The sequence below is a fragment of the Osmerus eperlanus genome, chromosome 4 (assembly GCF_963692335.1).
Source record: "Osmerus eperlanus chromosome 4, fOsmEpe2.1, whole genome shotgun sequence".
Lineage (NCBI taxonomy): Eukaryota > Metazoa > Chordata > Actinopteri > Osmeriformes > Osmeridae > Osmerus > Osmerus eperlanus.
The window spans coordinates 7712614-7784702 of record NC_085021.1 but is presented as its reverse complement, the minus strand read 5'-3'; the positions used below and the strand labels follow the sequence as shown (position 1 = coordinate 7784702).

At 43.1% G+C, this 72089-nt stretch overlaps 4 protein-coding genes across 10 annotated transcripts in view; 2 read left to right on the top strand and 2 right to left on the bottom strand.

The window, feature by feature from the left end:
- The window catches only part of LOC134018214 (neurotrophin-7-like), a 19715-nt gene extending 6036 nt beyond the window's left edge, over positions 1–13679 (top strand). The window contains exons 2-3 of the mRNA XM_062458094.1: positions 12085–12192; positions 12299–13679. Of these exons, the coding sequence (XP_062314078.1) occupies positions 12310–13179 (870 nt within the window). The 5' untranslated portion in view covers positions 12085–12192; positions 12299–12309 and the 3' untranslated portion in view covers positions 13180–13679. The remainder of the gene's footprint in view (positions 1–12084; positions 12193–12298) is intronic.
- Positions 13680–19314: 5635 nt separating this feature from the next.
- Positions 19315–28123, bottom strand: LOC134018516 (deoxynucleoside triphosphate triphosphohydrolase SAMHD1-like). 6 transcript variants are annotated; one of them, XM_062458495.1, is made up of 14 exons: positions 28004–28123; positions 24799–24959; positions 24588–24703; positions 24203–24282; positions 23567–23731; positions 22383–22483; positions 22171–22279; positions 21990–22081; positions 21641–21756; positions 21417–21532; positions 21225–21326; positions 20880–20984; positions 20619–20744; positions 19315–20197 (listed from the first exon to the last, which is right to left on the bottom strand). In XM_062458495.1, the coding sequence occupies exons 1-14, from the start codon at positions 28073–28075 to the stop codon at positions 20177–20179; spliced, it is 1482 nt and encodes a 493-aa protein (XP_062314479.1). In that variant the 5' UTR covers positions 28076–28123; the 3' UTR covers positions 19315–20176. The 6 variants fall into 6 exon arrangements, with proteins under 6 accessions (XP_062314479.1, XP_062314481.1, XP_062314477.1 ...); XM_062458497.1 differs by lacking the exon at positions 28004–28123 and adding an exon at positions 25849–25887; XM_062458493.1 differs by lacking the exon at positions 28004–28123 and adding an exon at positions 25372–25527.
- Positions 28124–48326: 20203 nt separating this feature from the next.
- On the top strand, positions 48327–69032 carry tspan2b (tetraspanin 2b). Its single transcript, XM_062458492.1, has 8 exons — positions 48327–48531; positions 54641–54743; positions 65160–65257; positions 65482–65556; positions 65685–65777; positions 66022–66078; positions 66512–66595; positions 66764–69032. The coding sequence occupies exons 1-8, from the start codon at positions 48463–48465 to the stop codon at positions 66827–66829; spliced, it is 645 nt and encodes a 214-aa protein (XP_062314476.1). The 5' UTR covers positions 48327–48462; the 3' UTR covers positions 66830–69032.
- Positions 69033–71751: 2719 nt separating this feature from the next.
- Positions 71752–72089, bottom strand: part of LOC134018512 (mitochondrial glutamate carrier 1-like) — a 16548-nt gene continuing 16210 nt past the window's right edge. For both annotated transcript variants that reach the window (XM_062458490.1, XM_062458489.1), the window contains exon 9: positions 71752–72089. This exon is cut by the window's right edge and continues 152 nt beyond it. In XM_062458490.1, coding sequence (XP_062314474.1) covers positions 72082–72089 — 8 coding nt within the window. In that variant the 3' untranslated portion in view covers positions 71752–72081.

The window sequence follows — 72089 nt, the reverse complement described above, 5'->3', positions numbered from 1 at the left end:
ATTGGTCGTGTTTATTACAGTCCTGTGACACCCACAGATATCGGATTGATTTAATTTTGATTTAAGACCTTTAGAATTATTGGTTGCTATCAGGATGTGAAGTTGCAAATATGACAAAAAGTGCTTCTCAACAACATTACCTACCCTGGCTTTCACTAGAATAACTATCAACCAGAGCCTGAAATATATACCATGGGCACTACACTAGTTTTATTTAATGTAATAAAGACAGCATATTTAGAAAACTTGGATCAAGGCGGGGCTCAACAAAACAAACACATTAAATTTGTTCTATCAGGCTCAAGTTGCCCTGCACACAGCGCCAAGGTAATTACTTTATGGAACACAATACAGTAGATGCAGATTTCAATTGATGTTTGAGTTTGTTGAAACCTTGGAAAAGCGAAAGCAGCACTTTAGAATGTTAATTTGGCGTTTGGCGTTTGCTTCACTTTCTTTAATGTGTTATGAATTCCAACAATAAATAGACTAACAACATGTTTTTCAGGCACAATTTTCACCAAAAGTAATAAATTGAACAGCATTGGGAACACAGGCCAGGGCACAAACGATCAAATTATGCAGAATTAAGTAATAATAGCCAATGGAATCAGTATTCCTTGTTTATGGTCTGACTGTGAACTGTGACTCCGAATAACCAGTGCGGGTAAGCTAGGCTTACACAATATCTACTCTGAGAGTACCCCTGGCGGATGTTTTGACAAAGTTCACCCTGTAAAATGAATCTTGGGCAAAAAGAAGCTTTCATGCAATTCCTCATGCCTTTTTGAGCCAAGCTGCTCCAATACAGCAATGCACTTGAGTAACAACTGTACTGTATGGCTTTCCTCTAAGCTTCAAAGGATCTCCCTAGTCATTTGACTTCTCAGTGTGACACATGGTGCTCCTGTACTGTGCTATATTAAACTGTACCATGGACACTATAGGGCCACGCTTTCAAATATGCAATGCCAAAATGTTATCTAGACCCAAATCAAAATAATAGATAACACAATGTTAACCACAAGGTAACTCTCTATACGAGAGAGATCAGGCTTATCTGTGAAGTAGCGGAGACTGCTTGTGAGGTCAGGATGGTTAACTAGGTTTGAAAGCCAGACCATAGACCTCCCCAAGAAAAAATAAGAAAAAAACCCCCGGTGAGAATGGATGGTGTGTCATCGGAGGTTTGGGAGAAAACCTGCAAGAAGCCATTTCTCTCAGTTACGCTAACAGCTGCGCTCTGTGTAAAGACTGTGCATCTAAACGATGGTAAATACTCATACATCTAGTCTGTTATGGTTTCATACAACCATGTTTTATGGTTTGGCTCTGGCACACACTGCAGGCTGCACACGAACATGCAGACACACACACAGACACACACACAGACACAGACACACACAGACACACACAGACACACAGACACACAGGCACACAGACACACACAGACACACAGACACACACACACAGTCTTAACTACGTTAATGGCCAGCAAGCACACTGAGGGTCTGGGAGGTCTTCGTGCACAGTAGACAGGTGTTTGACATCCATGAAATGGAGCGAGGGAGGGCAGGCAGAGGGATGACAGAAAACGGGGGGAGAAAGAGGAAGGGTGAGGGGGACAGGGGCGGGTCAGCAGAAAAGATCTAGAAAATGAGACAGAAAGGGGGACAAAAAGAAAGAAAGAAATAAAAACAAAATATTCCAGAGAGAACGAATGAGAGAGGGCAAGAGAGGAGGACAGACAGGGAGAAAGACCAGGGATGAGTTGAATCATTATGCCAAAAATACTGGCCAAAGTTACAAGCTCCTCTCCAAATCCCCACAACTGTTGTCGTGTTGAGAGACCACACAGAAGCCGACAATGTGTTGACAAGTTTGCATTCCATGTCCCAGGGTAACATTGTACTGGACTGGTTGAGGGGTTATAAGTTTAATATATGGTTATGGGTTATCTAAGGCTTTAGACATTACAGTGTAATACTTTTGCCATTCTTTCTCACTTAAATTCCTTTAATAATGTCTAAAGAATATTAATTTCAATATGATGAGTCATGGTGCATCTTTCATCCTAGAAAAACAATCTTAGTTCCTAGTGGTTATTTATCCAAGGCTGCATGCATCTGATGTGTGACACATAACTGTATGATGCATCATGACCAAAATCATGCGACTCAGAGATAGTAATCATCTAATCATTCACATATCACTTCCTGTTCCAGTGATCTCAAGCTTGTAGGCATCTCTCCATTTTTGGAACAATACTTTGAGCCAATATTGTGTCAAGGCCCGAATCCCCAAAGTTAGAAAATGACTGGTAGATTTAGCTTAAACTATTGAATGAAGCACTTGGGTTTGTCGTTTTTATCAAAAGTTGTCGTAGAACCTTTTTGTATTTGCTGTCTTATATCCTCATAGAATTACCTCCATGTTGTTTATAACTATACTATACAGTTATTTTTTACTGTAAATAAATAACCTATTACATTTCAGCCCATTTGACAATGGTACTAAAGATATTAATCAAGCATAACATCGAGCATGTGCGCTTCCCGGTTTGCATAAAGCTGAATGCGCTGCTTGCGTATGTACAGAATGTCACTCTGACAAGTACTTCTGGCTTTGAGATGGGCCAGTTCAAAAAGCCTGGAGGATTAGTGGGATATCATTAGAGGTGAGAGTACACAGTGTGCCAAGAGGATTTCCCCCTTGCAACATGAGCTAGTGCAGCTGTGGGCCTACTTGTTGTGGCGGCGAGCTGCACAGCACAGCACAGGGACGAGACACTGGTAAACACATCGAGAGGCTTCACACCGGGATGGAAACTGGCTACGGTAGCTCTCTGGTTATACCCCTTGGCTTCCCTTTCATCACTGCCTCCATCGCCAGACGGGCGAGCAGTCGAGTCAGCAGCTCGGTCTTTTCTTTCACTGTTCCCCTCTGCTTGTCTTTTCTCTCCCTCCCGTTTCAGCCATCACTCACTTCGTCCTTTCCTCAACATTTCTACATTCTGCATCCATTCCTCCTAGGAGTCCTTCTGCCTCCCTTCATCCCTTACTCATCCTCCAGACATTCCATCCGGCAGCCCTGTCCTATCCGCTGTTATCTGTCCCACAGTGGGACGGTAGATTCTCACCAGACGAAGGGAGTTATTGCCAAAGCCATGCCAGAAACCGTAAGCGCTTGTCATGAGAAGATTGTTGAATGTCAAGGCCATAAAGATTCTGGGACTCTGGAAAACATGTTAGATGTGTTCATCCTGAATTCAAGGCCCTGGACTCCCACGGGAGTTTGTCCTGCAGACTAGAGGAGGGCAAGGGTGGGGTAGCTCTTATGTGGTAAGGCTGAGGTAGGGCTGAGACTGGGGCTTTGGTAGGGCTGAGGCTGGGGTAGGACTGAGGCTGGGGTAGGGGTAAGACTGAGGCTGGGGTAGGGCTGAGGCTCGGGTAGGACTGAGGCTGGGGTAGGGCTGAGGCTGGGGTAGGGCTGAGGCTGGGGTAGGGGTAAGACTGAGGCTGGGGTAGGGCTGAGGCTGGGGTAGGACTGAGGCTGGGTTAGGACTGAGGCTGGGGTAGGGCTGAGGCTGAGGCTGGGGTAGGTCAGAGGACGCAGGCTGGAGTCAGAGCTGGAAAACGTCAAACCAGGCAAGTCAGAGGCAGGAGGAATGGTCCCCTGAATCTGGGCTTTCCTCAGGACAGCAGGGCACCTGGGACCTGGAGTCATGGGTTCACAGAGAGCAGAGTCTAGGAAACCTATCAGACTGAAGTCAACAGAGCCCGGCAGCAGAGGAAAGGAGAGTTAAGTGGACACAGTCCAACTGCAAAGGAACAATACAGGAAAGGAAACAAATGGGTTTACATAAACCTGTCTTAAAAAATTAAATAATAATGTTACAATTATGGATATCACTTTTCACCGTATTTTGGCCTGGATAATCCACACATAAAACATTTTTAGGTTTTGTTTACAAGTTACCAAGTTTAAGGGCCCTATGAAGTGCATGTACATATTATTTTGAGCCATTTTCATATTAATCTCCTTTAACATTCTGGGATTGGGAGCTACCTTTTTTTTTACCATCAAATTGATAAACAGAAATACAACACTTGATTGAGATGAATAAACATTTCTTTGTAGGCTTTTGAACATTTGGATGACAGTTGTTTCAACATGCTCTGCTTCAATGAAAAACAAGCTTGTCAATTACACACAAACCAAATGTGGTCAATCCAGTAAATGTATATTTGTATTTATTTTACTTGACTGTTGTTCACACTATCTTCTGTGTTTCTGTATCTCCAGATCTCTGTCTTTGTCTCTTTTCTGACCCTCTGCTATTCCATCAGGATTTTCTGTTCCACAGAAATCTTAATGCCCACATTTAGGCCAAAAATTTGAATGAATGTTGAAAACATTTAAGTGGTAGAAACAGTATAAAACCACAAGAAGAAAACACAAAGAAGTTTCTGTTTCTGGTTGTATTCCCAGTTTCCCAGACATCCTTACTTTGAACCGTGATTAGCTTTGGAACTTGTTCCCAGCTAAGATATTGTTTGCTTTGGATCCTGTTCATCAGCATAAGGATTAGATCTAATATGGTGAATGCTTGTTCATCCTCATTGCAACACAATGGATTTCCTCAAACATTGCTTTGTAGTCAGTAAAATAAGCATTTTTGTCAAGATGCAGCAGAACATTTTAGAAAGTCTCTGGAACACTGAGGATTTTCTGTGGTTGTCATGTTTTCTTTGAAGATAACATGGAAAATGCCCATAGATCAAGATTCAAAGTCCCCATCTTGTCAACATATTCAGGATAGTTTTCATTTATTAAATGTAATACAATGCCTAAACTATTGTTGAGTGGTTCCAAGATGCTTTCATATCCTTTAACCCTTGTGCTGTCTTCGGGTCACACGACCCAAAGGTTCACAACGAACCATCGTTGTGTTTACCCAATTTTACCCAATACAAAAACAAATAAATATAATTTTCTTCTGAGACAGCCCCACGGTTAAAAGAAAATGCTTCACTTTGTTTTTGTATACGGTAAAGTTGTCGCAATACGACAGTGGGTCACAATGACTGATGGGTCAGAATGACCCGAAGATAAGGGTTAAGCATAATTCATGTGGTAGGAAGTGGGTGTGTGTATTTAATTAAGACTCACTACGTTGCTGCACTCAGCCCCCATCTCCTCCCAGGTCATTACTTAAATACAGAACTATTTAGCTGAAAAGTTGATCAGGGAGAATGTTTTATTTTTGGAGTTAGAAGCTGTGAAGCCACCGTGGAGGATAGTTTGCAGACCATTGCATGGATATTGGCAAAAAGAACAATCCCCAACTTGTACACCTGGTCTCCTGCTGTCTCTTCGTCATACACACACACACAGACACACACACAGACACACACATGAAGACACAGGCACACACGCACACATTGACGACTGCCAAGTCATTGCAAATCAGAATCTGGTCTGTGAAGATGGGGGTCTCGTGTGTTGACACATCCGATCAAGAAATGATTGTGTAATTGTCCAAAACCTGAACGGACTCTGACAGGGAGGGATCACCCCCTGGGGATCCACATCTATGCACCTGGCCTGGACGCTCAAACACACACAGACTTGGCCCGGAATCCGCAATCCATGTTAGACACACACACACACCCCCTCTCAGTGGACTGTTTGTATCCAGGATGGTACCTTTATCCAGCAGGAGACCAATGAATCAGCTTCGGTGGTCAAAGGGAAGTCTGGGGCTTCTCAGAGAAAGGGGAGAGGTAGAGCCAGAGAGACAAAGAGGGGGAGAGAGAGGGTTAGACATTCTGGAGCAGTGTTGATTACAGACAAACTGACACTCACTATAAGGAACAGAAAGTGACCGAAAGAGAGACTGATGGAAAAAAGGAGAGTAAGATTGAAAAAGTGGATGAGATAAACAACCCAAGCGAAGAATATCAGTAGGTTTTCTCCAGGGCCCAGTCCCTCCACTTCACCCCACCTCGACCTCCCCGTTCCAATAATATTCCCATGGAAACTGGCGATGGGAGGTGTTAACAAGTGAGCTGGTATTAGTCAAAAAAGAGCGATCTGTCACCTATTGTATACATTCATAGAACTAGTTGTGTGAGACACACTGCCAATGGCAACCAGAGTCGAATACCTCAGGTTTGAGCAGAAGTGAGTGTACGTGTGTCTGCGTGTGCGTACCTGTACATCCAATTGTGTGCACATCCTTTCCCTGCTCTGTTCCTGTTCAAATACAAGAAATGGCTCTGACATTGTTTGCTCAAAAGAATGGCTGCCAAATATAGCACGGTTTTGTGATTTAAAATCTAATTATTCATCGAATTAACATCCTAGATAAACATGCTAAAATGTGGTCCTGAACATCAACTGAACGAGCAACATTGACATGCTTCAACTAGACTCGGTTCGTTAGTAACGAGGTTCTTTTGTTCCACAGTGGCGTCGTTTATCATCGTCAGTAAAAGTCAAGTGCTTTTACATGCGCTCGGTCTGACTCCTCGCGTCTGTGTTTCTCTTTCTCTGGTGTCCCTGACGTACAACAGGTGCATGTTCTCTTTCCCAGTGAATGATTTTCAAATGGGAGTAGGGTGGCAAAAGCACAGGCCAACATGAACTTGTTTCATCTCTGCTTCTTACGTTACAGTTTACGGGTAAAGAACGGAAAACCTCCAGCTACTTGCTGTACACTTCGGTCTGCTAGGCTCGTATATTCCAAGTGGTGCGCTTCTTTTCTTCCTCAGGCAGGGTCACATGACATCATTTACATGAGAACATTTGGTTGAGGTAATATAAAAAGAACAGATTGTGTTATCTAGTAGTAGCAAATGTTTTATTGGCACTGTTGCACTTTTTTTCTCCAGAGTTGTTTTCACTGAAAATTGTGTTAGTTCTTGGTCTCCACAATTCTTTATTCTACTGTTAATATTACAGACATCAGCCCCACATCAGACATCAGGATGTTTTCTTGAATGCTTTTTTAAGTGTGTTTGGGGTTATTGTCCTGCTGGAAGACCCAGTACAATACAAGATACAGTAAGATACCATTTAATGATGGATGGATGATACCAGTTACAGCTATGCCTCATGTCTGAAGGTCAGCTGAATAAAGATGCTTTCTCCTCCATTAAAACCACCCTCTGCTGCTACCTTCTGTCACGTTTCCGCTGTTGACAGTGATGAAGAAAGTGTTTTGTCCGTCTCTTCATAAACGGAGTGACTAAGTTCAGTTGAGTTCTGGATTTAAATAAGTATTATCAATCTGCAGATTGGGAGAGAAAACCAGACCCCTGACATTAAAATGACAACACGACACCAGGCTTAGGTCTCAATCATGTCTCTCTCCGCTCTGAAAGCTGCAGGACCATCTTTTATAGGGCACAAGAATGTAAACATAGATTTTGACAGTCAGGCAGTAATGACGTTTCAACAGTCTCAGAGAAAGAGATTCACTGCTCCCAACACATGACAACTCTCAGACTAGAGAGTTCATAGTTGGAGCTCTCCTTGTAGTCATAACAAGGAACGTTTAGCCAGTACTTTCTCCTGACTCTGAACATCTATTAACCCTGACACATAGACACAATATACTCTTATTAATAGCAAGCTTACATGAGAACGTACTAACGAGTATCCAATGACTAGTTCTATTGATTAGTGAATAATGTAAGCACACAGGAAATCCCAATTTCTTCCACAACAGGGTTCAGGCAGGCTGGCTATGGTGGAAACAAAACCAAAAAATATTAACAGGTTACATGAAGAAGTGGGGCTTCATTTGAAAAGGATAATGCAAAGGGGACCATACAAATAACCACAGCTGTACCATTTGGAAGACTTCTGCAGTGAATCGCTAAATCGTTTTACTTTCCAAAAGTATTTCGTTTGAGCAAGATCTTCAGCCTCTGGAGCTGATTGGAATGGGACTACATGACTAGCTGAGTGCCAAACATATAAGGCAGTCCGCATGGGAGAGGGCTTGTCCGTGTGTATCTGAGAAGGAGAAAGCGAGTGAGCGAGAGCCAGCCAGCCAGAGAGAGTAAGAGAGCGAGACCGCAAACACGAGAACCAGTTTTGTGTTATGCGCATCCCTGGAATATCATTATTTCCACCAGATCAAAGAAGAGGGATCACTAACTTGCTGAGCTGACGAGAGACACGGATAATCTGTTTACCTGGCTTCATCCCCACATCCCTCGCTGTGCTGATAAGGACACCATCACTCTTTGGCACCCCTTCATAATCTCCTCCCACACTGTCAGCACCTTGAGAGGGTGTGTGTGCTTGGCTGAGAGACCTGCTGGCGGGCTCAGACAGATCTTTTAACAAGGCCTCGTTATTCATGACCAATGTATATCCCACTTCAGAGAGACAGGCAGACAGACACACAGACAGGATTATTTGGAATTGACCAACTGCCAGTGTTAGACTAAACTACATTTTACATGGTTACTAGTACATACATGTTTACTATAAAGAAGGACTTGATACTGTATTTTTTAACATAGGCTGCATGCTAGACATTTGGTGCTTGATACTGTATTTAAATACAAACTTGACAAAAATTGATTTGATTGAAAATCTGTCATACCCAATTCACTCAATGTTGAAAGTTAGCGTTTGGGGATAGTGAGAGGCTACTCGACATCAAAGACAAGTCACTGACAGGCATTTCTTGACAGACTTTTTTTACTAAACATGCAGACATCCCAAGTCTCCCGGAAGTTCCGGGAGCACCTCCTGGAACTGAGTCTCTGCAGGTTGGGATGTCTGAACATGGATCCATGGTAGAATAACTTAAAGAGCAGATATTTATCCAAAACATTTAGGGGTACTTTGAAAGACCTTTGGGAGGAAAGCTTCAAACAATAAACACGTCTGTGAATGACAGTTTTTGTACATTGTGCAAAAGACCAAAAATACATTTGCTGTACTGAATGTGTGCATGTATTTGTGTATGTGTGTGTGTTTGTTTGTGAGTGAGTGTCTGTAGGTTGGTGAGTGAGTGTGTGTGTGAATGAGTTAGTTGTTGTGTGAGTTGGTGAGTGAGTGCATGCATGCATGAGTGAGTGAGTGTATGAGTTAGTGAGTGTGTGAGAGAAGTGGAGCAGTGTGTGTGCGAGGGACATGCATGTGTGTGTGGACTGTATATAAAGGGGGAGTGTGTGAGACAAACTAGGTAGTCTGTACCATAAAATGCCATTGTGTCAAACGCAGGATGTTGTAGTATTGCAACATCACTTGAGACTCTGTTCCATCCACGTAGAGATTGTGTCCCTGTGTGATATCCTTGATCATTTAATGTTGCCCTTCCTGTTTAAGACTTATCAGCAGCCAGTAAATGTATGAAATATTCAGATTTCCAGGACAGCTTGTGTACAATGGAAGCCAGTGCTGATAAAGCAGGATGAATAGGAAGAATCAGTCGAAAACACACAGAGCAGGGACCATGGCCAAACCTCACAAAACAACTTCACTCGTGTGTGTTTGTGTGTGTGTGCGGATGTTAAAATTATTGGTGTGTTGTTATGCGTGCACAAGTGTTTTTAGCAATCCAAAGAGTCAGTCTAATCCTGGGAGTCGGTGATTCTCTCCAAAGCTAGCTGACCCTGGAGCTCCCATGGTGCCATATTATCGCTGGCTCCCTTGGGCATTTACAACAAGACCCACATTTTCAGCATTGTAATGCTCAGAGCTCACCATGGGCCATGCTAGTACGCCCCCCTCCCTTCTATATTGAACATCAATCTACTAACTGTGTGTTTGGATCAGTTTCTCATGTTTGTGTTCTGGAGTGTCTGTGGGTTCCATGTGCATACTATTGGGACACTGACCCTGAGGATGTTTGGATCCGGAAGACACTGCAGCCAGGGTTGAGATGTGCTTAGATAGACACTTCAACAACAACAACAATGTAATGATTCTTAATCACACAGATGACCAATGCTAACCAAGGGCTTTTCAAAATGATCCCCCAAAAAATTGTGCACCTGGTATAATTCCCATGTTGGTCTCTACTTTATTTTGACTCCCATTCCCATAATTTGTTGAAACGCCCATAATTAATTTGGTTTTAATTATATGTCTTGATTGAAACATTCGGAACAAAGTCATGAAAAAAAACTCAACATGAAAAGACAAACTATACAAATTAAAACTACAAAGACATTGAGGTTTTGATCTTGACATGCAGATGGTGTGGTAGGTGCATGATTAAAGGGTTGAAACAGGTCCATAATCTAACCAAGTCTGCATGCTCCTGTGGCAAAAAGCTGCCTGACGAGTTTTCTTAGCCAGCTGTTTTGTGTCTCGACACCTGGAAATATCACTAAAGCCAAGGTGCTCTCTTCTTGTAGCCAGGCATCGCCAAACCAATTCCCAAATGGGTCTGGAACTTCTCAGTGTAAACTGAGTTGAACTGGTTCAACTTACCCCTCAGTAGAATGACCACCCACGCGTGCCATCAAAGTTAGCACATTTGCGAGTCAGAGGACCCTACTTTGAGTAGCAGTAAAGGGAAAGATCAGGAGGAAGCGACATTGACGAGCAGCATGACTGCCCCCGTTAAATGCCTCTGGATTCAAGTGAAATCGAATTGCACATATACAACCAATCACAGCAACAAAACGTTACCTTGGTTGTTTATGATAATGCTTCAATGGTACAGCCATCATATTACTGTAAACCATCCCCATGTCAGATAAACGGTTGTGATTGGCCCAGCACTTTTTATGTTGGAAGGAAATCTGTTTGCATCGGAAGTTGGCCAGACTTACCTGCCAGAGCAAATAAACCATGAGATCGCAGACTGGTCTGGTTCCCAGGCTACTCTTCTTGTCTTTGTCGTAACTGTTGTCTGTTGGACATCAGATGCAGGCGAGACTGCCCTCTACTGGTCAGGGTGTAAATCGTAATGTACTGTATATACCTGAGGAGAATGGAACCTGAGGAGAATGGGACGTGCATCCCAGTTGAACCAGCACAGACAGGCACTCTCACTTTGTTATTAACACACACAGACGTCCCCCTGTTTTACACAGCAACCTGTCGGCATGTACAGCACAAGGCACGTTACGTTTTGACATTGCAAACAACAAGAAAGGGTAAAAACATATTTTTACCTCTATATAACCTCTATAACAGCTGACACACGCCTTTTAAACTTAGCTGTATGTGCTGCTTATGTACTAAGGTGTGTGTTCAGAATACGTCTGAGGTATGATGAGGTGTGAAATACCGCACATTTTGACGGGTGGCAGAGAGTTAAACACAGTGAGTGTGTGTGTGTGTGTGTGTGTGTGGGTGTGTGTGTGTGTGTGGGGGTGGGTGTGTGCGTGTGTGTGGGGAGGTTGCGGTGATGGTAAACTGTTTGTCCATCAGGCAGGGTCTGGAGCAGTATGGGTGACAGGTAGGGCAAGAATGTCTAAACCATCCAATCTAATCTTGAAATGATGTGACAGCACCAAGAGTCTAGGAGACAGATTTTAGAAAGGCTAGAAGGTGAAGTGCAATTCAAAAACATCTTAAACCAAAAACAAAAAACAAAAAAGATCTATATCTTGAAAGTATCAATGTTCCATGGTAATAAAAGTAGCTACCGTACATTTTTTTTTATTATGGGATGCAAGCACTTGCATTTGACTGTGGAAAAAACAGACCACCTATTTGGTTTACCCTGCTCTGTTCTACTCCATACAAAAAGATTGTTCTAGAGGGTTTATATTTTCCTGGATCGGGCAGCAGACAGGGGAGCTATTCCCGGCTGCATTCCTGTCCAGGTTTGTCCACTCACATTCACCCAGACATTCCTCTCCACAGCCTTCACAAAGCATGTTCTGGAAAGCTTCCACAGTACAGGCCTGCGCCATCTTCACTTTACAGGCACAGACTAAGTGGCCTTAACTGTGGCTTAGGAGACGCTTAAGTGCCAAGTGTGTGTGTGTTTGCAGGTCAGTACAGTAAACGTAGGGTGTGTGAGTGGTGAGTGTGTGTGTGTGAATGAGAGAAAGAGAAGTACTTAACATTGCTTGTGTGTGTGTGTGTGTTTTTCAGAGCTGTGGTTTAGGGTGTCCAGATGGCAGACACGAGAGGTTCGGCCTGCAGTGGAATCTGTCTCTAGAGGTCAGCGAGCCTCACACTTCAACTGGACACATTCCACAGGTAAACACACAGCTCCATCGGGATTGGGTAGATTTTGTTCAGTGGTGTATCGTGTGCTGTGGACACTAAATTGACTAACTTTTATGTGTGTGTGTGTGCGTGGCAGGACGTGTGCCCATGAGGTCGTCGCCACTGGTCCTGCTCCTCCTGATTGGCGTCCAGGCTGTACTGAACATGGAAGGAGGAGGGGCCCTAGGTCCCGGGGCGGCCAATCACAGATCAGGACAGCAGCAGACAGCAGCTGGGGACCGCCTCTCAGAGCGCCACGCCCTACAGGACAAGAAAAGCAGCCACCAGAGGGGCAGGAAGACCCACAGGACCTCTGCCTCGCCGGCCCAGGACAGGAGCTCATCACTGGGACACCCTGACCTTGACACCCCATTAGACTCCTCCATCCCTGAGGTGGACCCTAAACTCTTCAGCAAGCGGCGCTACCGCTCCTCACCGCGCGTGGTCTTCAGCGACACGGCCCCCTCGCACGGCGTCTGGGAGGGGGAGGAGGCGGGAGGCGGCACGGGGGGGCCAAGGGGGGCCCGGGTGAGGCGGCAGGCGGGGAAACAGAAAAAGTACAATGAAAGCCGGGGAGAGTTCTCAGTCTGCGACAGCATCAACGTGTGGTTGGGCAACTTGACGCGTGCCACAGACATCCAAGACCAAGAGGTGATAGTCCTGCCCAGCATCAAGATCGGCAACGAGGTCATGAAACAGTTCTTCTTTGAGACCACCTGCCGGACCGCGTCCACGCTTGGCGGGCCCCCCGCCGCCGCTGGGGGGAGGGGCCAGGGCGGGGGACGGGGAGCCAAGGCGGGGGGAGGCTCCAAGTCGGGTTGCCGTGGCATCGACAGCCGCCATTGGAACTCCTACTGCACCAACACGCACACGTACGTCCGCGCGCTCACCATCTTCCGCAACCGGACGGCGTGGCGTCTGATCCGCATCAACGCTGCGTGCGTCTGCGTGCTCAGCCGCAAGTACTGGAGGCACTGACTGAAGCCAGGTAGTGCCCCCCCTCCGCCCCGACTACCACACCCACCCTAACCCGTGTGGTCTCACCCCCCCCCTAACCAACACACATTCCCTTCAACGAGCCACTGCAGCTTGATTGCCAATACGATACCATCTCCTCCTTCCCCAAACACACACACTCAAGCCACTCTCAAACACACACACACACACACAGTGACCACAGCCTTCACTTGTGTGCTTCAATCCACCCCCTCACCCCCCCACCCCTCCAATCTCATTCACACCCAATTCTTGACCCTACCCACCCTACCTACCCTACCTCAGTCTGAAAGATCCTGGTTGTTTTAAGTTATGAGGACTGCATGTCATATTTATATAGTCAAATATAAAATATATATATATAAATGTGTATATACATTATGATTTCAAGCTTATGTTGTTGTTGTTGTGTTGTTATTGTTATTGTTGTTATTGTTCTTGTTGTTGATGCTGTTATTTATTAAACACCTCACTACATGCAAGAGCTGTTGTCCTGCTCTGACCATGTTGTTGCTCGGGAAAAACATCGTCACTCTTTGAAAACAACACTTGATACAGCCGACAGACAACTGATAGTCAAGTTTAATCTTGAAACTCACAAAAACATGTGACCTCAGTTTACTGTATCCTGACTAACTAACCAGCTTGAATGCAGTGCATTTATTCGGCGCTTTCTATTCTAACAACACATAAATGTATTTCCTCATGAACGCCATAGGCTGTGTGCTGTAAAAACTAAAAAGTCAAGTCTGTTTGAGTCCCGCTGACTTGAAGGCGTCCTTTAGGGCAGTCTGTAGTGGGACCTCTCTCCTCCAGCCATGAACAAACAAACAAACGCACCAGAGGCAGCTCGACACTTTCCTCCATTTACATGAAGACCAGCAACTCTTCAACTCTGAACAACTGAATGAGGCTGGCCATGATAACAACAAGAACATTCTGAAGGAAAAAATGAGTTGAATGAATTGTTGCTTAAACCATCACGATATTCTATAGATTTCAACAGTCTTAATGAGCCATCATGATGAGCTGGAATGTTAGACAAATCATAGTAAACCTTACTGTCATCTTGTGCTTTTAAAAGTTTCACTTGATACTAATCTTGCAACTGCCTGTCACGATGGCTGGCTGGCAGGTAGACCCAAATGAAAAACTCAGACCACGGGAGTAAATTAACGGTTTATTGTAAGTCGGAGAAAGGGCAGGGCTGATGGTATCGGTAGCAGAGAGTCCGGGGGAATGCTGGACTGACGAGACAGGACTGGAGCTGGGAGAGGTATGAACCGAGTCTAAAGAAAACAGACAGAGAAACCAAGCTACTGACAGAATTCGACTGGGGACGTTGAACTGGCGAAGAGTGGATGTGGAACCGGTGACGATAAACTGTCGGTTGATTGAAGATGAGCCACAGGTGTGAGTGGTTAAAGGGGGGAACGAGCTTGCGACTGAGAACCTAAGGGATCAACTGACACAAAACAGACAAACAAAAAACGAACAAGGGTTGGCCAGCCCCGGGACATGACACTGCCTAGATGAGGTCCAAGTCCATAGGCGGAAATCCCGGGGGGGACAGGGGGGACACGACCCCCCCATCCTGAGAAAAATATGATTTGTCCCCCTCACAAATCACTGTAAACATAACTATGTAATTTCAATAATATTATTAATATGCAATGAAAGCACTTTGCTGATTATGGACACAGTGGCGCTTTTTTAATGTGCTATGTGTTACAGCAGTCATTTTGGTGTCCCCCTCAGAAATTGCTCTTGAGAAAATGTCATATAATTGTCCCCCCCAAAGTTGATAGCAGATTTTCGCCACTGTCCAAGTCACAGAAGGAAGGTCACGCAAACAAAAGTCATAAAATAACTGATGTGTTTAAATGTCTGAGGCGCTTTTGCCCCCCCACCCCCCTATTATTTACGTTTTTATCTTCACCGTAATTTTTTGTTTGAATATTGAAAACAAATAAGACTTGACGCTTCGATGCATTGTATGAGCCGTGCAGCATCTCCTCCTCCCATGCCAGCCGTCCTCCATCAGCCAGTGTTTACGCAGGTTTGGCGAGCCACGGGACCAGGTCACCTCAACACAGAACCAGGCAGAGACGTCGGCCAGCGCTGGGAAAGATAAGGCGCCAAGGGGTGATCCATCACCGAGAAGTCACACATATGCTGACAGAGCGGTGATTAAGTGCTGTCCCTTCACCGTGGACGCAAGCCCTAGATAGGTCACTGTAGATCAGTCGGCTTCTCAGCCCAAGGGGGTTTGGTTCAGCCATCTCAGAAATATAGAAACACTGCCCTCATGTGGTGAAGGAAGCAAATATACATGTGTTTCTGATGACTTGGAGTCACACTGTTAAATACATCGAATACATGGAAGGTCTAATTGGCCCCAAAACAAGTTGTAAATTACTATGATCGGACATCAATTCACATACCTGGTCGCGTTTGTGTCAACATTTGGGCCAGATCTGGGGGGGATGGGAAGGGTAGGGACAAGGAGGGAGTTCGGACAAGGAGGGAGAGTCTGGACAAGGAGGGAGAGTCTGGACAAGGAGGGAGAGTCTGGACAGTAAATAACCAGGTCTGCCTGCATGCAGGTCTGTCTGTAAACACACTGATGTGTCTCACAGCCTCTTCTCAGTCTCCCTGACCCCTGACTAACCCCCCAACTCTTATCAGCCTATTGAGTCATCTCAGTTCAGCTCCCTTCCACCAGAGGGCAGCTATTTCGATCCTACACAAAGAATAACAACAAACCACAAAAAATGTTTAATAAGATGTTAATATGCAGGTTTTGGGGGGTTTGTCTAACCTTACATTCTAACGATTCTATTGGCTGTGCAATTTTTTGAATTTGAATTAATAATGTTCGGAAGAAGGGGTAGGGTTAGGGTTCTCTTTTCTTAGGTGTGTTGATTTGCACATTGGGAGGACAGTAGAATAGAACATAACTATTAGTTTATTTGGACTAAAATATAGACCTACTAATACTGTAGGTGAGGTTACTTAGAGTTCTTAAAACAAAGATGATTTATTATCTCACACTTTTTATATATCTTTCAGTTTCAAATCACTTAACATCTGATTAAGGAGCACAAAACTGGCATGGCAACACATTCAAATGGGCAGAGCACACCACCACCAAGTGCCAACCTCATGTCTCACCCTCCCTCTCACCTTCCTGTCTGAGAAACCTGTTGCTAGGCTACCCAAGCTCCGTTGCCCGGTAACCTAATCTCTGTGGTTTCCTGATGGGTGGTGCTGGGGTTAAAGGAAGAGGGGGACCTGTTATTGACCCTCATTTGGACATGAACAGGGGCTAGAGCTGTGTTCTCCTCTATAAGTGTTTCCTGTCCAAATAACCGCAGGATTGATAGCAGTCGCAGACCGAACACAAAAACAAACGACAAAAAGCGAATCTACCGGGAAGAGAGCCAAGTCTCTTCTTATCAGTGTCTCATCAGGGACGTATTAGACCAGCATTCAGCCATACATTGAGAGCAGAGCAGGCACATGGGGCCAGAGGGTTGCACCTTAAAAAATACATGTTTTTTTGAGGCTTGCAGTGTGCACAAACATAAAACTTTTATTGGAAGACTTGATTTTGGTTCAAACTATTCATTTCACCAGGAGATGGTGCTGTATTCCTAACTAACCCATTGGAATTGACTCATTTAATACATGTGCAACTGTCTGTACATGCATAAAGGTGTGCCTTTTATGATTTAGGGGAAAACAATCCTTACATAGCGGTTGGATAGAAAGGTTTGCCAATAATGCATTAATAATCCTGTGTTCTTAATCGAGTGTTCTCATGCAAAATGTAGACCCATATGAAATGTAGTGTTAGCAGAGCATAATACAGGAATGATACAGGAAGCACTTGGTTTACTAAACCCACTGAGACCAAAGAAGTCCAGAGCAAAGCTCTGAGTAAAAAAACGACTTGGTTGCAAATACTTTTTCAGGCATCACCACATCCTTATTTATCTTGTTATCTTAATCTAGTGTTCTTATGCAAAATGTAGACCCATATGAAATGTAATGTTTATTTAAAATGAAAGCTTGTTAGCAGAGCATATGGACAGTACATCTATTAATTTTCTCATTAATGTTAGCTGTGCTCAAAACCATTTTAACCCTTCTCCGCTCAGTGAGCTGTGTAGACATTCTAGCACACTGGGTCTGTTGACCAGACGCATCACACAACACCTGTCCTCTATGAATACAATGACTAGTTACACAACGACATATCCAACACATGTAGCTGCCAAGGGGGAGATGCATCTTTGCTGTTTGCTTGCACACACCTTGTGTATATAAATTTGACTCTGGCACACTTTCTGTTTCAGTGAGTGTTGTTGGGTAGGAGTGGACCACTCCTGGAACAGCCTGGACCTGGATGTGAACCTGTTCCAATGTCGAAGACTAGTTCAATATTGAATACATTCATCCATTTACATGTATCAGTGTGTGTTGTGGTTGTTAGTTTCCAGACAGGTCAGTCAAACACATCAGGGTCAAGATGATCAGTGATACAGGAAGCCAGGGGCGTCGTTAGACCCTTTTTACTGTGGCATTTGCCCCAGTAAAAAACCCAAAACACAAAAGTGTCCTTGATAATTCACCAATAAGATGGGTTCACGACTTCAGTAACACACCAGCGATTGAATATATGATATGTTTTTATTGAAACAGGGCTGGTAGCAGAGCCAAGCCCGAATCAGTGGAGGAGGCTGGGAGCAGAGCCAAGCTCGAATCAGTGGAGGAGGCTGGTAGCAGAGCTGAGCCTGGTGCGGATGGTCGAGGCTGGTAGCAGAGCCAGTCCTGGGGTCTTGAGGAGACGAGAGTGTGATTACTGGGATGCACGGGAATGAATGATGAAGTGAGGGGTGCCCACAGGGCTGTATTTGTATTGTACATTTGTGTCAAAGTTGTATTTGTCCCCGATCTTGTCTCTTCGCTTTCCAAATGCAATCAGCTGCTCACAGACTGACAGAAGCTATAGATCAAGGCCAATACAAACATTTATGAAAAAATGTGCATGTATTATCAAGAAAAAACTAATCCTGCTCAACTAGGTGTACTTGTTGACGGTGAATGATATTTTGGCTCAATTATGAATTATGCATAATTAGGAAAGATGAAACACATCTTTCAAAAAGTTGAGATGGGCCTGTCTAATGTTGTGTATGTTCTAATTTGGGTGGAGAAGAATACAAGGTTAAATGCCAGACCAAGTTCTTTGTAGTTTAATAAGAACTGATGCAAATCAAACAATGAATACAATACACCGACGTGAAGAAGTCTTTGGGCAGTTAGGTGGGCAGTCCAAGGGTCTGGTGATGTCCCAGGGGGCAGACATAAAGGTCAGATGATGTCCCAGTGGCAAAAGGATACATCCTCCTCCGAGCAAAGGGATTCATCCTCCACCGCCTAAACCGGTTCTGTCTCCCCCTCTAGACCCACAGAGTAGTGAGACCTCATGTATCTTTTATCACCTGGTGTGGACTCTCCAGAGTTGTGAGGCCCATTGGACCCTCTCCTTGTCCCATGGTGCGGTCATGGTGAGGTTGTGGTGCGGTCATGGTCCGGTCATGGTCCTCTCGCCACCCCCTGCTGACTTATTGCATTCTTCTTCTCACGAAAGGATACGTTCTCTTGAGAATAACCCTTTTCTCACTCTCTCAGACCCTGTCACATTTTGGTGCATACGTTTGGAATATATGTTCATCATTATAATTACTTATTTTATCTGAAAGCATTGATTATATCTGGAATATATGTTCAGCATTGTCATTACACATTTTGTATATCTGAAGCATTCATGCTGACTGCTATATAATTAAATGTAATTAAGTGTTAGCAGTATTGAAGTGAAAGAAGGCACATGATGTGGGAGTGGTAAGTGGATGTTGTAAAGGGGCAGTTGAAGGTTGAGTTACGAGATCAACATTATCATCCACTTACCCCTGGTTATCACCAGGTGTGCCATTTTCAACTGTTTCCTGTTGGTAGGTGACCAAAGGGTTTCCTGCTCTCGTACATAATGTTTGTACGTGCCATGTCATTGCTGGGGCTCAAGAAGTGGAATGTCCACAATTGTTGTAGTTGAAAACCAAAAAATGTATTTTTAATATTTTATTCCGTTTTCATGTTCCAGATTAAAAGACAGGTACAAAAAACATTAACAAATGTGGAAAGAAATCAGGATCCTAATAACTAATTTGCAAGAACAGCTTTTTGCACTCAGTAAGCCACACCTGGGCCTATTGGCCATTATCTCATCCTGTAGAGGGAGACAAACTTAAACTAAACACTAAAATGACACTCAGGGTGGACAGTCATTGGAATAACATGTTGAAAGGCTCAGCCCACTACCACATCCATTAAAATATTTGAATAGCCAATGTTAAATATGTAGGCTACGATTATGATGCTAACTTGGTTTGAAATCCCAGACAGAATCAACATGTCTTCTACCCCCCAAAAAACACAAAAATAAAGACATTTTGATGCTTGCATTCCAATTCATTTTCATCTAACAATATATAAATATACGTTTTTAGTTTTTTTAATCATCTGAACTACATGAAAGAGATGACATCTCAGAGTGATTGGAGAAAAGGCAGAAATTGAATAAAGTGTTTGAACAAGGCTGACTCAGTGACTCATTTCTTTTTTGCATCTTAATCATTTTGTCATCATCTCCATTAAAACAAATCAAATCCGTTTTGTCACTTAACCATGTACACAAGTGCACCAGTGGGTGAAAGTCTTGGGTGCAGTTCCAAGACGCATAGCAGTTTAACAATAACACAAGTTACACATCTGTTACACAACACAATGCTCATTAGACACCTACTAAATATCACTGTGCTAAATCATTTGAGAAGAAGGTTCTCTGGGAAGAACACTCAGACTTTCTGTTTCTTTATTCTTTGGTTCTCCTGATCTTCTGTTCTGGCCCTCACTCATTCTGGGGTTCCTCCTGGGGTCATGTGGGGTCATGTGGGTCATGTTAATGAATATGAAACCATAATACCAAGCATTCTAGCTAGCTACACTACCTACCTAACAATCTCATTGTTTGTGTTACTGACTTCATACATTTGGCTAATATCTGCCAACATTTCTACAGTGGTCTGAGGTCAAAGTACCACTGCTATCAAAGCTTGAGAACCATCGGCCTACAGGGAAGTCTTCTGTTGTTTGGGTCATAGCAGCATGCACAAACAATCTGCTTCTGGTTTCATAAACTATTCTGAAACTTCATAGACAGCTTTGTGTTGTTGTGTTATTATGAGGGACTTTATGTATTGAAATATGTGCAGTATGAAATATGTACAGTATGAAATATGTGCAGTATGAAATAAAGTACTTTCGTTTGACTCATTTACAGATTCACTTACCTGTGATTCTGGGAAGTTGCTGCTCCAGTCGTCCTTAATGGCCTTTATAGTCTTTTCCTCAGTCTCCTTCTTATAGTAGATCCTGATCTGATGCTGTGAAAAGCTCTCGGGCCTGAGGTATAACACCTAGTAGAGGTTACAGTTGGTTTGAACATGTCTTTCAGTAGTTCTGCACTCAAGTGTTCCAGTACATTCAATACTGTACATTTAACCATAGAAGTGAGTGGTAGGATGTTCTATTGACATCAGCATGGTTCTGACCTGATCCTTAGAGATTTTGAAAGCTTTGTTTGGTTCTTCCTTTTTGTAGAAGCGCATTTGGTCAATTGGGTCATTCTTATTCATCCCATAGTCCATTGTGATGACCTGAGGCAGTTTTACACAGGTAAAATCATAGGCTGAGTGATAAAAGATCCATGTCCTCAGACCTAGAATACTTGAACATATATTCTTCACATCTCAAGGTAATAAATGATATCCAACGTTATGTTAAGGAAATATATAACTTTGCAAAGAGCATACATTACACCAATAAAGACATGTAGAGCAGTGGGTTAGTATACGTCTTGAAATGTTTTTAAAAAGGGCCAATATCTGGAAACTTACACGGAGTTCAAAGTCATTTGCATCCAAATTATTTTTACTCGCCACGTCACTTTTCCATCTCTTGACCTTGTCCATGACCTCGTCCTCCAAATTGTCCTTGTCCTGGAAATGAGACATTGCTACTCCTCTGGCTGATGATGACTCCTCTGGCTAAACCAAACTTCTACCCATTACCTTTATACCCCCACACACCTGTAAGATCTGGCCCACACACTTGTAGAGACGTCGGTGGGTGATTCTCTCTAGAATCTTTCTTGCCTCAGTCAGCTCAGGAGAGGAGGAGTAGAGGATCTGCTCAAACACATGGTCTACATGAGGAGAGAGGAAAAAGAGGGAGAGAGACAGGTTTTGGTGTACCTCTTTTGTTATCCCCGACACGTTTGAGAAAATGCAATGAGCATGAGGCTAATCTGAACCTGTGAGTTTAGTGTAGGCCTCCATGTCAAATATGGTGTCTGACATTCTGAACATTTCCCCCCCAGAGCCTTCAATCTTGATGTGTTCATTTGCTTCGTCAAGGGCATCTCTGATCCTGGAGAGCCAAAGCAAATTGATGGTGACAAGAAAACATTTGTGTCACAATATAGCAATTACATTAAAGAGTGAACGTTTATTTTACCTCTTGTACAGCACTTTGTTCAACCATGGTTGTATTTAAACATGCTCTATAAATATTGATTGATTGAACGGTGGTCTCCACCCTCTATTTATACATTTGACTTCCCACATGAAGCTGTATGTGAGCCCCTTCTGTACAATACTCACATGAGCTGAATGGCTTCGACCACTCTGTGCTGGTAGGCTCGTCTGTGGAGGCTGAATCTGGTGTGGAACATGTCATACAGGTTGTCCACTTCCTATTGAGAGAGAGAAACATCAGTACAGTGAACCTTTAGAAGTCATACCCTATTTGAAGATACAGGGTTTGCCTGGCTACAAGTGGCACCTTGTCTCTGGTACAGATCTGATACTCCCCATCCACATCACAGACTCGGGCAAATTTGATAAAGCGGTCATGGTCAAAGTTACTCTTAAGACCTAGGTAGTAGGAGTCCCTGTGTGTTTGACAGAAGACAATTGATAAGAATATATTTAGGAATGCCATTTCAAAGACCTATGAACAACTTTGACAAACAAGTGGTTGAAAGCATGACATACCTGGCAAAGTAGTCCCATTTATCAACATCAACACCGTTTCTCTTGTTGGCTATGATTTCATACAGGAAGGACTTCTCCACTGGTCTGCCTTTGTAAGGCCACTGGAAACAGCAGAAAGCAATGCTCACTGACCTCTGTGGGCTGTCTTGAGACTGATTATGGGCAAATTAGGCTGACAGTGTTTCTAGCAAAATGGCCAGCTGATAGTCGACACTTGTTTAATTTCCTGTTTGCCTCTTCAGGTGTTGTGTTTCACTCTACTTTTAATAAAGTGAGCAATAGATTTGTTCATAGTTCTATAAGTCACTCATTTATGAACGTTATGTATACATCATAGAACATAGCTACTAGGCATTAGGTTGATTTAATTGACACAGTGATATGGCAAACAAAATCTAAAATTCTGAAAGTTGACCAGTCATACTGTCATAGAGAGCTACAATCAAACAGAGCTACAGAATGTAAAAGTAAGAGACCATTCATTTTCTATACATGTGCTATTTTCTTTTGCGTGTGGAAGAGAATTTGTGAGTGCTAAGTGGTTGGGTGATAAATGACATTATAATAATAGTCCTAAATGTGTTGCGTCTCCTTGTCTTGTGGTTGCCTTGGTTTCCCCCATCACTATTGGAGGACTGAGTAAGAATACCCAATTACACTTCAGAATACAGAGAATCATCCAAAACAACCAAAACAAATGTTTGTAAAATGTTGATAGTTCCTGTTTTATACAGCTAAAACAGCCTGGAGTCAAAATGACCATGTGTCCTTGCCCAATGTGTCAAGGACACTGAAAACATATCATCATGTTAATATTGTGTTCACCCAGTTACCCATTGAATCAAGAAAGGCCATTAAAATAAGATGTCAAAAGAAATTATATCAATCATGTACAAAGAGGTTAATTTGATCAAACTGATCCCATTCAATTAAGGGCCATTCAACCCTGTTTTGGCTCATGTTAACTTGTATAATTAACAAGCCTATGTATTCCTGGATAGGAACCTTGTGGTCGAGAGGGGAAGAAGGGAGTAGTAGGAGAAGAGAGAGACGCACTCAGGTTTCTAAACGTTTTTCACTCAAAATCACTAAATATTTACCAGTTTGGACAGGATGTGTATTATTATCTTAATAATCATTCAAGTGTTCCTATTTTTGACTAAATGTATTGTAACGAAACTGACTGCTGTCACTGTTACCTTCCCAGGGGTTTTGTCAATCGGTCCAGCAATTTGTTCCTTGATGAAGTCCAGGTCTTCAGACGGGACCAGACCATGGTCCTTCATCATATCCTTCAATGTATTTTCCTTGACAAGGTGGTCAAACATGGCCACGGACGCATCCTCGTGCTGAAGAAAAGAAGATTCTGGTGAATTAATTGGAACCATATGCACATACACACACGTCTTACCGACATACATTTGTAAAGACAAATGTATTTTTTTGTTCAGTCCTTCACCATGACAACCAAAATACAGAGGAACCAAAGCAGAATGGTTTCCTGCAACTAAACTGTTTAGCATGATGGGACTGGATCCCTGTCCTAACTTGAAATGGGTCACATTTTGTTGTTGTGAATGCAAATATATCAACCTAAAATAATAGTGCAGAGGCTATTTAACCAATTTTCAAAGAAGACTGGATGTTTGCAATTGCTTTAGTCATTATGAAACATCTCGGAATCACTGGCTTTAAAAAAAACTATTCAGACAACACATACAAATAAAGCCAGTGCATTCCCATAAATGTTTGCCTGTGTATTATAATAAATATTGATTTGGGGGGTTTTGATGGAGAAAGGGAGACAGAACTGTTTTTACCTTCCATTTTTTCTTCTCACTTTCAGGACGGACTTTGGGGATAAACATCCCATCAAACAAATGGGAGAAAGGGCCATGTCCTGGTAAAATCAATATGTTGGAGGTAGAGAAAGAGAGATTGTTAACTCAAGATGGAAAACATGAGTGTATTTGTATTTGTGTGTGAGAGAAAGGGGAATAGATATATATCTTGAGAAACAACATGAGCTTCCTCACAGGTGAGGAAGACGTATTCAAGTCAGAAAGAGTCTTGTATGACCCAGTGGGAAAGAGAGTGAGTGAAAACAACATTTCATTCTCAGCACTTTCTGCCACACCTTGAAATGGAACTCTGCAGTTCAGTTCATAGTGAGTGTACAAGGTTGAGTGTGTGTGTTTCCCTCACCCAGGTCGTGGCAGAGGCCAGCGATCTGCACACAGAGGAAGTCTCTGCAAGTGATTTGAAGTTCTGGCTGCCGCTCTTTCAGCTCCTTGACCAGTCTCCCTGCCAGGTGACTCACTCTAGACCGACACACACACACACAACTAGTTAGCAGTAAGCACAAAACAAGACCTACATCGTCCAGTATCATCGCCAAAACATTTGAATGTCCTACCCTATGGAGTGCTCAAAGCGGTTGTGGGTCGCCCCAGGATAGACATAGCAGGCCCCTCCAAGCTGCTTGATGAAGCGAAGTCTCTGGAACTGGGGTGTGTCAATGATGCGGACCAGCAAAGGGTGCATTGGCACAAGCCCATGTATTGGATCGTTGAACACCTGAAAGAGTTGAAACAAAAGAAGGAATAATTATCATCCGACACTTTTATTCATCCAATGTCAATTGTGGTGATGGAATAATAACCGACCTTTGAACAACTCTAAACAACAATGTGTGCTGGGAAACACCATGACCCCCAACTCGCAAGCCAGCGTTTCGAACTTTTCACCTGTAATTAGGAATTTACAGCGCTGAACCTGTCTGATTAGTCCAGTACTGGCATAAGCGTGAGTGCATCAACCGATCTGTCAACGGCAATATTTTTTATTCTGCAGCAGCAAACACACGTGAAAACACATAAAAAACATGCAGAACAGATCGCTTTCCTGCCCATATCCCTGGCCAGGCATGGGGTGAAGATGGGTTCTTTCTTCTTTTAAAAATGGACAACAGAATAACATACGGATGGACCGACGACAAAGTCCAGGGATCATTACCAACATGGTGGATGTTGATGCCGTCATCATCTGGATGGGGAACTTCCCAGATTGGAAGTTTCCTGAACATGGCTGACGTCGCCGAATCTACCTGAGACAGCTGGGCATCCGTCATGCCACATATGAAGAGGAGAGCGGATACTGCCATGCCCCAAGTCGCCATCCGAGCAGACCGTCATGGGAGCTCGGAAAACTCCATCTGCTTCGACCGAAAATCTATTCGATTGAAAATCTGTTGGAAAAAGGTGTAGCTTTTTCTCCGAAACAAAGACAGGAAGGTAGCAAATGTTTTGCTCCTGTCGCGCCATGCCCTGATGTTACGGACACATTTGTATATCTGTACTATCTGTGTCCGGTGTCCTTTTTGTTGTGTGTTGTGGTTTTGTCTCCCTCTTGTTTCTCCCCCTCTCATTCATTTTTCAAATGTCCCTCTGTGATTGGCTTGTCAAACCTCAATCGTTGTCACAGCGCGCATGTCCTCGTCCAATCAGATGTCTGTCCGTCTCTCTTTCAGGCTTCACCTGTCTTCAGTTCGTTAGTCGACTTGTAAACCGTGTTTGATCTGTTCTACCGTCGGCTGTCCTGCGTGAACGGAAACTTTCGTTTTTGTTTTCGTGTTTTCCCAGTGCTTCTGTTCTTATATTTACATGTATTCTTTGTTGTTGTTTTACTCGGCTTTACTCGGTATAGTGATTTTTGTTTCGTTTGGTTCATCACCAAGTGACGAGGGGATAGGTAAGCTGCCCATGAGTGCCATTGCGTTAACATCTATGTTACACTTCAGGTTAGGAACGAGTGCTACGTGTATTTTAGTTTAGGGCTGTTTTTGGTTACGTGGTTAGGGCTTCTTTTGATAAATTAGTCCTACTTTTCTTTGGCACCGTTCGTATTTCCATTGTTCTCTGGAGTGTTTTTGTAAAATAAACATGTAGTCTATTCTTTTAAATTCGGTGTTTGCGGTTTACGTTATGGCTCCCTACACCTAGACGTAAACGAGCTTTACACCTGATCATAGCATGAGCCAAATCGTGTGCTGGCTGTATAGGGTGTGGTGTTCAATGTAAACACCATTCATTTTACATTGTGTACAAATAAAAATCTAAATTTGAATTACATTTATTCAACATTATTTTAAACGTTATTTTGACAGGGGGTCATACTGAGACCAATGTCTCTATCTGGGCTAGGATACTTTATATTGAAAGACAATGTCTATGGGTTTATTTTATATTGGGGTCAAAACGACTCTGGTTGGTTTCACCATAAATATACATTTAGTCATTTTACATTTAGTCATACTTACACAAATAATGTTTACTTGAAATTACTGAAAACTAAATTATACCAGAATCAAATAATGATGATTAAGCTTTTAAGTATCGATGTGGAATGTACTTGGTATAAAAGCTGTAATTTGTATTAAAGAAAAGTAGGCTATAGATTTTCATTTAAAACCACAGTGACTTTCCTAAAGTAATATAATAATCAGTCATTCTTTTTCAGATTACTTTAATTACATATCTAGGTAATGTTTTAAGAAGAAAAAATTCTGCTTTTATGGTTTATTACAGTGGTAAGTATTATTGTCTGTATTCAATTTAACATACAAGGTAGGCCTTGAATGTTAAATAAGCTGGTAGGATGAGGGTTAAGCATTTATGCTGAGGACAAAATCCAGTGGCATTTGGAATCGGCGACCCGCAATGACTTGTATTCTAAAATCTTTTAATAGAGCTGAACATTTTTCCCACCAAAACCTGGGAGTGATATACTCAATGTTGATGAGAAAGGGTCCGTGGTCGGGTTGTACAGATGATGGTCTCGATATAAAACATGGTCAAGTTGGTTGCACAGATGATGGTCTCGGTATAAAAGTGGACCAGTGTTCTCTAGCTACTACTTCTCTTTGCTCTCTTCTTCATTCTGTATCTTTCTCCCTCCACTTTACAATTATCTAGGCAAATTAATATTTAAAACCTTTATTTTTAACATGTTTGCCTTAAATACAAATCATTTGCAATGTTATTAAATGTAAATTTCCTTGACCATTCTTGCTCTGATTTATCCAATGGATTCAAATACCTGCAAATTCAGCATATTTGGTTATACTTACATTTAGTCATTTAGCAGACGCTCTTATCCAGAGCGACTTACAGTAAGTACAGGGACATTTCCCCAAGGCAAGTAGGGTGAAGTGCCTTGCCCAAAGACACACCGTAATCAAACCGGCAACCTTCTGATTACTAGCCAGACTCCCTAACCGCTCAGCCACCTCTGCCTACCTGCAGATTCTGACTTTAAAGATGAAGATTGTGGTATTTCTCTACTCAATCTTATTCCTTTGTCTCTTTTATTTCCATCACCACATTCTCATTTCAACACCACACCCAGACAGCCTCTAATTCATCTTTCTGTTGCTATTGAAACTTAACGTATAGGCCTATTGGGTTTTCCCACATACCCTTTTGCACAGCATCTTTACATATTCATAAAAAAAAAATACTAAAACATAATCATTGCATAAGACGCCTCTCAACACATTATTGGATTGTATTCTTTACGCTAAAACTGTCAAGTTCCTTCTTAAGAAAGAAGGCTATATTTACCTTTCCCTCCAAATAGAACTGGCAGTCAATCCCGTTCGGCCTCTCCGGAGTTGTGCACTTGTAGCAACTCATTTTGGGGAATGAAATAAACGGCAGTAGTGATGTGGTGAGGTAACTGAATTTTCAAGACTAACGCCAGGTAGAGATTTAAGTGTGCTATTAATGCAGTATTGAACAGGACACTCCCATCTGCGGAAAATAATTAGCCAACACCTCCGAATGTCTCTGAATACCATTTTATCTACCAAGTAATCCATGAATATTAAATCGTTTACTGTTCTTTGATACATGCTACAAACATAACATAATTCCTATATTTCAAGAATGGTTACAATGTAATGCAATGTCATTATAGTAGGCCATGGATTAAAGAAACTTCATTTTCCATGGGCCTAAACAAAAGATTGCCAAGCTGTAAAATAGGATAGTAGATTGTATCCCAAGCAAATGTATTTGCAGCTCCATTACATTTAGCAGTTTATGACAATGACACTTGTTTAGACTATGAATAACGATGATGTTGTAGACCCTACATGTCTGGTTTTAAGATGAGATCAAACTTTATTAATCCTGTTGAAATCTCTTGTGCCAGAGATTGCTCAAGAATATTTAAAAAACGGGAATAAACTGGGGAAAAATAACAACCCATTAATTTGAATCAGAGGCCTGTTCCATAAAGGCCGCTCAAAAAAGCTAGACTTAGTCTCAAACCTCACTTGAATTAACCTAACAAGTCGGTCGGGGTTAAAGTGGTTCCATAACCGTTGCTAGGAATTCTGGGCCCCCTGAAAGAATATTGGTGTGGGCCCCCGCCCCCCGACTTTTCATCGCCAAAGATCAAATTTACACCAGTTTTTGTCTTAGACTTTTTTCTTTTTTTTCTGTTTCTCTATGTTCTTGACAGATCCTGACGCAATGCACCCAATTTGTTTATTTTTTTCAATTAACCACTCAACAAAGAGTCACTGGGTATTATTATGTAAATATCAAGCACCTGGTGCAACACACCCAAACTCACATTACCAATGCCATAGCTCTAGAGAAGCATCTTCACTTTATTATTGTATGAGGACGGCAAGCTCTAAGATTAGCCTCTGCTTAACAAGACTTAGAGTTTAGTTTTAGGAAATACTCATGTAAGAATGGAAAATTGTGTCCTACTGCTACTGGAATGGTTTGACAGCGTATTATAACGTTTGGCGAATTATAACCTTACTGATCTTTTCTGTGGATAATATTTAGTGAATAATTTTGTAATGTCAGCCTTGTCAGCCGATTATTTTACACTGCTGACCACACGTAACTTTAAGACTGAGTTTGCAGAAGATTCGCTCCCACCAGCTGCAACCTGTCTCACTCCCCCCCTTCCTTTCTGACAGGGCCTATCCAATTGATTGAGTTGACCATACGCTGTTGGACAACAACAGCCTATTTTTCTAAGGACACAACTTCCTTTCTCATACTTAGTTTTGCCAAACCACTTCCCTCACCGTACTTTCTCACATTCTGGGGAAAACCAGTTTGGAGTGGAGTTTACCAACTGCGCAGGGTTTCTTAACCCTTGTGTTCTCTTCGGGTCATTCTGACCCATCAGTCATTGTTACCCACCGTCGTATTGTGACAACTTTACCGCATACAAAAACAAAGTGAAGCATTTTCTTTTAACCGTCGGGCTGTCTCAGACCCTCCACATTGCGAAGGTTAAAAGAAAATGATTTTTATTTGTTTTTGTATTGGGTAAAATTGGGTAAACACAACGATGGTTCGTTATGAACCTTTGGGTCATGTGACCCGAAGGCAGCACAAGGGTTAACTACACAGTTAGAAGTCAGACAATCAACACTGTTGTTGTTGGAAACAACAGTGAACACTGTTAACATTCCAAAGAAACCAGTCAAACTTTAATCCCGAGCCATAGCTGCGTTACCCTAGACAGAAGCTGTCCTGACCCCCACGGAATGTGTGTTAGTAGCACTTGTCTACAGCTTACGTGATTGCATGGACAAATTATTCTAAGGACGCCTCCCTAATTCGACCGCCAAAGAGGGACTTAATCTCTGGGGAGGGAGGGAGAGAGGGATGGATGGTGAGAGAGGGAGAGAGACAGAGAGGGTGAGGGAGGCAGGGAGAGAGGGAGGGAGGGAAAACAGTAGGGGGCAGTGGTACAGTGGATGCTATTTCCAAGAATCCTCAATCCATCCACGGCCAATCCAACTATGGTCCTAATTTTTTGCAAAACAAAGAAAGAAATACACCTTATTTCCTTTTCAACCTCATACAACAGGGTATTCTTTAGTCCTTGGAACCAAGGGCAGTTTTAGCATACTACTTTGCGTACAGTATGCAAACAGACCTTGCCTAGGGCACCAAATGTGCTAGGACCGGCACTGCAGGGGACCAACATAAACAGTCAACAAGTAAAATGAACCACTTCTGTGGTTCATCAAAAAAAAAAAAACGCAAGTTTCGTGGCTTCTCCTGTACTGCAAATGGATCAACACAATTTGACAGTCAAATATGTGCAAATACGATATATATAATATCTATTTATTTTCATATACAAAATAAGAATGATAGGATATGATCAAAAAGCACAAAACATAATGAATAATGACAGTAAAGCAATGTGAATACATGTGATATGGTACATGACCCATGTTACCAGGGATTATGATAGTCTTGATGGGGTGCACCTCCACTTCCTGAAGGAGGTGCTGGAGTTGACTGTTGGCCCATGAAGTGCCTTGTATCTCACACCCCCTGGGTGCATCAAAAACACAATTATTGAAGTTTGATATGGCTGGGTGCTAAAAGTGTTCCAATATATGTAGAAACAACACATGCAAAATATTTTTCCAGTACATGATGATTTAGGGGTGCCAACGCACATCTGGTTTTGTTGGATAAAGTGGTTAACAGTGCTCAATGGTCGCCATGGAGATCTGAGGTAAACAATACTTCGTGTCACTGGCTACAAGGTTGAAGATGTCACCAATGCAACAGGCTGCCTTCACCCGTGGCCTTGTTGCAGTCAGGCGGTGACTGTACACATCTCTCTGCATCTTACGCAACAGCTGACTGAGCAAGACGCCAAGTGCTGGAGACAATCAGTGAGCAACAGCACAAGCAGTGGACACCACCTCAATTGTGCACCCTACACTGGGACAGCAAGTTAACACCGATGCTCAGCAATGTGCGCCAGCTGGAGGAGCGTCTTACAGTGGTGGTTGGAGATGCAGAGCGGCTGAAACTGCTTGGTGTCCCGGCATATAAGAAGCAGACCAATGAGGCATGTGGAGTGATCATTGCCTGGTTGACATGCAAGTTGCTGCAGGACTGGTGCTGCGCTGACCAGGTTGTCAACATGGCATTTGACACCACTGCGTCAAACACTGGCCATCTCACAGCAGCCTGCATTGCCATACAGCTCTCACTGCGCCGACCACTGCTTTGGTCTGGGTGCCGGCACCATATTGGTGAGGTCCTCCTGAACCAGGTTTTCACAGACCTGAAGGTGGAGTCATCACGCTCGCCAGAGGTTACCTTGTTCACACGTCTGAGAGAGAAATGCAGCCAATGGTCCCGCTACATTCCTGGCAACACCGAGCAACCACTCCTGGGCAATTTACGTGCTGAACTTGTCATGTGCGCAAAAGAAGTCACTGACCACAAGCGCGGTGACTACCATGAGTTTGTGCAGCTGTCTCTTGTGTTTCTGGATACAGATGGTGAAGAGCAGACTGCAGTGACCTTCCAACGACCGGGAGCGCTCCACAAGGCACGATGGATGGCCAAGCTGCTCTATACTCTCAAGCTGGCTTTGATGGAGCAGCACATCGCGTTGCTTCCCCAGGGCACAATCACCACACGGCAGCAGGTGCCGAAGATTCGGGCATTTGCCATTTTCATTACACACATCTATGCAAAGTGGTGATTGACCTGCGAGAAAGCTGTAGATGCTGCCTGGAGTGACCTGACATTCTACCACCACCTGCAGGCATACAAGGCTGTAGATGAGGGCATTGCAGCATCAGCGATCAAGGCGCTGGAGAAGCATCGCTGGTACCTGACAGGTGAGATGCTACCCCTGGCTCTCTTCAGCAGCAAGGTGCCCAATGATGACAAGCGTGCACTTGCCGGAGCGATCTTGGAGCACGAGCCCGCTGATCTCCCCATGCACATCCCTGAGCAGCGCTTTGGCACTGGCTTTGGCAAGCCAAAGTTCCCCACCCTCTTTCCAACCACCAGCTTGGCTGACCTCGCCAATAAGGATTGCTGGTTTGGGATGCACCATGCTGCGTTCCAAAAAAGTGAGGTCAATGTACGTGCAATGAACGTGGTCAATGACTGTGCCGAGCGTGGCGTCAAGCTCACATCCGACTTCGTCGCAGTGGCAAGGAAGGAGCAGCACCTGCAGAATGTGCTGCAGGCAGTTGAACATGACCTCAACCAACAGTCAATGGAGCAGACTCTGGCACAGACTGAGCAATTAAGTTTGAAGTTTAGTTAGTGTCAGCTCTTACCATTAGGCCCTGTTAGTTGCCAGTGAGTTAGCCACTAGAGAGGGTTTGTTCTTTTAAGTGTGTCAGTATTGCCCCTTGTGTTTAACAATACAGTCAATTAAACTTTATATGTGTGTCTGACATCCATCACTGCTGCACAAAATGCAAGGTAAGGCCACGTGAACATGTCCCATTGACCTTTGTCTATAGGACAAATGAATGGAGAATCTTGAAAGTTGAATTCTGAGAAAAGCCCAAATTGCCCAAAGGGCAAACAAACAACTTTTACTTTGATAACCCTAGAGAATATGTTACTGTATAAAAGTTCACTGAACTCAACATTTCCAGGTCAACCTTTTGGCAATTAGACTAAAAATTGCAAATCTTTCGAAATTTCACCAAAGTTCATGTATTAGGTGGCACCCCTAAATGTCAATGGAATTCCTCAAAACTTGCAAAAGTGATTTTTATGTTAATTGGAACAAAATTCAATGCCAGCCAAATTGATATTTTGAAATTAAAATTTCCCATTCAAATTTGATGCACCCAAGGATCCAACTGCAATCCAGCAGCACAGCCTGACATCCATCACTGCTGCACAAAATGCAGGGTAAGGCCACGTGAACATGTCCCATTGACCTCCATTCATTTTGTCTATAGGACAAATGAATGTGGACACAGTACCCAAATATTTATAATTCTCAACCAAATCAATCTCAATCCCCTCAATAGTTGTGAATCGGGGAATGGGCACCGACCTCCTGAAGTCAATAATCATATCCTGGATTTTTGACAAATTCAGTACAAGGTGAAACTTACACCTTGACACAAAGTCATTGACAACCAGCCCATGATCCATATCCCCTCCCTTCATTAAGCTGACTATGACCGTGTCATCTGCAAACTTTAGGATGTGTCTATTCTCAAACTTACTCTGGCAACTACTTGTGTAGAGAATATAAAGAAGAGGAGAGAGTACACAACCTTGTGGTGAGCCAGTGGATGAATGGAGCTTGTGTGAGAGGACACCATTAACTCCTCTCCACCATCCAGAGGCCTGTTCCATAAAGCGAGTTTACCGAATAAGCCAGACTTATGTCAGTTAGTCTGACTCATTTCTAGTTCATTCGGTTCCATAAAGCTAGCTCAACGTAGTTCGAACTCAGTTACTATGGTAACTTATGCTTCGAAACTAGCCTGGTCTGGGTCAGGCTAATTGTCAGGCTTAGACCGTGTTCTTGCTTAACCAGCAGGAGCGGTTCTACACGGGGGCCTACAGGAGCCAGTGCCCCTGTAAAAATGTCCCTGCCCCCCCATGTGGCCTCCCTGAGCTGACTGAATAAAAATTATTTTCTTCTTCTAGTAGTCATCATGAAACGAGGAAGGGACATTGCAGCCTTTTTTGCCCCAGTAAATAAAAAAAGTTAGAGAAACATATCAAGGTATTGAGAGAGCTGAGGAGCTGGAAGAGGGAGAGACAGAGATTTTTGTATGATTTTAATGTGTTTAATGTAAAGCTGTAAACCTCGACCTACGTAGCCTATCGTCCATGTCAATCATGGCGTATCATTTTAGTTTGATGAAGCGGTGGATGAGGGAGCTGTCATAGTACAAGGCTTAAAGGGAACGTTCTTTCTGGAAGAAGTCACGTGGCCGTGTAAATTGCTTTTGCTGTGGTGGATTGTATGATCCATGTTTTACCTTTCGGGCTGCTTAAGAATAGGGTGCACGCGCAATTAGCTTGACTACTTAAATCTGACTTTAATTAGTAGGATTGCGTGAGCTGAAATTGGCCTTTATGGAACCGCTTTAGCCCCGATTGACTAATTAAACTAATTCAAGTCTGGTTTGGGACTTTAAGTCCATCTTTTTTGAGCGCCCTTTTTGGAACAGGCCTCAGGACTCAGAGGTGAAGAATCACAGGATACAGGAGTATGAACGTTTCCAGAAGAGGTATTGAAACAGTACACACAGAAATATTCACCCCTGTCATCATCGACAAAAGTAATGTCAGCATTTAATTGGATAGTTATGCAGGCCTACACACAAACACTTACAATGCACACTCGCTTCCAGTTTCCATCGCATGAAAAAATAATTCCATACTCCTTGTAACCCAAATTGAACCATATGAATTTGATGGAAGGTATCTGTTACGTGTGATTGATGCTTTCGTACATCCCCATTACTACTCTAGGTCCTCCAGCGCTCTGGACCTTATCATAGCAGAGGCTAACAGTCCTCTCCAGTACCCTACTCAGGGACTGGAGGTACGACCCCTCAAGACTATCATCATCCATGGTAAGAGCAGATAATAAACCATACAATAGAGAGCTTCTGCAACCATAAAAGTGCTGTTGACTTCCATCTGAAGGAATAATAGTTAGTAAAAAAAAAAAAGTTTGGTTTTTCACTATTGATCTCCCCAAAGGGCTGGGTCTGAAGGAACAGCCTAAAGACATATACATGGTAGGTTTTAGTTCTTTGTTGTATCATTTTGTTTTAGGAGGGACTGTATGATCAGCATCACTTCCCTGTTTGGACTCGAACATTTTCCATTTATTTTGCATGTTATCACCATGGTGCTTTTTCTTAGGTGAATTTGACTGCCACCATGGGTACGTTTGATGTGGCTGCCACAGTGTATGCAGTCTTCATCACAGGGGAAGCATGACATAAGCATGTCCAGTAGACATTGTGGAGGACCCAGACGCAGAGTAAACGGTCTTGTGTTTCATTCCACACAAAGGACAAGGAAAAATCGTAGTCAAACAGAAACAGGTAGGTAATCCACAAGCAGAAATAATCCAACGGGCTAGGCACAATACAAGGTCAAAGAACCAGGGCAAAGGTCTATAACACTGTATAAATATATATGCTCAGTATGTTGCTAAAACAAACAATACCTCACATTGAAACAAACGAAGGGCCTGACTTAAATAGGAACGCTAACAATTAACAGGTGAAATCAATACGGGACATAGAAACAATACTAGACAGTGAAAAACTAGAACCTGAAGCAAAACAAAAACAAACTAGAGAGGGTACAATTTCTGGGGAAATTGTAGGGTGTGCTTGCTTGCGTCGGTTGCACAGGGGTCCGTTTTTGAATGACATTTTTACAACTGATATTTCTGTATATTTTATATAAAAATGCATACTTATTATTTATAAAGATGAATTAAATATGAAGTCTTCTCATTTCCCCTGCAAGAGGCAGCCTCATAGCTGAATCTAAACGAAAAAATGTGGCAGACCGGTGTAAAAAAGGACCTAATATCTTTGACTTAAACGTCCATGTAAGTTTTCCCTTCTCGTGATATTTTCAGGCATTTAGCCTACTCATATTGCATTCATTCATTAATAAAGAACCCCCTTTGAAGATTATTCTACGACGTTACCGGCAGTAGAAGATGGAATCGCGATTCAAACAGTACCATCTGCTAACTGAAAATATGCCCCCCAAAACGTAAATAAGCTTGACATTTATTTAGTGGAAAATCGCTCATTCATAAAAAGCTCACTGGTAGCGATCATTGTCAGTAACAACGCAAAATGCGATATAGCCCTGTGTGGAGAAGCTGCCCCGGTAAATTCTACTACAGTACAGTACTAGACTACTGCTGTGTTCGTCTTGGTAGCGATTGCGTTGGTTGAATTGGATTTTACGTTCCGTTGTACGGTTTAGGCTGAAATTAATTATTTTCATGAACAGATTGACAAAGTTTAGGCTGTGGCAATGAAGTTCAGGTTAGTAGTCAGATAGTTTCACCTATTGAAAGACTTTTGATTTAAGTAAGGGGAGTGCCGAACATGTTCTGTCGCCGTTTGACTTCCTAAACAGCTGTGTAGATGTTTTTGTAGTGTGTCTCGCGTAGGCTACAGCGTTGCAGTGAGCAACACTGGTTTGAAACCACAGGGAATTATAATTTCACCAACAAATCGTTTACTTGTAATGTAATGTCATAATAAATCCTACAACGAAAATGTATTTGTGAGGAATGTTTATTTTAACAATTGAAAACAGATACATCATAGACCACTGTAGTATGTGTTGCCCGGGCAACACATACTACAGTAGTCTACTAAATAGTAGACTACTGTTTCCGAAAGTAGATGTACTTCCTTAATAATATCAGCTTATATTGTACATTACACATCATATTATATTGTGTGTCATATCACAAAGTAAAATGAGCAAATAGTTATCACCCAGGCCTCTTTGCTTGTGGCGTTTCTGCAGCTGCCTTGCAGTAAAGCAGTTAGCTTAGCTATCTCCCAGAAGTTAACGAGCTGCTAAACTAATGTTCTGCTAGAGATAGTCACGCGAGTGTAGCCGAAGGTTTTAAACAGTAGCTATTATTTTTGGGCTGTAAAACAAGGACACGGGATTCCGATGCCGAAACCAAGACGGCGCCGCACGTCTCACTTTATTTATTTTTTAGAACCGCACTCTCTCGTTAGACCGTCTCAACCACAACCCCCTTTTTCAGAATAAAAGCTCACAAGAAAATATCTTACATACCTTCCCCCCTCCAAAAAAAAACGTCCCCGTTTCAACACAGAAACAACCAAAACATGAAGAACACCAATACACAACATCAAACACCACAACCATAGAAAAAAACTAAGACAAATCCCAACTGCAACAACAGCCTGCAAAACGCAGTAACCTCACATACAGAGTCAACATGGACAACCATCAACGATAGGTAACAAAGTCCATGAAACGAACTGGCGGTCTCCCTGTCCGACCAAAGCGAGACACAGTCTGTCGAGGCTCACCGGGGCCCACATCCTGAACAGCCTCAGCGCCCGGTGTCTCCTCAAGTCCGCAGTCCCCGTCCTGCAACCCCCAGACCAACAGTAAGGGAGCATGAGGAAGAGAGGAAGCAGGGACGTCACGAGACGAAGCAGCTGGCACCAGTCCAACAGTGTAGGGTTTGAGTCTATCATAATGAACAACCTGCTCTCGCCCATTGGGGCTCAAAGGACTGCCAATCCGGTAAGTGAGCCCAGGCTCCCCCTGAGAGCCTGTGACAGCCAGGACCCCGTAGGGCCCCCTCCAATGGGGAGCAAGCTTCCCGCGGTCCTCCGTGGGGTCATGCAGCCACACCAGATCACCCACCGCATACGGCTTGTGACGGGCAGCTCTGTCATAATACAACTTCTGATTCTCGCGGGCGTCGGCACCACGTTGCCTGGCAGTGCCGAAGGCCGTTTCCAGCCTCCCCACCAGAGAAGTCACAAAGTCAGCATGAGAGGAATGACCATCCGAACATCCTGTCCGAGAGGACACCAATACATCCACTGGAACACGAGCCTCCCGCCCATGAGTCAAGTAGTAGGAGTGAAGCCGGTGCAGGTGTGGACAGATGTGTTGTAGGCGAAAGCCACCTGCTTCAGGTAATCATCCCACCGCTGTCACCAATGTAGCCGAAGGTTATAAACAGTAGCTATTATTTTTGGGCTGTAAAATAAGGACACGGGATTCCGATGCCGAAACCAAGACGGCACCGCACGTCTCACTTTATCTTTCAGAACCGCACTCTCTCGTTAGACCGTCTCAACCACAACCCCCTTTTTCAGAATAAAAGCTCACAAGAAAATAGCTTACACGAGTTTTCATGACGTTAGTAGCGTCAGTGACTGTGGCTAGCAAGTTAGCCACCGTTAGCTTCACTTTTCGCCACAAAAAGTTAATTTCTACTTAAACCGTGCAACGGAACGTAAATACAAATACACGCAACTCAATCGCTACCAAGATGCAACTTTTGACACCTAGGTTGTCTATGTAGTCTACATATTGACTGAGGCTTAGGGGGGCAAAAATAAATAATAATAAATATATATGTGAGAGAACAAAGGTTGTGCCCTTGCCGAAGGCAAAGCACACACAATGATCAAGTCCAAACAGGGAAGTGATGCTGATCATACAGCCCCTCCTAAAACCAAGTTATACAACAAACAGAAAGAACTAGAACCTACCATGTCTTTAGGCAGTTCCTTCAGACCCAGCCCTTCGGGGAGATCAATAGTGAAATCGTATTTATTCTAGAGAAAGAGACTCTTTTTTTTATCCTCAAACCAAACTCATTATTATTCCTTCAGATGGAAGTCAACAGCACTTTAATGGCTGCAGAAGCTCTCTACTGTATGGTTTATTATCTGCTCTTACCATGGATGATGATAGTCTTGAGGGGTCGTACCTCCAGTCCCTGAGTAGGGTACTGGAGAGGACTGTTAGCCTCTGCTATGATAAGGTCCAGAGCGCTGGAGGACCTAGAGTTGTAATGGGGATGTACGAAAGCATCAGTCACACGTAACAGTTACCTTCCATCAAATTCATATGGTTCAATTTGACAGCGGTAATTTTATTTTATTTTTTTCATGCGATGGAAACTGGAAGCGAGTGTGCATTGTAAGTGTTTGTGTGTAGGCCTGCATAACCATCCAATTAAATGCTGACATTTCTACCTTTGTCGATGATGACGTCTGGATGTTTTGGAGTCGGGGTGGGGACCAGGGGTGAATATTTCTGTGTGTACTGTTTTAATACCTCTTCTGGAAACGTTCATACTCCTGTGTCCTGCGACTCTTCACCTCTGAGTTATGTGACCACACACGTGGAAACAGCCAGTCGGCGAATGGCAGTTGTGTCACACTCAACACTGAACCAAAGCATGAGCAGCCAACAAGGCTCGTCACTTACCTTGCCACACTTTCCTTGACATGGTAGGGGATATTATCATGTTCTTCCACAGGTTTATGAAGCTTCTTAAATAGAAGACTCTTGATGCCCTGGTTTGGAATGTGTCTGCAACAGAGAGGGGGTGTGAGATACAAGGCACTTCCTTGGGCCAACTGTCAACTCCAGCACCCCTTTCAGGAAGTGGAGGTGCACCCCATCAAGACTATCATAATCCTTGGTAACATGGGTCATGTACCCTATCACATGTATTCACATTGCTTTACTGTCATTATTCATTATGTTTTGTGCTCTTAGATCATATCCTTTCATTCTAATTTAGTATATGAAAATAAATATGCATAATTGATATTATATATATCGTATTTGCACATATTTGACTGTCAAATCGTGTCGATCCATTTGCAGTACAAGAGAAGCCACAAAACTAGCGTTTTTTGTTGTTGATGAACCACAGTGGTTGTTGATGAACCACAGTGGTTCATCAACAACAAGTGTTCATTTTACTTGTTGACTGTTTATGTTGGTCCCCTGCAGTGCCGGTCCTAGCACATTTGGTGCCCTAGGCAAGTATGCAAGTATGAGTACAGTATGCAAAATAGTATGCTAAAACTGCTCTTGGTTCCAAGTAACCCTGTTGTATGAGGTTGAAAATGAAATAAGGTGGAGTTGGATTGGCCGTGGATGCATTGAGGATTCTTGGAAACAGCATCCACTGTACCACTGCCCCCTAGTGTTTTCCTTCCCTCTCTCCCTCCTCCCTCTACCTCCCTCCCTCCCTCCCTCTCTCTCTCTGTCTCTCTCTCTGTCTCTCTCCCTCCCTGCCTCTCTCCCTCCCTCTCGCCCTCCCTCTCTCACCATCCATCCCTCTCTCCCTACCTCCCCAGAGATGAAGTCTGTCCTTTGAGTTTCTGTTTATCTTTTGTCTTCTGTCTTGTGTCTGAGTTTAGGCAAGGTCTGTTTACATACTGTACTCATATTTGAGTACAGTATACAAAATAGCATGCTAAAACTGCCCTTGGTTCCAAGAAGCCCTGTTGTATGAGGTTGAAAATGAATTAAGGTGGAGTTGGATTGGCCGTGGATGCATTGAGGATTCTTGGAAACAGCATCCACTGTACCACTGCCCCCTAGTGTTTTCCATCCCTCTATCCCTCCCTCTCTCTTTCTCTCTCTCTCTCTCCCCCTCCCTCCCTCCCTCCCTCTCTCCCTCCATGCCTCTCTCCCTCTCTCCCTCCCTCTCTCTCTCCCTCCCTCTCTCTCTCTCTCTCTCTCTCTCCCTCCCTGCTTCTCCCTCCCTCCCTTTCTCTCCCTCTCGCCCTCCCTCCCTCTCTCACCATCCATCCCTCTCTCCCTCCCTCCCCAGTGATTAAGTCTGTCCTTTGAGTTTCTGTTTATCTTTTGTCTTCTGTCTTTGTGTCTGAGTTTTGTTGGTAAAAAAATCTTTGTGCTTTTGATCCTGTCGGGCCTGCTCTCCTCCCTGTATGTCCTCTCGCTCTATGGGCTTTGATACTACAGCTCCAGTCAAGACAATAAAAACCCATCAAGCAGCTAGGGAACATGCTGTTGGGAGTGTTGTTGAATCCAGGTGCTGAACACTGGTATGTGTGAGATGTTTTTAATAACTGCAAAGAAAGCAGACAAGTCTAGGCCCATTTAGCCTAAGCCTTCTTATTTTTGTTTTCAAATTACAAGCACTTAATTTTTGTGTACATGGACGCAGGATACAATATTGTATGGTGTTGCCTACATTTTTTTAAATATATGTATAAACTTTTAATGAGGATACATAAAAAATTTGGGAATTTCTTTTTTGCACATTTTTATAGGCCACTTAACGCGCCACACAATTCAGAACAGCTACAGCCCATCTGATCTGTGAAAAGTCCATTTAACACTTGCTGGCTGCTGGGATTAATGGCCTACTGGAAAAACTGTTTAAGGAACTGGAAAATGATCATTTTAAGTACAAGTAGAATATGATTCAGCTGGGATCAAATGTTACAGTACGAGTGAATAGTGTATAGCAAGGAAACCAGTAAAAGTTGTCATCACCAACCTCAAGAGTTGTAGGGAAAACGCAACATCTTCCAGAGATGTTCCACCCATCTTCTCTTTATCGTACCTATCATCCTGTTCGTTGGTGGTGGTGGTAGGGGGTAGAGCAACTTAGATTCCAATAAGCTTGCACAGGTGGTGTACTGTCTCCTTAAAACAGGTGAGTGAGTGCGCTGGCGTTGGGGCGTGGGATTCATTACATTTTATCGCGAAAACTGTGGTTAACAGCCGCATCCTCAGTTATTAAAACAATCTGTCCTACGTCCATTTGAAAATAACCCTATGCCCCTGCACTGTAGGATACCATGCATCTAAATGTGCTCCCAGTGATCTGGCCATAATCACACCTTCTAATTTCTTGTTGGGATTGCAACTGTAAAGACAAGACAGCAAAGTCCATGGCTACCACCTCAAAAGGCCTTTTACACCAATACAGTAGACAGTGAATTCTGACCTTTTGGGGCTAGGGCTATTGAGACTGGGCACCTCCTATAGTAGCACACTACTTCTTGATGCATAGCTGGCCAGGAACACTGGTGTTATGACTGAACGTCCTTTTCAGTCAATGTTTCCCATGCTCCTCACGTTTACCACGTAACACCTTCCCGTGCAGACCACTCGTCAAAACAATAGTGTTTTTGTCGGATGTAATGTAAATGTTGATACAAGACAGGTCCTCCATACATGATCCTTTTAAATTCATGCAACAACTCATGTCCATCTTCTATGGATGTTTATTTATTTGGAATACTTCAGAAAATACTGGACCTGGTTTCCTCTCCTCAGCTCAGTATTTCTACATACTTTATGGCCCTAAATGATAGGATGTCCTGCTAAGTTGTCAAGACCTCACTGGAGTGCACACTGAAATTGGTACGATCACTTCCTGAAGTGCAGAGGAATAACGTGGTCCCGGTTCTTGGGACACCACCGGATAGAAAATCAGGAAATGACGTACCTGAATGAAGAGAGTTTGTGTACATTCGTCTCTTTAAATTGATTGTCATTGGTTTGAGCGTTTCCATGGCATTTAGAAATATACATCCGCGCAGATTGAAATTTATTTCGGAAATGTCTGAGCCAGCATCAAACAAAACAGGTACTTTACACAGCAAGCTTTGTCAAAATGTTCATTTTATGACTATATTACTTATTTTTGTTGTTTTTACAGTTACATTTTGGAACATTTATCTGTATTACATGCTTAGACATATCTAATGTTTATCAGTGTTTAGTATGACTAGAACATCCACAAATCTCAAAGCAGAACAACTATTTCTCAGCCTTCCTTTCAGGTCCACAACCCCTGGTACCCTGAGTGTGCTTCCTGCTGCTGCCAGGGATGGCTTGAGAATCAGATCCACATCCAGTGCTGGTCCCAACCTCCTGCTCTACATCCAGTACTAGTCCGAACCTCCTGCTCTGCATCCAGTGCTGGTCCCACCCTCCTGCTCTGCATCCAGGGCTGGTCCCACCCTCCTGCTCTGCATCCAGTGCTGGTCCCAACCTACTGCTCTGCATCCAGTGCTGGTCCCAACCTCCTGCTCTGCATCCAGTGCTGGTCCCAACCTCCTGATCTGCATCCAGTGCTGGTCCCAACCTCCTGATCTGCATCCAGTGCTGGTCCCAACCTCCTGATCTGCATCCAGTGCTGGTCCCAACCTCCTGATCTGCATCCAGTGCTGGTCCCAACCTCCTGATCTGCATCCAGTGCTGGTCCCAACCTCCTGATCTGCATCCAGTGCTGGTCCCAACCTACTGCTCTGCATCCAGTGCTGGTCCCACCCTCCTGCTCTGCATCCAGGGCTGGTCCCAACCTCCTGCTCTGCATCCAGTGCTGGTCCCAACCTACTGCTCTGCATCCAGTGCTGGTCCCAACCTCCTGCTCTGCATCCAGTGCTGGTCCCAACCTCCTGCTCTGCATCCAGTGCTGGTCCCAACCTCCTGCTCTGCATCCAGTGCTGGTCCCAACCTCCTGATCTGCATCCAGTGCTGGTCCCAACCTCCTGATCTGCATCCAGTGCTGGTCCCAACCTCCTGATCTGCATCCAGTGCTGGTCCCAACCTCCTGATCTGCATCCAGTGCTGGTCCCAACCTCCTGCTCTGCATCCAGTGCTGGTCCCAACCTCCTGATCTGCATCCAGTGCTGGTCCCAACCTCCTGCTCTGCATCCAGTGCTGGTCCCACCCTCCTGCTCTGCATCCAGTGCTGGTCCCACCCTCCTGCTCTGCATCCAGTGCTGGTCCCAACCTCCTGATCTGCATCCAGTCCTGGTCCCAACCTCCTGCTCTGCATCCAGTGCTGGTCCCAACCTCCTGCTCTGCATCCAGTGCTGGTCCCAACCTCCTGATCTGCATCCAGATCAGGAGGTCCCTCTCCTGGTCCCTCCCAGCCTCCTACCACAAACCCCTGCTCAGGATCCAGCACTGGTCCCAGTTTCCTGCCACTAGCCCTGTTCTGTGTACAGTCCTGTACACAGAACAATGCTCTATGTTTCATTACTGCACAGACTATCAAACAGGTCTGGTTCGGACTTTGAACTGTTCTTCAAGACTGGACATGTACTACAAACTTGAGGAACACCACCTACACTCAATTCACACACTTATTGGAATGTTGACCATAATACAATTCACACACTTATTGGAATTTTGACCATAAGACAAACAACACCACTAAGCTACCTCACATACACCCCTTGGTTCTGTCCTGCTTTGGTTTAGTTTCTGAATAGGTTATTCTTGTTTTTCCTGTTTTCTTTGTATTAGCCTAAGCCCTTTTTGTTTTTAGGTGTTAAGCATAGATATCCAGGCTCATGCTACCCAATGTCTGCTTGTTGCCTCCCCAGCTTTTTTCCATAAGGTTGTCACAATGTCAAATGTCCCAATGTCGTTCTAATATTTCCTTGCATTTGATTTTAAAATGGTTTATCTGACTGTTCACTGACCGCATAATGATACTAAATGTACTAAATTCACTGGAACTGAAATAAAAATGATTAAATATTAAGTTTCTAAAACTTGACTTTAATATTTAATTTAAAAAAATCAAGGCTATACTATTTAATTTACAATTTTAATGCACTTTCACCCATAAACCTCTTTTCATTCCCTACCACTTCATTTTGGACCATTAAAGCTTTGTAGTTAGGAAGGGTCTGAATGGGTATACTGTATTAAGACCACTTGGATCTGATTTTGTTTTACGATGAGGAGGATACATTAGTCATGAAGGTTCACTGTATCTAATAGCAGGCTACTCAACAACAACGCTTCTTGTTTGAATACGGAGCGATGACGTCACATGCGCGACTTGATATCATAAAAGTTATAGCAGGTAAGTAGGCTGTATAAATCATAAATTATAAATTAAAAAAACTTGGGTCAGAGTTGGTAAATGTCAGTTTAAGCAGTGGTAGCCACAGGGCTGTATTTGTATTGTACATTTGTGTAAAAGTTGTATTTGCCCCCAATCTTGTCTATTCGCTTTCCAAATGCAATCAGCTGCTCACAGACTGACAGAAGCTATAAATCAAGTCCCATAAACAATATATGCCAAAATGTGCATGTATTATCAGGAAAAAACGGACTCTGCTCAACTAGGTGTGCTTGTTGACGGTGAATGATATTTTGGCTCCATTATGAATTATGCATAATTATTTGGCATAATTATGATGAAACACATCTTTCAAAAAGGGAAGAAGGTGGTCACTAAAGTTGAGATGGGCCTGTCTAATGTTGTGTATGTTCTAATTTGAGTGGAGAAGAAGGTTAAATGCCAGACCAAGTTTAATAAGAAATGATGCAAATCAAACAATGAATACAATACACCGACGTGTCTCAATCTAGATCGGCGATACCAGTCAAAGTTACCAGTCTTGCTTCGCTTCGTAGAGTATAGTAGACAAAGGACTTTGTGAGAACAGTCTTGTCAGAAGTCTTAAAGAGAGTTCTGCCTAGCCAAGTTCTGCCTGACATGTCAGGTCTTGTACCCCTCCTGGAAGGGAGGTGTTTGTCAGGTGATTGTGGCCACCAGTCGACGGGGTAAGGATGTCCTCATCCTATTAGATTTTAGAAGAAGTCTTTGGGCAGTTAGATGGGCAGTCCAAGGGTCTGATGATGTCCCAGGGGGCAGACCTAAAGGTCAGATGATGTCCCAGTGGCAAAAGGATACATCCTCCTCCGAGCAAAGGGATTCATCCTCCACCGCCTAAAACCGGTTCTGTCTCCCCCTCTAGACCCACAGAGTAGTGAGACCTCATGTATCTTTTATCACCTGGTGTGGACTCTCCAGAGTGAGGCCCATTGTACCCTCTCCTTGTCCCATGGTGTGGTCATGGTGCGGTCATGGTGCGGTCACGGTGTGGTCACGGTCCGGTCACGGTCCGGTCACGGTGTGGTTATGGTGAGGTCATGGTGCGGTCATAGTCAAGTCATGGTCCGGTCATGGTGCAGTCATGGTGAGGTCATGGTCCGGTCATGGTGTGGTCACGGTGTGGTCACGGTGCGGTCACGGTCAGGTCATGGTGCGGTCATGGTCCGGTCACGGTGTGGTCACGGTCCGGTCATGGTCCGGTCATGGTGTGGTTATGGTGAGGTCATGGTGCGGTCATGGTCAAGACATGGTCCGGTCATGGTGCGGTCATGGTGAGCAAATTAGGCTGTTTGTGTGTAGGTCTGCATTACCATCCAATTAAATGCTGACATTTCTACCTTTGTCGAAGATGACGTCTGTGTTTTTGTTTTGGAGTTAGGGTGGGGGCCAGGGGTGAATATTTCTGTGTGTACTGTTTTAATACCTCTTCTGGAAACGTTCATACTCCTGTGTCCTGCGATTCTTCACCCCTGAGTCCTGGATGGTGGAGAGGAGTTAATGGTGTCCTCTCACACAAGCTCCATTCATCCACTGGCTCACCACAAGGTTGTGTACTCTCTCCTCTTCTTTATATTCTCTACACAAAAAGTTGCCAATAGACAAATTATAAAGTTTGCAGATGACACAGTCATAGTCAGCTTGCTGAAGGGAGGGGATATGGATCATGGGCTGGTTGTCAATGACTTTGTGTCATGGTGTAAGGAGTTTCACCTTGTACTGAATTTGTCAAAAATCCAGGATATGATTATTGACTTCAGGAGGTCGGTGCCCATGCCCCTGTGTTTGATAACAGGCTGTGCTTTCAGACCAACACAGATGCCATTTCTAAGAAGGTACAGCAACGTCCCTATTTCCTGAGAAAAAGGAACTCTTTTAAGGTGTGCACCAAAATTATGACTTTGTTTTATAGAACTTTTATTGAGTCAGTGCTGACATTTTGTGTGGTGGTATGGTTTGGGAATCGGAATCTGGCTATTAAGAACAGGCCTGATCAGCTTGTCAGAGTGGCCAGTAAAGTAATTGGGGTAAACCAAGTTCAGCTCTCTGAGCTTTATGTTAGGCAGGTCGTAAGGAAGACCCAGGCCATATTGGCTTGTACTGACCATCCCCTGAAGGGTGAGTTTGAGCTCTTGCCTTCAGGAAGAAGGTATAGAGTTTCCACCCACAGAACAAAAAGATTTGGGGACTCTTTAGTTTGTTTTGCTATTGGGAGTCTACATTTGCATAAATGAATGGCATTAAGTATTTATGGCAAAAACTGATAACCTTTAAATATCACCATGACAATTATTGAGTTGATTACGTACATCAAGACAAACAATTTTTAATGTTTGGTAACATGAGAAAACGGTGCATAATCCAATTAGGTATGTGCCAATTTGCATAAATACCACAACAGATCTAAACGTTGGGTATAGCCAGGTGAAAATGTCTTGTTGAATCTTGTTGACAACAGTAAACTTTCCAACATCTTGGCCTGATGGGGTCCAAATGCTAGTGATGGGGGAAACGAAGCTTTCCGAACCAAGGAGCTATTGGAAACAATTGTGTCAAAAAAGTATCGCTTTTTCGAAGCATTTGATACATCTTCTCCATAGGGACATCTGTTGGTCAGTTCATGGTATGGCGACTGTATCGAGAGATTGAAGGAATCGAGTGACGTCAAGTCCTCAAGACGTTAGTCTCACAATCGTCATCAATTTGATAAATAAAGGTTATGTGACAAATGTTTCAATGTGCAAGTGTCAAAAATATATTATCATATATCTTGTTGTATTATAAACAACGTAGGCTAACGTCTTTGCTACTATACATTAATAACATTTATTTTTAAGTTCTGATAGCATTAATCACTTTTACAGCTATGTTGAGTATGGCCTCGTGGTAAGAGCGCTGACCCTCAGATCGAGATAGTGAGATTACATTTAGTCATTTAGCAGACACTCTTATCCAGAGCGACTTACAGTAAGAGATTGCAACCTCGTTTTAGTGGAAGTATGCTAAATCATACATTATTATTTAATAATGTAGATTAGTGGCTAAGCATGTGGAACATGCTTTTGCAACCGGGAAAGGGATGGCCACATTTGAAGGCTGGCAAAACTAAGAAGAATGTGCTTGTGTACAGGAGCGTCAACGCCCGGTTTCATTGAAAATGAATTGGAAGCCGACGCCGACGCGCCGCCCGCTCTGCTGTAGTGGACACTCACCGTTATTCTTGTGTCAATTGACTCCCGGAGCGCTTGCTCTGAGCGTCCAATATTACCGCGGATGGGTTGGAGTTTGTTGAAACCCCGAAACGTCTCACACTGACGCCAAAGGTTAACCTTTGCGTCTGCATCAGAAGCCTATAGGGCCGTGACAAAGCGTCGGTATTTGACGACCTGGGAATGAGAATGGGTTGCAACCAATGGTAGGGCAGGTCTCTGGTAATATAGGCCTACCTCATTTCCAATCAATACCATAATCGTACACCTAATTTCTGTCAGTTAAATCGATGATGAGATGGAAGAAGCAGGAGCGAAGCGGCTGCACATTTATGCGCCATCGTCATTCATCTAATTTGCTACTCATGAGTGAGTTCTCCGTCACAAACCTCCCCGCAGCACGACCCCCGTAGTATTGAAAGGGGCGGTCTGGAAAGATTCTGAGCGATTCCTCCTGTGTTCCGTTTTTCCTCCGCTATTGCCGCGTCTCATAGCGCTGGATGCTCAAGGGACAAGAGTAACAGTTTACTTGTTTGTCATCTTTGCGCGGTGCCAAAATAATCCGTTTTTTGTTGTTGCGTGATTTTGTTTTGGAACTATAAACCAAGATGGGGAAAGTGGAGGGAGGCATGAAATGTGTGAAATACCTTCTTTTCGTGTTCAACTTCATGTTCTGGGTAAGTGGTAATTGGTTTTAATGAACGCTGCAGCAAGTGCATGCAAAATAACCGTATGGCACATAGGCCTACATTATTGTCATATTTTTTTAGAACACATAGCCTACCTGCGTGTTCTCTGCAGTATTTATTCGTTTATTTAGATGTTGACTGCTTTGTTGCACTGCCTTTATTCATCCCTCGTTTTAAATCGCGGACGGAGCGGAATGGGTTGAGTTAGGTTGGTCGGGCTCAAATCAGATTTTCCACTGAGGAAAATCCGCCCCTTTTTCCCTGGCGAAGCGTGTTTTTGAAAGGAAGGAGTAGCAGCATGGAAAAACAGCTCAGCACTTGGCTCTTTGCTCTTTCATGGTATGAGAGAGATGATTGATAAACACTGCAAGTTACAGCGACCCTGAACTGAGAATTCCTATGAATGTTGCGCCACCCAACAATGCAATGTTGCGATAGAGCCAGATAGCCAGACATACCATGACAGAAACACACCGATCTAAATCGCCTCTTTCTTTGTTGGCCTACTTCATTTTAGTTACAAAATATGGTTAAACCGTCGCAACTATCATCTGCCTTATTTTGACGCATTAGTCAAGTCGACTGAAAAGCTTTTTTCGTCCGGTGGCACGACAGTTTCTCAGACTTGGTTTCGGAAGAATATCCAATTGTCACTTAGCTCAGAACTCAGAAGGTGGACCTGAATGTGGGTGTTTATATGTGCTTCTGCAGCACTCACATCGCAATAAAACCTAAGCATGGTGTTTGAGGATTCTTAGCCAATAGGCCTACCTGTTCCACCCCAACTTCACTCTATCTCTGTTCCTCTGAGAAGCCATTATAGTTTATTAATTGGACTCCTTGACCAAATTGTCTTTTTTTCCCATGGAATTGCATCTTGCCTGTCAACACCAGTCTAACTTCTATAGGTCCTGCCTCTTTCTTACACCCTGTGCTTTGTGTGTGCTTTGTGTGTGTGTGTCTGCTTGCTACTCCAAAAGGGAAGTTCCTTTGTGTGTGTGAGAATTTTCCAACACAGCATCTGCCAAGTGGATCAGGCGGGGAGCTTGGTCAATGGATCCATTGTGATTGAAGGACAATGGCATAATTTAAATCTGCCGTTAGTCCGGATTAGCCTATAGCCGAACGCGGCGGATGGCGGCTTGTCGCTAGCTGTCTTAGCATTAAGCATGTATGGGGTGTGGGGCTGTTGGAGGCTGCCAGAGCGCCCTGCCCCAGTCATCCAGAGAGAGGAAAAGTTGAAAGTGAATTCCAGCTAATTGGAAAAGAGAGGCAGGTGCATGTGGAGGGGGAGAGACTGTTTTGCGATGGAGAGAGTTGTTGCGAGTAGGGGGTAGATTAAAGACCAACTGTAGTGGAAAGGAAGAGAACATGATGAGAGATAAAAGGGTCAGTGGGAGATTGTGTGTGTATGTGCACACGCTTGTGTGTGTGTGTGTGTGTTCAAGCAGAAGAGACAGTTGGCACCGGCCTGACCTAGATTCAGGGGGGAATGTAGATCAAACAGTAAAATCACTGGCAAATCTTTATTTGAGCTATGTGTATATCCATGTGTCTGGTGTTTTATCAATGGCTACACTAGCAATGTTTCACTAATGGCTTCACACAAATACTCCCACATCCGTACACACACGTACACTCTCATAAACAAACAACACCCCCGCTCAATATTCTGTGTAGCAACAAAGCTGATGAATGCAGCCATGAAATAAACAATGCATGCTTGTGCACCTCTTTCGACGTAGCCCGTCACGGAGCCGTTCCTATGTCACCCAGCCCTAACCCTCCATCTCCACCTCCTCTTGTAATCACGCCAGCACAGTCCCTCAGGCCTCCTCCGGGCGCTGGGTCTGACGGAGAGAGGGATGAAAACTAGAAGGGGATGGGAGGGGCTAAGGCCGAGCCTCGTGTCCCCAGTGCAGCCTGAGATGAAGGGAGAGAGGGGACGCTGGTGCTGTTGTTATCGGCCGCTCCATGTTATGTTCCAGAACTGTTATCAGACTACAGCGACACACGCACACACAGATACACACACACAGAGAGAAACGAAGTCCTTTGGACTAAACAAAATAGAAATGGCTACGCAGACAGCGCACACACACACGTTAATCAGCAGTGTTTATAAAGCTCTACAAGTTCATGTCAAGCCAAACAAGAACGATTTACTATTTAAATTCCATCAAGGCCAGATTTCCCCTGTGTATTTAATAATAACCCAGGAGGTCCTAGTCTGTGTACATTACATTGGGTCCTGATACATGATCCAAGTCAATGGAATGTGTCTTTTACTCTGCTCTGACCAACGAAACATTTGTTCCAGAGTCTAGTCGATCGACACCCATCACAGTCTCACTGCAATAAGTAAAGGTTGATTTATTGAGCGTCTAACTGACATTAAAATGGAGCACTTTAAATCAATACCAAATAAGGAGAGCAAGAAGGCAGGTGGCATAGACACACAAGTATGCACACAAGTACACACACAAGTACGCACACAAGTACACACACAGGCTGGCCAGGATGGGAGTGCCACCATGACCTGTCCTTCATTGTCTGGCTGGATGGCTTGGCCTGATTTGAAGAAAGGTTTTCTGTGAGATAGACCTAGAGAAAACTTGGTTTCTCCGTCGGAAAATACTTATTTAACGACACATTTAGAAAAAGAACTGTAAAAAGAAACAACCTCAATAAAGACCAAACCCAAAGATTTCCACCGCTGTCCAGAAATACCCAGACTCAGACACCATGCACGGCACAGACTGGGGGAGGACAAACTATTTACATTGTTTCTTCAGTTGTGGTGAAATAAGCGTTTGGGTTCTGTTACCAGAGACAACAAGCTAATTCTCCTAGAAAGAGAATAGAGCCGTGACAAACACGCGCAGCATGCCATGCAAGATCTATACTGTATTCATGTGTTGTACTGTACCCGGAGCATTCTGCCCTCAAACAACTCTTGACCAAAGTTCTTTCTGTTTTCCCCCTCTCTTCCCACTCTTTCATTCTCTCCTTCCATCATTGTCTCTCTTTGTTGCTCTCGCTGCCTCCTCATTGTGTGCCAAAACCGTTGTCACTGCAAGACAGTGGCCCTTTGTCCTGATGGGTGAGGTGGGGGGGGGGGGTTAGGCAACAGGGTAAAAGAGGAGGATGAAGGGGAGAGATGGAGGAGAGAAAGTAGGGTGAGAGCAAAAGAGGGGCGAGGAAGGGGGGTATTTGGGGTATTTTGGATTGAGGGGTGTGTGTGTGTGGAGGAGGGTGGGGGGGGAGGGTCAGGAGGGATTTGGTAAAGGAGAGAAAAGGTATCTGGTGTCAGGCAACTGCAGGGTTATGATGTTGGAACAGGCCTGGAGGTTGTAAGTGAGGGGGTTAATTGAACCCTGGGGACCGCAGAGCCAAGGATCGCCCCAATGCTAATGTATTTAGTATGGCACATGCATCATCTTCGCTCCTGCTGTTACTACAAACCAGTGGCCATTTTAGACTCTTTTTAGGGGTGCTCAAGCACACCTAAATTTCATCTCAGCACCCCTAAAAATAAGAATGAAAAAATATATATATTATGAATTATTATTATTATCTTAAATAAGTTTTAGGGCTCTAACATGTTAAAACAATGTTTATTTATTGTTGGCACATCATCACCGTTTCATTTGATGCTGGTAGTTCATGAAGAAAGGGATTTTCTTAGTTTTTTCATTCATTCAATATTTTGCATAATAATAAATAAATGTAGCCATTCATTGTTATCAGTGAAATTAGTGATTTATTAGCAAGGGGGTTTAACACTTTTGCAAGGCACTATATCCATGTCACATTCTCATTGGGGGCTGAGCCCCCCTAAAGGTCTGATCCTATAATCGCCCCTGCTACAAACGTATAGCACTTTACCCCATTTGCGCCCCGTTAACCTGTTAATTTTTGACACAATAGCAACTATCTAGCTACACTTATTTGCCTTGCTAGCTGCACTTTATTTAGCAATAGCATGTTATCATGGTGGCAGGTTTTCCCAGTGCCTGAGGGAAATTCCATCTAATTTCACCTTAGTTATTCCTTTATTACTGTACCATGGAGTGTTCGTACACATACCAGGGCTAACCAGATCCAGAGGCTTGACGGGCCTCCTTCCTTTGGGCTGGGTTATATTATCTACCAATGCCCTCAGATCCTTATGCTTTAGAACAGGCACTAATGGATCATCTCAAGGTGCTCAGATGTCCTATCCATCACTTCCTCCCTGACACTAAATCCTGGGTTTGGGTCTGAGCCCAGGAGACTGGCTCCAAAGCCTGTCCCATTCGTGTGGTTTACTGCCTCAACCTTGGCTCTGCTACCACCTGGGAAGAGGCCTGTGGCTGTGCAGGAGAAGAAGGGAGCGATGGGGAGGGTGAGAAGAGGCACAGGATAGAAGAGCGGAGGAGACGTGAAGAGAAAGAAGAGAGACGCACGCCAGCCGCATGAGCCCCATGATCCGATGGACAAGCGTTAAATCGTAGATAAGTCCGAAATACCCCATGTTTTTTTTCTAAATCTTTTATTCCGTACCCACACATGCGCCAAGATGACAGATTTGAGGGGGAATGTACATTCCATTGAGTGGCCCAGCTGGTTTAGTTTCCAGCTGCTGTGTTCAGACAGAATGTCAAGAGCAACACAAACATGTCATCACTAGAACAGGGCTCGTGTGGCTTGTCTGAAAATAGGCCTATGTCAGACCTTGGCTCTAATCTTGCAGATGGGACAAGGCCCTACGACTTGACTCCAAAATGCAAATAGATGGATGTATTTAATCTCAAGGACTGAGAGCGCCATGCAGAGTCAGCAATTGAAAGATGTGTTCTGGTTGTTTTGTTTGACCAATTTCAGCACTGCTCAGGGACAGGAATGAGAGAAAGCTTCCCATCGTGAACGTTGAAACAGCATACCATTCTTGCCACATCAGCCACGTCTATGATGAATCAGCCTTTGACTTTGAAGAGTTCTAGCCACCTTGATGTTTTGTTGAACCGCCAGGGAAGTTTCTTTGGACTTTACTCTTGGTCTCTGCGAGTTATAAGTACTATAGTCAATATAGGGAACTAGCAAACTTCAGCTAGGGCGAGAACCAGGAAACTGAAAATCATCAACACTTTGACTCTCCTCTGGCATGAAATATTTGTGGATGACATGGCTTTGTATGGCTAGGAACATAAGACCGCATTTTTTCAGATACCATTTTTATATTTATGGGATACAGGAGGTGCACACATAGTTGTGGGCCAATGCCCACCCCATAATGCAGGACCTTTACACACACTCACACACACTCACACACATACCAACACCAGAGTGGCTTTCCTCTAGAGGCACAGAAGCGGCTCAATGATCCCTAAAACGCTTCACCATCGATCAGTAAAAAGGAGTAGATACTATCATGTGTTGATTTCCACAGTATCAGTAACATGATGTTCCCATGAGGAGTCATGGCAGAATATTGTTGGGGCTGAAAGTCTGTGTAGGTTCCATCCACATGGAGTCACACACCAACTCGCTGTAAGAATAACACACTGGTGTGTGTGTGTGTGTGTGTGTGTGCCAATGTCTGTGCTTGTCTGTTTACTGTTGATGATGAAAAAATGTAAGCAACAGAATAAACACTCCAACTGAACAGGGGAGTCTGTTTCTTCTCAAAGCACATTTTCCCACTAAAAGGGGATTTCTTAAACACTGGTAATAGACCATCTAAGGAGTTGTTGACCTGTGTAATTGGGCTTAAGCAAATCAGGTAAATGATGATTCACTTTAATCCTCTGTAACTAAGGATTGTTTTTAAATATTTAATAAAACGTGAATTCCCAAAAGTTATATCGATTAGTACGTTCGTAATTCTATATGAATACTTTATGAGCTGTACCCAAAGCTCAGATAGGATGCATATGGAGGGATAAAGAATCAGATTTACTATTTACCGCTAGTTATATGAGTGGAAATAATGGAAAATACTGTTTTGTACACATCAAATATCGATGAGAAAAGGTATTTCTGTCTATGCCTTTCCCAGATGGCCCAATCAATCTTAACCCCTCTCCGTCTGTCTCTCTGTCGTCCTCCCTCCTAGTTGATGGGCTCCTTGGTGCTGGCAGTCGGGTTATGGTTGCGTTTTGACCCAGAAACCGTGTCCCTCCTCAATGGCGACGGAGCACCCGACACGTTCTTCATTGGTGAGTACAAAAACACAGTCGAGGAGAGGACAGAAGGGTTGGTCAGTGAACACTGAGGAAATGTTCTCTGTCTGTGTCAGGAATGAGCATGGATAGAGGAGTAGCAGCGGTTTGTTCCAAATGGTAGACAAGGTGACGATGATGACCACATGCTAACTGGAAAACAGCTGTCCAGACTAGAGGTTTGGGGGGGAGGTTTTGAAGAAATTGAAATATCTCCTGTTTACGTAATCCACAGAAGTCCCGAAATGAAGTTTCCCCCTTCTGGATTGTGAAGGACAGATTGAAATGTGTTAGTTTATACACGTTTATACCCGGGGGACGGAAATATTTATTTCATTGTCTCCTCTGCAGACACAGCCATTACTCAATAGACTCGTTTAGGAGTAGATTAGTGGACTATTGTGTGGAGTCCATTTTGTAGCCCTGTCCAGTCCTCTTTATATTCCACGTATACGGTATACCACCTACTTTAGACATGGGTGTGTGTGACCTTGTATAAAAGGAAGAACTGATATACAGTATATATACACGTGACAAGATAACTGTGGATCCAAGACACAAATCAATCAGGAGAAACTGAGAGCAGCAGAGAGGTAAGGAGAGAGGTGTAACAGAGAGAGAGAGAGGGAGAGAAAGAGAGAGAGAAAGAGAGAGAGAAAGAGAGGTGTAACAGAGAGAGAGGGAGAGAAAGAGCAAGAGAGGGGGACAACTCAGACAGGAGGAAGAAGAATGCGTTTGGCAAAGATCGACTCAGATGCTAGAGACAGCCATCCTTCCTCCCTCCTACCTCCTCCCTCCCTCCCTCGTTCCTCCCTGCCTCTCTCTTGATTTGAGAAAACCATTGGTAACAGCTATGCAGAGAAATACATCAGGACTGGAAAAGATTGACCAGGCCCTGCTGTTGTATGCACTAAATCTGGTTCCACAGTCCTTGAGGGTCGTGGTTGAAACCCCTGCTGTCCCTGTGTTTATCATAACCTCCGTCATCACTTGTTAGGTATTCCATCGGCATCTTCAATGGAACTCCCGGAGTCCCCATTACACGTGGGTCCTAAAATTACACCTAAGCATATGGCAGGTTCATCCTATACATGTACACATGATATGCTGTCTTGCTCTGTAGGGCTATGTTTAGATTTTGACTGTGTTTATGTGGGTGTGAGTGTGCGTGTGTGGAGGCATGTGTCTCTGTTTACATTGGCAGTTTGTAGGGACTTAAGGTCGATTTGTGACTAATCGGATTTACCTTAGCGGGTAAGTAGCGTAAGTCTGATTCCTGGGCAGGCAAATTGATTGTGAACGTTTGAATCAGATGTTTTTGCTCCTGTCACTGAAAATACCTTTTTAAAACAAATAATTCCAAAATCAATGTGAACATTATGGCCTGCAGTGTGAATCAAGCCTTCGTCTCTACAGCTAGTTGGTCACAAGGCCAGGTCCTGTCAGGCTCCACATGGTTGTGACAGTAAGAGCTGTCCTTCACTGAGAACCCTCCCATGCTCTGCACTGACATCTAAGAGTCCACTCCACTGTCTCCATAGCTACAGCATTGAGGGACTATTCTCATTCTCCCTCTCATTGGGTGTGCTTTGCCTTCGGCAAGGGCTCAACCTTTGTTCTCTCACATATATATTTATTATTTATTGGGTGTGCTTTGCCTTCGGCAAGGGCACAACCTTTGTTCTCTCACATATATATTATTATTATTCTTTTTGCCCCCCTAAAACTCAGTCAATATTTGGCCTACATAGACAAAGTAGGTGTCAAAAGTTTCGTCTTGGTAGCGATTGAGTTGCTTCTATTGGAATTTACGTTCCGTTGCATGGTTTAGGCTGAAGTTAAGTTTTTGTGGCGAAAAGTGAAGCTAACGGTGGCTAATTTGCTAGCCACAGTCACTGACGTTACTAACGTCACTACGTCACTAACGTCACGAAAACACGCGTGACTACCTTTGGCAGAACATTCGTTTCGCATCTGTTAACTTGGGGGATAGCTAGGCTAACTATAGCTTTACTGCAAGGCAGCTGCAGAAACGCCACAAGCAAAGAGGCCAGGGTGATAACTATTTACTCATTTTACTTTGTGATATGACACACAATTGTCATGTGTAATGTACAGTATAAGCTGATATTATTAAGGAAGTACATCTATTTTCGGAAACAGTAGTCTACTATTTCACTGAAGTATTAGCATCATGACATTAGCCTGTGTTGCCCGGGCAACACATACTACAATGGTCTATGATGTTGCGTTATCTGTTTTCAATCGTTAAAATAAACATTCCTCACATATACATTTTCGTTGTAGGGTTTATTCTGACATTAGTAAACGATTTGTTGGTGAAATTACCATTACCTGTGGTTTCAAACCAGTGTAGCTCACTGCAACGCTGTAGCTTACGTGAGACACACTACAAAAACATCTACACAGCTGTTTAGGAAGTCAAACGGCGACAGAACATGTTCGGCACTCCCCTTACTTAAATCAAAAGTCTATCTAACTACTAACCTGAACTTCATTGCCACAGCCTAAACGTTGTCAATCTGTTCATGAAAATAATTAATTTCATCTTAAACCGTACAACGGAACGTTAAATCCAATTCAACCAACGCAATCGCTACCACCAAGACGAACACAGCAGTAGTCTAGTACTGTACCGTAGTAGTACAATTTACCGGGGCAGCTTCTCCACACAGGGCTATATCGCATTTTGCATTGTTACTGACAATGATCGCTACCAGTGAGCTTTTTATGAATGAGCGATTTTCCACTAAATAAATGTCAAGCTTATTTACGTTTTGGGAGGGCATATTTTCAGTTAGCAGATGGTACTGTTTGAATCGCGATTCCATCTTCTACTGCCGGGTAACGTCGTAGAATAATCTTCAAAGGGGGTTCTTTATTAATGAATGAATGCAATGAGTAGGCTAAATGCATGAAAATATCACGAGAAGGGAAAAACTTAAAAGGACGTTTACGTCATAGAGATTAGGTCAATTTTTTCACCGGTCTGCCAAATTTATTGGTTTTGATTCAACGATGAGGATGCCTTTTGCAGGGGAAATGAGAAGATCTATTTCATTCTACACTTCACTCGTATTTTCAGTTGTAAATGAGCAGCAAAAAAAAATGCTTTTAAATCTATGTAATCTTTATAAATAATAAGTATGCATTTTTATATAAAATATACAGAAATATCAGTTTTAAAAATGTCATTCCAAAACGGACCCCTGTGCAACCGACGCAAACAAGCACAGCCTACAATTTCCCCAGAAATTGTACCCTCTCTAGTTGGGTGTGCTCAAGCCTTCGGCGAGAGCACAACCTTTGTTCTCTCACATATATATTTATTTATTTATTTATTATTGTTTATTTTCGCCCCCCTAAGGATCAGTCAATATTTGGACTACATACACAACGGCGGTGTCAAAAGGTTCGTCTTGGTAGCGATTGCGTTGGTTGTATTTTTATTTACGTTCCGTTGCATGGTTTAAGTAGAAATTGCGTTTTTGTGGTGAAAAGTGAAGCTAACGGTGGCTAATTTGCTAGCCACAGTCACTGACGTTACTAACGTCACTACGTCACTAACGTCACGAAAACACACGTGACTACCTGTAGCAGAACATTCGTTTCACGTCTGTTAACATGGGGGATAGCTAGGCTAACTATAGCTTTACTGCAAGGCAGCTGCAGGAACGCCACAAGCAAAGAGGCCAGGGTGATAACTATTTACTCATTTTACTTTGTGATGTGAAACACAATTATTAAATGTAATGTACAATATTAGCTGATATTATTAAGGAAGGGGCCCACATCTACTTTTGGAAACGGTAGTCTACTATTTCACTGAAGCATTAGCATCATGACATTAGCCTCTGTTGCCCGGGCAACACATACTACAGTGGTCTATGATGCATCTGTTTTCAATCTTTAAAATAAACATTCCTCACAAATACATTTTCGTTGTAGGATTTATTATGACATTACATTACAAGTAAACGATTTGTGGGTGAAATTATCATTACCTGTGGTTTCAAACCAGTGTAGCTCACTGCAACGCTGTAGCCTACGCGAGACACTACAAAAACATCTACACAACATGTTCGGCACTCCCCTTACTTAAATCAAAAGTCTAACTACTAACCTGACCTTCATTGCCAAAGCCTAAACTTTGTCAATCTGTTCATGAAAATAATTAATTTCAGCCTAAACCGTACAACGGAACGTTAAATCCAATTCAACCAACACAATCGCTACCAAGACAAACACAGCAGTAGTCTAGTACTGTACTGTAGTAGTAGAATTTACCGGGGCAGCTTCTCCACACAGGGCTATATCGCATTTTGCGTTGTTACTGACAATGATCCCTACCAGTGAGCTTTTTATGAATGAGCGATTTTCCACTAAATAAATGTCAAGCTTATTTACGTTTTTGGGGGCATATTTTCAGTTAGCAGATGGTACTGTTTGAATCGCGATTCCATCTTCTACTGCCGGTAACGTCGTAGAATAATCTTCAAAGGGGGTTCTTTATTAATGAATGAATGCAATATGAGTAGGCTAAATGCCTGAAAATATCATGAGAAGGGAAAAACTTAAAATGACGTTTAAGTCATAGAGATTAGGTCAGAAACGCCACAAGCAAAGAGGCCAGGGTGATAACTATTTATTACTTTGTGATATGACACACAATTGTGATGTGTAATGTACAGTATAAGCTGATATTATTAAGGAAGTACATCTACTTTCGGAAACAGTAGTCTACTATTTCACTGACGTATTAGCATCATGACATTAGCCTGTGTTGTTATCTGTATTCAATCGTTAAAATAAACATTCCTCACATATATATTTTCGTTGTAGGATTTATTCTGACATTAGTAAACGATTTGTTGGTGAAATTACCATTACCTGTGGTTTCAAACCAGTGTTGCTCACTGCAACGCTGTAGCCTACGCGAGACACACTACAAAAACATCTACAGTACTGTACACAGCTGTTTAGGAAATCAAACGGCGACAGAACATGTTCGGCACTCCCCTTACTTAAATCAAAAGTCTCTGACCACTAACCTGAACTTCATTGCCACAGCCTAAACTTTGTCAATCTGTTCATGAAAATAATTAATTTCAGCCTAAACCTTACAACGGAACGTTAAATCGAATTCAACCAACGCAATCGCTACCAAGACGAACATAGTCTAGTACTGTACCGTAGTAGAATTTACTGGGGCAGCTTCTCCACACAGGGCTATATCGCATCGCGATTCAAACATTACTATCTGATAGTAATGTTTGAATCGCGATTCCATCTTCTACTGCCGGTAACGTCGTAGAATAATCTTCAAAGGGGGTTCTTTATTCATGAATGAATGCAATATGAGTAGGCTAAATGCCTGAAAATATGAGAAGGGAAAACTTAAAAGGACGTTTAAGTCATAGAGATTAGGTCAATTTTTACACCGGTCTGCCAAATGTATTCGTTGATTCAGCTATGAGGCTGCCTCTTGCAGGGGAAATGAGAAGACATCATATTTCATTCTACACTTAACTCGTATTTTGAGTTGTAAATGAGCAGCAAAAAAAGATGCTTTTAAATCTATGTAATCTTTATAAATAATAAGTAGGCCCTATGCATTTTTAGATAAAATATACAGAAATATCAGTTGTAAAAATGTCATTAAAAAACGGACCCCTGTGCAACCGACGCAAGCAAGCACACCCTACAATTTCCCCAGAAATTGTACCCTCTCTAGTTATTATTTGTATTTCTTTTTGCCCCCCTAAAACTCAGTCAATATTTGGCCTACCTAGACAACCTAGGTGTCAAAAGTTTCGTCTTGGTAGCGATTGAGTTGCTTCTATTGGGATTTACGTTCCGTTGCATGGTTTAGGCTGAAGTTAAGTTTTTGTGGCGAAAAGTGAAGCTAACGGTGGCTAATTTTCTAGCCACAGTCACTGACGTTACTAACGTTACTACGTCACGAAAACACACGTGACTACCTTTGGCAGAACATTCGTTTCGTATCTGTTAACTTGGGGGATAGCTAGGCTAATTATAGCTTTACTGCAAGGCAGCTAATTTGCTAGCCACAGTCACTGACGTTACTAACGTCACTACGTCACTAACGTCACGAAAACACGCGTGACTACATTTGGCAGAACATTCGTTTCGCATCTGTTAAGGGATAGCTAGGCTAACTATAGCTTTACTGCAAGGCAGCTGCAGAAACGCCACAAGCAAAGAGGCCAGGGTGATAACTATTTACTCATTTTACTTTGTGATATGACACACAATTGTGATGTGTAATGTAACTACAATATAAGCTGATATTATTAAGGAAGTGCATCTACTTTCGGAAACAGTAGTCTACTATTTCACTGAAGTATTAGCATCATGACATTATAGCCTGTGTTGCCCGGGCAACACATACTACAGTGGTCTATGATGTATCTGTTTTCAATCGTTAAAATACACATTCCTCACATATACATTTTCGTTGTAGGATTTATTCTGACATTAGTAAACGATTTGTTGGTGAAATTACCATTACCTGTGGTTTCAAACCAGTGTAACTGCAACGCTGTAGCTTACGCGAGACACACTACAAAAACATCTACAGTACACAGCTGTTTAGGAAGTCAAACGGCGACAGAACATGTTCGGCACTCTCCTTACTTAAATCAAAAGTCTATCTAACTACTAACCTGAACTTCATTGCCACAGCCTAAACGTTGTCAATCTGTTCATGAAAAAATTAATTTCAGCCTAAACCATAAAACAGAACGTTAAATCCAATTCAACCAACGCAATCGCTACCAAGACGAACACAGCAGTAGTCTACTAGTAATGTACCGTAGTAGTACAATTTACCGGGGCAGCTTCTCCACACAGGGCTATATCGCATTTTGCGTTGTTACTGACAATGGTCGCTACCAGTGAGCTTTTTATGAATGAGCGATTTTCCACTTAATAAATGTCAAGCTTATTTACGTTTTGGGGGGCATATTTTCAGTTAGCAGATGGTACTGTTTGAATCGCGATTCCATCTTCTACTGCCGGGTAACGTCGTAGAATAATCTTCAAAGGGGGTTCTTTATTAATGAATGAATGCAATGAGTAGGCTACATGCCTGAAAATATCACGAGAAGGGAAAAACTTAAAATGACGTTTAAATCATAGAGATTATGTCAATTTTTACACCGGTCTGCCAAATGTATTCGTTTTAATTCAACGATGAGGCTGCCTCTTGCAGGGGAAATGAGAAGACATCTATTTCATTCTATACTTCACTCGTATTTTCAGTTGTAAATGAGCAGCATTTTTGTCTGTTTTTTTTAAATCTATTTAATCTTTATAAATAATAACTATGCATTTTCATATAAAATATACAGAAATCAGTTGTAAAAATGTCATTCAAAAACGGACCCCTGTGCAACCGACGCAAGCAAGCACACCCTACAATTTCCCCAGAAATTGTACCCTCTCTAGTTATTGTTTATTTTCGCCCCCCTAAGGATCAGTCAATATTTGGACTACATACACAACGGCGGTGTCAAAAGGTTTGTCTTGGTAGCGATTGCGTTGGTTGTATTTTTATTTCTGTTCCGTTGCATGGTTTAAGTAGAAATTGCGTTTTTGTGGTGAAAAGTGAAGCTAACGGTGGCTAATTTGCTAGCCACAGTCACTGACGTTACTAACGTCCCTACGTCACGAAAACACGCGTGACTACCTGTAGCAGAACATTCGTTTCACATCTGTTAACTTGGGGGATAGCTAGGCTAACTATAGCTTTACTGCAAGGCAGCTGCAGGAACGCCACAAGCAAAGAGGCCAGGGTGATAACTATTTACTCATTTTACTTTGTGATGTGAAACACAATTATGAAATGTAATGTACAATATTAGCTGATATTATTAAGGAAGTAGGCCCACATCTACTTTTGGAAACGGTAGTCTACTATTTCACTGAAGCATTAGCATCATGACATTAGCCTCTGTTGCCCGGGCAACACATACTACAGTGGTCTATGATGCATCTGTTTTCAATCGTTAAAATAAACATTCCTCACAAATACATTTTCGTTGTAGGATTTATTATGACATTACATTACAAGTAAACGATTTGTTGGTGACATTATCATTACCTGTGGTTTCAAACCAGTGTTGCTCACTGCAATGCTGTAGCCTACGCGAGACACACTACAAAACATCTACACAGCTGTTTAGGAAGTCAAACGGCGACAGAACATGTTCGGCACTCCCCTTACTTAAATCAAGTCTTTCAATAGGTGAAACTATCTGACTACTAACCTGAACTTCATTGCCACAGCCTAAACTTTGTCAATCTGTTCAAGAAAATAATTAATAAAAATGAATAATTAATTTCAGCCTAAACCGTACAACGGAACGTTAAATCGAATTCAACCAACGCAATCGCTACCAAGACGAACACAGCAGTAGTCTAGTACTGTACTGTAGTAGAATTTACCGGGGCAGCTTCTCCACACAGGGCTATATCGCATTTTGCGTTGTTACTGACAATGATCGCTACCAGTGAGCTTTTTATGAAAGCGATTTTCCACTAAATAAATGTCAAGCTTATTTACGTTTTTGGGGCATATTTTCAGTTAGCAGATGGTACTGTTTGAATCGCGATTCAATCTTCTACCGCCGGTAACGTCGTAGAATAATCTTCAAAGGGGTTCTTTATTCATGAATGAATGCAATATGAGTAGGCTAAATGCCTTAAAATATCACGAGAAGGGAAAAACTTAAAAGGACGTTTACGTCATAGAGATTAGGTCAATTTTTACACCGGTCTGCCAAATTTATTCGTTGATTCAACGATGAGGATGCCTTTTGCAGGGGAAATGAGAAGATCTATTTCATTCTACACTTCACTCGTATTTTCAGTTGTAAATGAGCAGCAAAAAAAAATGCTTTTAAATCTATGTAATCTTTATAAATAATAAGTATGCATTTTTATATAAAATATACAGAAATATCAGTTTTAAAAATGTCATTCAAAAACGGACCCCTGTGCAACCGACGCAAGCAAGCACACCCTACAATTTCCCCAGAAATTTTACCCTCTCTAGTTCTCATTGAATTACTGCCCCCCCCCCACACACACACACGTACTGCCTACACAGCCTGAAGAAAAGGTATTGAGGGAGGCTTGTAGTGGGGAGGGGGTATGACTGCAAATCTGTTCTCTGAGGTAACGTTAAAGAACTGCAGTTTCTTCCTGCTAAAATGGCGGCCATGTTTGCCGGTTACCTCAGTAGGCCAAGGGCTGAGAGAAAGTGTATGTCTGTTTCACAGATGGTTAGGGAAGGCAGGGGCGCATGAGAAATCAACAGCATTGCTGAGTTGTGCTAAGAGCCCAAGGAGTCACTTTACACCTGCTGGCTAGCACTTGTGAGCCGACAGTCTTTCTCAGTAGCTCTTGTGATTGGTCCTCCTCACAGTGTACCCTGTGTCATGGTTGTCTTTTGACTGTCCGAGGGGAAAATGGATCCTTTCGCTTATCTCTACTCTGATTGTGAGGAAGGTTACCTGATATGCTTCTGATAAGACCATCATTAGCTCAGTTCTCCTCTCTGCCAGTATACAAAATGCTTCCTAATAGTGTCTTAAACACACACACACACACTTCCCTATCTTTTTCAACACACTTCTTTTTCTATCCCTCTGCCTCTTTTCTTCTTTTCGGTCTTCTCTGTCACCTGAGCCTAATCTCACCTGGGGTAGTAAGTATCCAGTCTGACCCCTTCCTCTGTAGACCCGTTGCTTGGCAACAGACCCCACCCCTGTGACCAGAGAAACCCAGTCGGGTTCCAGCCTGTCGTCATGCTTGTCCCTCAAGACCCATTATACTTTGCAGCTAATGAGGTTCATCATGGAGACACCATGAGCCTGTACTAGGGCATCTCAGTTCCCACAAAAACACTTTTGATGAGCTTTTAAATGTTTTTAATGACATGTAAGTAATGCATATGTCCAAAATTAGGATTTCTACAGAATATTATGCACTTAAGTGTGTTGTTGTTGTGGCTTTGTCTGTTTTAAAACATCGGCTCCACCTAAACTAAATGTTCTAGACGTGTAGAGGAAAATGCCCTTTTCCATATGTTATGAAAGACACCATGGAGAAACTGACCAAAACACGCAATCAAGTTTCATAATTTAACTACAGCAAAGGCAACACAAAACACTGAGTTAAAGTTGCAGGCGGTTCTTTTAATTTGGGCTTCTATAATCTTATTTCCACACACCAGTAAAACTATCCCTGTGCTGCCCTCATCTGGTGAAAATGTTTACTACTTGACAGTGAACAATAACCTTACTACAAAGCAAAGTGCTGTATTAAACAACATTTTTTTACAATTCCCTTTCTGTTTCTTCCCAGGTGTGTATATTCTGATAGGGGCTGGAAGTCTGGTGATGTTAGTGGGCTTTTTCGGGTGTTGTGGTGCAGTTCGGGAGTCCCAGTGTCTACTAGGTTCGGTGAGTGTACACTCACACACACACACTCTCTCTTACACGCACACACACACACACACACACACTCACTCACTCACTCACTCACTCACTCACTCACTCACTCACTCACTCACTGACTGACTCACACAAATAGGAACATTTTATGAATGAATGAACAACAAAAAGGGAAATCAGAAAGTTGGCTTCAATGAGTGAACGTTGTCTGACAGGATTGTGTTGGTCTGTAGTTCTTTGCCTGCCTGTTGATCATCTTTGGAGCCGAAGTTGCCGCCGGAGTGTTTGGATTCTTAAACAAGGACAAGGTAGGATTCTCAGGGTACAATAAATGCTTGACCAACTGGTATTCCCATTAAGAAACAGTTCTAGTGAACTGTCTGTGGTAAGGTAAGGATTGCATTCAGTAAAGGTTTCTCTCCTCTCGCTCTCAAAGATCATTGAAGACGTTCAAAGCTTCTACATCAAAACTTTGGATGACAACAACAACAACAACAGCACAGGGGTACTAACCTCCTATCACAATGTGGTGAGTGGATGTGGTATTACTTTGCAACTTTGACTTTGAGAACTCTAAACAAGCACACCTGCCTATATTTCTCCTCCTTGGGAATCTGCGATGGAAAATGGCTTCTTAGATGAAGGCCTCAGCTCCTTTACACCAGTGGAGTCCCATTAGAAGAGTTATTTCTCAATAAAATGGAGGGAGGCAGGGAGAGAGGGAGGGTCTCTAGGTTATAGCCTGTGTGATAACGCATCTGTCCCTCCTCTAGTTAAAGTGCTGTGGCACCACAGAGAGACCCTGTCCTGACGCCCCAGAAGAGACCAAGGTGAGCCCCGACAGCAGTCAAATGGAGGAACGAATGAACCAAGAATGAATGAATTTGTGCGGAAAGGCATCGACGACTGAGTGAACAGCCACCACATGAGCAAATGCACCGCAAAAACACTCATGATCATATAAGTCGAATGAAGGAATACATAGATGAGAGAAGACGACTGAATGGTCCTTTAGAAAAAGAAGAAACGTTTATTGTTTGTTTATTGATCATGATCGTGTGCCACACTGTGATCATGTGACACACGCATGCAGGGAGTCGCCACACAAACACACACAGACGCACTGGTGTCACCCTATGAGGGGATTTCGATGAATATCAAAGTCTAAATCACACGAAACTACCATGCTGCCCTCCTGTTTGTTGGTGACAAAACCTGCTAACAAGCGCCACCTGTGTGTTCCTGTCTGTGTTTGCCGTGAAGACCTGCGAGGCAGCCATCGAGGAGTTCTTCAACACTAAGCTCTACGTCATTGGCTACGTGGGCATCGGCATTGCTGGCGTGATGGTGAGTACGGGGAGGGAGGCGTGCAGAGAGGAGAGGAGTAGACTGGTTGGCTGAGTAGTCATGTAGGACGGACATAAGGTTCCCTGGTGAACAGGGCCAGATGAGAAGCTTGTCATGACGTCATCTTCATTACCGTCCTCTCCTCCTTTCCTCACCGTGTCTCTCCAGATCATCGGAATGATCTTCAGCATGGTGCTGTGCTGTGCCATCCGGAACAGCAGAGAGGTCATCTAGACCCCTCACCTTCAGCCTCCCTCATCCCCTGACCCCCGACCTCTGGCCCCTGACAACAGCTGGCCCCTCGGAAACTCTGCATCAACAGCCTTTGGAGCAATGCGTGATGTCATCAGTCTGCGTCAACTACAGTATGTGAACAGGATCAGTCACAGAGACCAAGGATCAGTCATCCTTGGTCTCTGTCTAACTTAAATTTCTCAGATTTTTCCCCAACTAGTCCTACTGCGATATGGCTTAACTGTCTGACGCGTCAATAGCATGCAAAGGCAAGGGAAGGGACAGTTTACAGACCCATTTAGTCACCGTCATTGTCAAGGCGCACTTGACCCAAATTCAGAATCCCAATTCACCATTTATGGGTCCGTTGGAGGTGTGAGCTCTCCGTCCTTCACCCGTTCCCTCAGAGCAGAGAGGGCAGGGTGGGGACAGCATGTGAGAACATTCTCGTGTTTGGGTCCACACACACACACACAGATATAGCAATATCATGTGATGTGAAACCAAGGGCACTCAAAAGGAATCCCAGGGAGCAAGCTGATTGGTTGTCATGGGTCATGTCCCTGTACTTTAAGCATGCACTGTACACACACGGTACACATGGCACATACTCACACAAGTCACATGACTCACGGCTTTTATGGGCTCCTGACTCACCACACACCACACACACGTAGACCTGTGGCTTTTGTCCCAGCACATCCCCTCACTCCTTCCTGCAGAAATAAAACCACACGCTCCTATTTCCTCTCCTTTATCCCATTTGTATTTCTAGTCCACTCTCTCTTTCTCCCTGCCTGTTTCACCCATTTCCCATCCTTTTTTCCTTCTCTATCCTGGGTGTGAGGCCAGAGGAATCATCTGGGTCACTTGGCACAGTAGCCCTGTAACACTGATATCACCATATCCTCCTTTCTCAGATAAATTAAGAGGAGGGCCACTCTCCTTTTTACTTCTCAGACACTGACCCAGAGGGGGAAAGAGATTCTTACGTAAGAGATCTGACACTCCTCTGACTACAGTTTGTATACAGTTGTGTTAACAGCCACTGAAGCCACATGCTATCATTAGCAGTGACTGTAGGAGCTGTAGAAGTTGTAGTAGTCGTTCTGTCATGCAATTGACACCAACAGATCTCACTCCTACACATACACACACACCTCGACATCTGGTCCTGACAGACGCCTTCCTGTGCCTTATCATCAAACAACCCCAAATTGCAATGCTTTCAGTTCAGTATCCCTGTTCAGGACTGTATATATCTGTGTACATTTTTTCCAGTAGATTGGTGGCTGGTGGCCGTTGTGATAGTCCAGAATCTAACCTTTTATAGATGCAGGCCTGTTAGGGGTAGCTTGTTTTAGTTGACAGCAGTGTTTGTAGTAAACCCAAGCTGTTTTTGGACAGCTCAGTGTGATTTTCTTAATGTGCCTTGCTTTTTCTTTCCACCATTGAAGCTAAACCTGTCTGCCACGTTCAACAGTGTTTGTAGGAATGGCCTACATGGCAACTGGTTTAATATACATAATCATAGTTATAGAGCCTTTTTCACACAAAAAAACGTTTGTAACATAAGTGTCTTGAACATAATGTCTTTCAAAGCAGCGGGGGCCCATCTTAATCCTGTTGAGTGTCACTCTACTTGTCTCCTTTCTCTCATCTCCTCTAATGTACAATAAAGGAGGGGTGAAATTAATTTTTCCCTGAATTATTCATTATGCTAAGACCTATCAAGTGTCTGTTCCCATCAATGCATATAAAGTGAAGGTGACAAAGGGAAGTACGCCAATTAGGACAATTAAGATTTGCCCCATCTCTGCCATTACGTTAGAGATTGCGAAGCGAGGCAGGTGCCACTTAATGTAAACCGATAAAAGGTCTATTGAATTCTTTCCCTCTTACCAGATATCTGTTGTTTTGGTGTTTGACCCTGTTGTAAGTATATGTGAGGAGCTTAACTTACTTATCCTCTGGTCTTAATGACAGCCCCCATTAAGGGCTTGTGCTGTCTTCCATGTTTAAAACAAGAATTAAGTTGTTTTGTACTGTACACCTTTTAAACAAACGGTCATGTCGCAGTCAAGTGTCTGTGGTTTGTGTGTTAATTTATTTTTTGATGGCTGAATGTAATTTCAGTCAAAATTGCATTCTGAGCTTCTCAGGAAGATAGACGTTCGACGACTAATAAAATGAATACTTTGAACCATTGTTTTTACCCTGTCTCTCAGTTTACCGCTTGATGAACCTCTATGGGGACCATGTTTGAGGGAAAATGTTTGAATATAGCTCTAAATAAAAAATAAAGGCTAAAAGGCTCTCATGGGGGGAAACCTGTATGGCCTTGGTCAAAGTGTTACCTTTGGTCAGTCGTAGTTTGAAGTTTTACATTTCCTTGTTGAAATCATCAGACAGCTGAACACGTCAGTTATGCATGGCACACTGCAAGGCAGGATTAGAGTTACACACATCCTGCATGCCACGCACTTTCACGGGTAGCAACAAGCACGCAGCACACACATGGCATGGGGCTCAGTGTAACTCCTTGAGAAGCTTGCATCAGAAAAAGTTGTTATTATCCAGTAGTCAGATATTTGCTTTTACTATATGGAGTCTTATTTTTTGGGAGGGGGGGAGGGGGTTCAATAGTCATTATTATCCGTTAGTTGTCATTCATCATATATTTTAAATATTGTTGTAGATTTGTTTGTTTGTTTTGTTGTAGGTTCTATAAGTCAAGTAATGTAGACCTTACTTTGGGAAGGCAAACTGTGCCAGATAGTACTGTATCTGAGTAATGTGTACAAAACATAATTATTAGGGAACACACCACAAATTATGCAAAACAAAAGCTCAATTTGACATTTCTTTATTTTGTGTTTGTGTACGTATTTCTTAACCCTTGTGTTATCTTCGGGTCATTCTGACCCATCAGTCATTGTGACCCACCGTCGTATTGCTACAAATTTACCGCATACAAAGACAAAGTGAAGCATTTTCTTTTAGCAGCTAGGCTGTCTCAGACCCCCCACATTGCAAAGGTTAAAAGAAAATTATTTTAATTTGTTTTTGTATTGGGTAAAATTGGGTAAACACAACGATGGTTCGTTATGAACCTTTGGGTCATGTGACCCGAAGGCAGCACGAGGGTTAATGCATATTTGGGAAACACAAAGTACTCCTTTGGATTACATAAAAATCCCAAATTGCATGTTAAATTGACATCCTGATTAAATTATTCATCATTTGTTTCTCTGTCTGAAGAGGCCAAGAAGAATTTTCCCATGACGCCACACTGGCTCTGTGATGTGCCAAACCAGGCATCATCTTCTCATGGAAATATAAGTAACAGAGTGCACCAACAGTCCTATGTAAACAACACATTGATGAACATGGGTGAAAATAGCATGTTCTACTGTCTCAGGACCCAAAGAAAATCAGCCACTGGGTTTTACACCCCCAAAAATATTGTAAACTTACACATACAAATTTTAAAAGAGACCAATATTATCACCATTACTTTTATATACACCCACTCTCACAACATAAATAAGGACAATTAATAGGATTTACTTTGAGGGTCTTTATCGCTGCAGACAAATCAGTGGACCAAGTAGCAGTGAAAACGAGTTGTCAACTCAAGTTTAATATGAACTGTTTAGGCTGTTGTGGGGGAAATGCTATGCCGGTATTGTCAGTACACTTGGTCCCCCTGGCATGGCAAGTCCTAACAATGACACCAAAAGGTACAATCGGCAGTGTTCTGAAACGTTAACACTGTTTCTCTTTCCTCACCCAACTTCCTTCATGACGGGACAATATTTGGTGAAGCACTCGACTACTTGTCGAATTGTCCGATTTACACGTTTTATAAATCTGAATTGGGACATAACCTTTTAAGTCTCTGTCTGGATTTAGGAGGAATCCACAGCTCATATGGTGCTCTGGCAAGTTTGAAGAGAACTCAAGGACTATGGGGGCCTCTTGCATGACCATGGAGGTCCAACTTTATCACTCCTGTATCACATTCCGCCGCCCGTGTTGCCAAACATGAGGTATCTCTTCCACAACGTGGGGAAACCTAGAGTGTATATGGTGGCTCCCAAGGCTTTGTAGGTTTTTGAATCAGTGCACTGTTAGGTTTAGTTGGGTGGGGGTTGGAAAGTGTAGCCATTTCAGACGTTTGAGAATCACTACCAGAGTAAAAAAAATCACGTTTTATATTCAAAACGGCCCTGAAATCCCTGCAAGGCTTTCCCAAATGAGAGGTGGCGGTTATTCTCTACTCCCATTTACCTGCTGCAATGCTGCTATTGGTGGTTCGAAACAACATTGTTGTAAACTGTTTTGTTTGGGACTGGATGACTGCAAATGGCAGCCATTTTGGGCGGAACCAGCAGGGATTGATATGGCCATAATAAAAACAATAAAGTACATTGACAATAACATTCCAGATAATTACATCAACCTTTAAAACAGGATTGAAGATGTTCAAGTATGTTGATGTTCATTCCCCAAATAATGCTATGCTTATTTGCTAACAAGATTTACATTGTGACAGTTGTCCGTGACCCCTCACCTACTAAAAGCGAGAGACAGGCTGAGTAAGTCGCCCAAGCTAGGGTTGCAGGGAAGGGTTAGGGGTGAGGGATATGAAACACATTTTGGGTCGAAGATAGAGATACGATGTAAAGTAAGTCTGTCTAACCCTGCTCCTGGAAGACTACCCTGTCAGTTTCCAATCCAACCCAAATTGTAACAAACATGATACAGCTTGTCAACCAACTAATCACTAAAAATCAAGTGTGCTGGATAAGAGTTGTAATTCTAATCCACAGGACAGTAGGGACACAAAGTTGGGCAGCCCTACAGATGATGGATAGTAAAAGGTCTTGGAAACGGGTAGGTCTGTATTTGAGGTTGAGGTAAGGAGGCAGTGTCCCTCATTGAGGGACTCTGAATCCATAAGGGTTGCCAGGGGCACTGAGGAGAAAACAGACGATAATATATTTCTTTCTCTCCCTACTGTTCCCTAAGAACCGCACAAAACTGCAGTTTCATTTGCAGCTTATCAAATATGCCAGTTCGATGTTCTACAGAGACATCAATTTGAAAAAAAAATTGCCACTAGTGATCCCATTGGCTTTTCTCCACCTTGTGGCTGCGCTTTGGGTGTGTAGCTGCCTTATCAGAAATGCATTTTTTACAAGGCTGGCGGGGGGGGTGGGTGGGGAGGATGATGGTGTGTGGTCGCCTTAGGCAG

Excerpts from the sequence above, each read along its gene's own strand:
- LOC134018516 (XM_062458493.1), bottom strand. The coding sequence starts at position 25,512 with ATGACGGATGCCCAGCTGTCTCAGGTAGATTCGGCGACGTCAGCCATG. Across the intron at positions 21,757-21,989 it reads GTCGAAGCCATTCAGCTCAT|GATCAGAGATGCCCTTGACG; the intron begins GTGAGTATTGTA and ends TTGGCTCTCCAG. Across the intron at positions 21,533-21,640 it reads GGCCTACACTAAACTCACAG|ACCATGTGTTTGAGCAGATC; the intron begins GTTCAGATTAGC and ends CTCCTCATGTAG.
- tspan2b (XM_062458492.1), top strand. The coding sequence starts at position 48,463 with ATGGGGAAAGTGGAGGGAGGCATGAAATGTGTGAAATACCTTCTTTTC. Across the intron at positions 48,532-54,640 it reads TGTTCAACTTCATGTTCTGG|TTGATGGGCTCCTTGGTGCT; the intron begins GTAAGTGGTAAT and ends CCTCCCTCCTAG. Across the intron at positions 54,744-65,159 it reads ACCCGACACGTTCTTCATTG|GTGTGTATATTCTGATAGGG; the intron begins GTGAGTACAAAA and ends GTTTCTTCCCAG.